Genomic DNA, 63,872 nt, shown 5'->3' on the forward strand with positions numbered 1-63,872 from the left:
TTTATTTTATTTTATTTTATTTTATTTTATTTTATTTTATTTTATTTTATTAACATTTTCATTTACTGAAATCATCTTACTTTACTTATTGTTTTTCCTATAAGAATATGCAAGTGTTCTTTGATTTAATTTAAAGGGGACATACAATGCTTTCCCCTTTTCCAACCTATAAATGTAGTTAGAATGTTGTATTATCGAGTTAAACTATGCCAAAGTTTCAAATAATGAGGTTTGCGCATTTGGGAGTGAGCCCTGAAAGATGTTTAGGATTTAGGAATGCTCTGTTTCAGAGGTGTTTCTTCTAACACCGGCTCCCTGTGACATCACAGTGAGCGGCACTTCTTTTTTTTATGGGCGTTCCCAAATACAAGCTGTAAAAAAGGCGGGTTGTGGGTGGAATAAATTAAAACAGACCATTTTGCAAAGCCAGGGTAATACAGCTGGAATAGGTGCAGATTCTGGAAAATCTAGAAAGCTTTCTATCATGTGTAGTTGCTCTATAGGAGTCCACAACTCAATACAAAGGGTGGAAGAATAAGCATAACAGGTCCCCTTTAATTTAAGTTAATGCCATATATATAATATTTTCAGGCCCCACATATGCAGACGTAGGAATAAATGATCATATGTCGTCCTTGATTGGCTGGAAGAAACCACATGGTTCTACTGCTTTATAGTGAAGCACCTGGCATCCAATTCAACTTAAATTTAAATTTAGCAAATATGGTTTCTTGACTAAAAGGTAGACGCTTTACTGCAAATAGGACATCTTGTGTGTTTTCATGTCCAAAACCAAAACCAGGTGTGCAAAGGAGACGCAGGCTGTGCAATTGGAGATTTTAATTTGGAAGTTAAACAATTCAATTTGGACAAACGCAGTCTGAAAGCGACAGCTCGGAAGTAATCTATGTGAAATGAAGTAGAATGCAAGTGATGATGATAATGATAATTCCGAGGAGAAGAGTGAGGGGGGTGGTGAAAAGTCCAAAGTTAATTCCACAATCAACTTCCCTGCAGCCTGAGAGTGTAATGACAGTCTTAGCTAGCTCTGTTTGAGCAGGTGGGTCAGCTGTTGGCCTGGCACAGCACTCTTTTAGTCAACAGACGTGATGACAAACAGCAAGGAGCGTTGCACTGCCAAATCTCACCGAATGAGAAACATGGCGGGTGCATCATGAAAGGTGAAGCATGGTCTAATTGGCTTCTTGGCTCAGAAACATTGATGCATTTGGATGAAGTCAAAGGAAATCGGATAGCTAAAGTTGGGAGAGAAATGTTTGTTTTTATTCGTCATCTCAATGTCTTCCTTTCTGCTTCAAAGGACTAAAAGACAAGCTGCATTTAAAGCCTCAATTGTAGACCTGCAGTGGAACCTCAAAAGTGGAATTACAGTAGAGCCTTGGTTAGCGTCGCTAATCTGTTCCAGAAGGTCTGTCTCTAACCAAAACGGACTCTAACCAAATCAATGTTTCCCATAAGTAATCATCTAAATCCAATGAACCCATCCCAGACACCCAAAAACACATTTTTATAGTTTTACATGCAGAAAATTTTAAATACATGTAAATAATAAACACAAAAAAGCCAACGTTACGTTGGGGGGGTCACTACAGAAACTGTAGTCTGTGTTTTTATTAGCAATTTTTATTAGGGTTTATTGTGGCTGTTGTGAGATAATTCAAACCTGCAAAAAAAGCCTGTTGTTCTGGCGATCAAGTCTAATGACCAGTGGAGAATACTACATATTATTCACAGCGTCTTTGAATGCGTCTTCTGATGCTTCATATTTTTGTATTTTAGTTATTTTAGCTATTCTTATGGGGCGGCACGGCGGTCTAGTGGTTAGCGTGCAGACCTCACAGCTAGGAGACCAGGGTTCAATTCCCACTCTCGGCCATCTCTGTGTGGAGTTTGCATGTTTTCCCCATGCATGCGTGGGTTTTCTCCAGTTTCCTCCCACATTCCAAAAACATGCTAGGTTAATTGGTGACTCCAAATTGTCCATAGGTATGAATGTGAGTGTGAATGGTTGTTTGTCTATATGTGCCCTGTGATTGGCTGGCGACCAGTCCAGGGTGTACCCCGCCTCTCGCCCGAAGACTGCTGGGATAGGCTCCAGCACCCCCCGTGACCCTCGTGAGGAAAAAGCGGTAGAAAATGAATGAATGAGCTATTCTTATGTTTGACAGTGGCCGAGTGGCTTGCACATAGTCAGGAGATCGGGAAGACCTGGGTTTGATTCTTTGCTTGGCATCTCTGTGTATAGTTTGCATGTTCGTCCCATACGATGTATGAATGTGAGTGTGAATGATTGTTTGGCTGACGATCTGTCCACGGTGAAGGCTGGGATAGGCTCCAGTATACCGACAGGTTAAGCAGCATAGAAAATGGATAGATGGATGCTTAATTTAGGCAAAAAATATGTATAAATAAAACATATAAAAATGTAAACATATAAAAATATGTAATCTGTAAATTTGAACTTTTCACTGATAATGGACCGTATTCAACCATGTAATATCATGATTTATTCATTTCAATATTTTTGAAAAAATATTACAGTAAAGTCTCGTTATATCGATATCGGTTAAAACGAATTACTACTTATTACGATACTATTTTCATTTCCCGGCAAATTTCTAGTCTTTTATGATATAATTAGCTCCGTTAGTACGATACCCGGTTATTATGATAATCCGGTTACTACGATGCCCTTTTCATCTCCCGCCAGCCAATTTGGTCTGCTTATATCGATACAAAAGCAGCTTAAATCAATCTTTGCTTAAGGATTTCAATACCAAAAAAGAACACGGCGAACGGCTGCTTCCAGTCAACTTTATTTTTCACACTTCCACCACCAGAGTGCAGCACACACAGCGGAAAACACCCGTCCCTCGCGCCTACCCCTCCGGGTGGCAACACCTTCCCTATCGATAGTTCCGGGGTGAATTATGTCCCGGTAACCGGTAATCACTACAGCGTAAGTTTATGTTTATTTACTGTAGTACAAAATGTATTGTAGTACAAAAGCATGCTAGATACGCAATCCATGAACTCAAGGAGAAAATTACATGCCATATCAAAGATCCGCCCACTTTTAATGCAGTTCGGCGCAGGATCGGATATATGGATAGTCCGGTTATATCGGTATTTTTTCCGACTTCCGAGAATATTGATATAACGAGACTTTACTGTAATTACAGTGAAGCCACAACATTTTTTTTTCAGGGACGATCTTATTTCTATTTCCATTATTTTCTATGTAAAAGAATCAATATGAGGTAAACATGTATTATGCATTTGTAACAATATTGAACCTATTTTCTCTCCATCCAGCTGCCCTCCCCCATTGAGCTTTCACGTCCACACATGTGGATACCTGTTCAACACACACACACACACACACACACATTTGAATACCTTTAGAAATGCAAACTATATGAGAAGAAAAAGGGGCCGCCAAATAAGTTTGAAGTTAACATAAATACTTTTACAAATGCATATATCCTTGCAGAGACGCACACACACACACACACACACACACACACATTATCGCTGACATTTTGAAAGACTCATTTCCATATGTCCTTGTGTAACATGCATTTGTAACAGTAGCGTGACTATTTTCTTTCCATACAGGATCACATGCTGCTTCCCGTGCCCTTCCCCAACCCCCCCTATTTGCTTTCACACACACCCGTACCTGTCGCACTGACTGACCCACACACACACACACACACACATGCACACACACTCCAATGCACAAAGGAATGTGAGTGGAATGACACAATCCGCCAAATGCAAAAAGCTGGTTGGTGTGCGTGCTAATGAATAGCCATTCAGACAGCGGGACAAAAGCTGCAGCTGGATTTGTGCTATATGCTGAGGTCAAGGGTCATGCAAAGCACTGACAGACATGGAAAAAAAAAAGGGATGAATGCCAGGCTTGCTTTTTATTAAAAAAAAAAAAGTCAACGCTGTTCTTTATTTACCTCCGCTGTTTGGGCCACACAGGAGCAACAGAAGCGGAGCAATGAATCAGTAAAGGAGCTAATCAAAGAACATGAATCAGGAAGACTCCGAAAAAATCCTGGCAGGTTACAGAGTTTTCTTCATCTTCTTCTTCGTCTTCTTCACTATGAGCCAATCTGAGCCTGAGGCGCAGGAGAAGAAAAGAACATCTCCTGATTAAAAAGGGCTGTGGACCAGGAAGGGAAGCATAGGAGGACAAGCTCCTCAACCCGGAAGGCAAACGCTCTCTGGAGGAACACAAGGAGGAGGTATTCCTCTCCTATGAATAAAAAGTGGGGCGTTGGGATAGATGAGAGACCCAAAAACTAAATAAAACACCCTGTTAGCTCTTTTATGATACGCACAAAAGAGACCAGGAGCTGCCATAAAACATCTGTTAGCAATAAAAGGAAGCTTCGGCTGAAACAGATCTGGAAGTGGTGTCTTCGGTCAAAAGGTGCATCTGCTTTATTGGAGCCATTAAGACTTTAAGGCAGGAGTCGGACTGGCTCACATGGGCTTGTCAGAGCAGACTCAAGACAGCTAAACACTGTGATCTTATCTGGATGTATACTGTGGCTCTTAAAGGGCCAACATGATTATCCATCCATTACAATGAACTTTCATTGGATCATGGAAAAACATGTATTTAATGCAATTTCCACGTTCTTAGAAGGCCACAAAAGTGTATAGTATAGAGAGGAAAATATATATATAATTTTAGGAAAGGCAGGAAACTGGAGGTAGCAGAGATGAGGATGCTGAGGTTCTCATTGGGAATGACCAGGATGGATAGGATCAGGAACGAGTACATCAGAGGGACATTACATGTTAGAGGCCTTGGAGATAAAGTCAGAGAGGCCAGACTGAGATGGTTGGGACATGTCCAAAGGAGAGATAGTGAATATATTGGTAGAAGGATGCTGCGTTTAGAGCTGCCAGGTAGGAGGCGTAGAGGAAGACCAAAGAGGAGGTTTATGGATGTAGTGAAGGAGGACATGAGGGTAGTTGATTGATTTGACGTGGCGACCCATGAAGGGAAAAGCCCAAAGAGAAAGAAGAAGTATCGAACTATACAAAAAATACTTTACTTGGTGCTCTATGGCTCACGGCAGCCATGTGCATCCTTTGCGCATTTGCCGATAATACGCCCCCTTGTGCAAAATGGGGCTCCCAACGGATTGTGTACAGTACCTGTTCTCCGTGTTTCTTAAAATACAGTAAAGTCTCGTTATATCAATATTCTCGGGAGTCAGAAAAAATATCAATATAACAGGACTATCCATATATCTGATCCTGCGCCGAACTGCATTAAAAGTGGGCGGATCTTTGATATGGCATGTAATTTTCTCCTTGAGTTCATGGATTGCGTATCTAGCATGCTTTTGTACTACAATACATTTTGTACTACAGTAAATAAAAAAAAACTTACGCTGTAGTGAATACCGGTTACCGGGACATAATTCACCCCGGAACTATCGATAGGCAAGGTGTTGCCACCCGGAGGGGTAGGCGCGAGGGACGGGTGTTTTCCGCTGTGTGTGCTGCACTCTGGTGGTGGAAGTGTGAAAAATAAAGTTGACTGGAAGCAGCCGTTCGCCGTGTTCTTTTTTGGTATTGAAATCCTTAAGCAAAGATTGATTTAAGCTGCTTTTGTATCGATATAAGCAGACCAAATTGGCTGGCGGGAGATGAAAAGGGCATCGTAGTAACCGGATTATCATAATAACCGTGTATCGTACTAACAGAGCTAATTATATCATAAAAGACTAGAAATTTGCCAGGAAATGAAAATAGTATCGTAATAAGTAGTAATTCGTTTTAACCGATATCGATATAACGAGACTTTACTGTAACAACCTAGCTTATTTTTTTTGACAAAAATAAATTTTTCAGGTAAGTCAGCTCTGTAAGATCTACGTATACGTATTTCATTTCCCGGGGCAGAAAGTATGATTCTTTAATGTAGATGTAGTCGCATTATGCTATATTAGCAGTCTTTACGGTCGTACAAAGGTGACAAGAAGGTAACGTATGTATTGTTGAATAATTGATAAATCTACACTTTGATGATTCATGATGTAGTCATGATGTATAAAGGGGACCTATTATGCTCATATGAGTCCCTTTATATTGAGTGGTGGACTCCTATAGAGCAGCCACACACAATAACCAGCAAAGAAAGATCTGCCAGAATCTGCACCTATTCAAGCTGTATTTTTTTTTAGATTTTGTACCTCCCATGAAAACAGTTTAATGTATTCCACTCTCTCCCAAGTGCTTAGGAGGACTTCCAGTGTTGTACCACTGGCTGCCGAACCCAACTTTATAGGAGTTGATAATAAATTGCCATTTTTCTTTTATAAACGTCCTCTGAAATCGAGCTTTTTGAGCCATCCCAAACTGCTTTCAGGGCTCGCTTTCAAATGCACAAATCTCATTATCTGAAACTTTGGCATCATTTAATACAAGAATACAACATTCTAACTGCATTTATAGGCCAAAAGTGCAGCAAGGCTATTAAACATTCCTAACTGTCATACAAGTGTAAAAAGAAGAATACATTCTTTTCATGTCGTTCTTATCATTGCTGGCAAAAGGTACTGTATATTGTACTATGCAGCCTGGACACAGATGTGTTCCATTTTCACTTCTTTGGTCATCATCACATGTTATCATCACATGTTCCTCTTTGGTATGTTTTTTCTTGTGGTAGGATCACAGAAAAAACAAACCCCAAAACGTCCAAAAAAAAAAAGCAAAGCACACTTGTGGAATGAATCGTTTAGATCAGGGGTGTCCAAAGTGAGGCCCCGCATTTAGCTTGTTCTCTTCCCGTCTAAAGTGAACAATGGCAATTGAAAAGACAATACAGTAAAGTCTCGTTATATCGATATCGGTTAAAACGAATTACTACTTATTACGATACTATTTCCATTTCCCGGCAAATTTCTAGTCTTTTATGATATAATTAGCTCCGTTAGAAAATTACATGCCATATCAAAGATCCGCCCACTTTTAATGCAGTTCGGCGCAGGATCGGATATATGGATAGTCCGGTTATATCGGTATTTTTTCCGACTCCCAAGAATATCGATATAACGAGACTTTACTGTAATTAATCAATCTAAATAATAAATCGAATAATTACAACTGTCACTTGATTGCAAAAGTTGAACCAAAATTGAAGGAGTACATCGAGGTCAAGCTAACAGGAGCCATCCATCCATCCATCTTCCATTTTGCTTGAGCCTACCCCAGCTCTCTTTAAAAATTTATGGCTGTCTCAATGACTTTTTTCATAACCAGCCAAGCGCTACTGTATTAATTTTTTATAGCTTTGTTATTAAAAATACAATAATATAAATAAATAGTATCAAGGTGGACCGTGCGTGCTTTGATTTTTCAGTATGTGCCCCCTGCATCAGATGAGCTGAAGTCTAAAAACACCCCACCAAAATACATCAACAAAAGTCCAAGAAAAACATCATAGCCACTGAATATTTATGAGTATGTTTATTTATGAATATTGCATACAAATTAGTCTACACACAGGACGGTAATCAAACATATCTTTTTGTCATGATTTCAAAGTGGACTGACTATACTGAGATCTTCAATATGAAGATCAACATTTCCAGTCAGCCTTCATAGGAACGTCTTGCATCACATCCCAGTGCTTTGGATGAAGGCTTGTCATGGTTTACAGAGATGAAGGTTAGAAAAGACGACGCACTAAGCGCCTGTTTCATTTACACTGATTGGAGTCTTAAGTCCACTCTGTATTGATTATAAAAAAAAAAATGGTCACACACTTCCTTCGCCCTCATTTCAGCGGCTTCTGGTTAATCAGCGCGAGGGTTAATTGCGCCTCAATCTTCTTAAAGCCACGGAAAATGATCCCAGATGATAGGAAAGCCATATTTAAGCTCCTGTGAGCTTGAATCTGCCCCCACAGGTACAGCGTATGGAGGTGGGTTGGGGGGGAGCTGTCTGCTTTAACTCACTTATCTTGAGTAGTGCAAATTAAAATCCAAAATGCCAAAAAAAAAGGGGGGTTCGGTGTCTTATGGGCCATTTAGAAAGAAGCAGTGTGCGTTTCTTTTGTATCCAATGTGGCTCTTTGGCAGGATGCTCTTGCACTGCAGGGCTGCCAGCCTCCTGGGGGACATTATGCTAACTAATTGTCATAAATGCCAGAAATATTGGACTTACCCTTTAAGAAAGATGCCACATCTTTCAGTAAAAATTTGATTTTTTTCCTTTAACAAGCGCTTGTAGTCAGTAAGACAAGTGGAAAGGGGGGGGGGGTGTTAATCAAACAGCCGCTCTGTGCTCTTGTTAGCATTCCATTCTAAAACCAGGGGCTCCAGCACACTGGGTGCATTGTTAGCAATGCTTTACGAGGACGTTTTGTATAGCGTGACGCAAAAACAAACATTTCACATTGTTTACATAAGGAAAAATAATACAGTAAAAATACAGTCAAAGCAATCTTTTGCAGTACATTTAAATGAGGTCACCTGACCTATTATTCTTCATTGGGATAGGCATCCACCAAAGAATGGCACTAGAAAATGATCAACATCAGCACTGACAGCTTTAAGGCCAGCTGGAGGGTCTTCTCTAGTCCTGTTTGGTCCATGTTGTTTCCATCATAAAGGAAATACAGAAATATCCCAATCACAAAGATACCGCACATGGAGTGAGAAGAGATGAGCGTTCCCTCTGTAACAGCCGGTGACGTGCGGTGAGGTTCATGGCTGGTGAGGCACTGACTCTCCTTGAGAGTTTTTATGTTAATACTTTTTTTTTTTTATCCACCCATTTTCTATACTGCTTATGCTTATGAGAGTTGCGGGCATGCTGGAGCTTACCCTAGCTGTCTTCGGGTGAGAGGCGGGGTACACTCTGGACTGGTTCGCCAGCCAATCACAGGGCACATATAGACAAACAACCATTCACACTCACATTTATACCTATGGAGAATTTGGAGTCGCCAATTAACCTAGCATGTTTTTGGAATGTGGGAAGAAAAAAAACGGAGTACCCGAAGAAAACCCACACAAGCACAGGGAGAACATGCAAACTCCACACAGAGATACCCGAGGGGGAAATCTAATACTGAAAAAAACATGTGTGGTCTTCCCTTCTATTTGAATAGGTTTGCTTGTCTACATGGCAACCTTGTTTGGAGATTTTGCGAAAACATAGTGTTTCAGGGCACTCGGAATGCCGTTTCCGTGTAGAGGAAACACAAGTCCATTCCAGACTCCATCATGCAGACCTTAGGTGATCACTACAGAGTATGCTAACAAGATAGCGGAAGTGAAAAACTTGTATGGAGAATTGGGACACTTTACATTGGGACTTTTAAAAGTCTGATCACATCAGATCGATTATAAAAATATATTTAGTGCATTTGACTTAGGTGGCGCTGCTGGTGGTGGGTTTCAATAAAGTTTACAAAAAACACGCCCCCACCCATTCATGGTGAGAGGTCCTGCAGCACCGATATGATGTCTCTCTGTATTTGTCCGGTTTGTGCCCTGTCTTCCATGAGGAAATGTGCAAATTTGGCAATTTCTGCTTCCGATTTTTCATTTTATTTTATCATGATTCGTTTTTTGTTTTTTTTTTTTACTTTTGAGGCGCGGCCTCACCTGCCTCAGCCAACCCGCACGTCACTGTTAACGACACAAGTGCTGATATGTGTCCCTCTCTCCATGTATCCTTCACGCTGGAGGATAAGAGTTTTATGATTCCAAGCGAGGACAGCAAAGCCTGCTCTACACGCCGCACCTGAGTAAAGAGGAGGTCATGATGAAATCAAATGAATACAAAAAAAAAATAAAAAATCCCGCACAGTTCAAGTGTCCTTCATATGAAAGCTGTGATCCAGATGGAAGCAGACGTGTCAAAGTGGTTCTTGTGTGTATTAACACAAGAGTGTGACGCCCTGTCATTGGCCTTTAGCTTCTTTGACAAGCAGCTGCTTTTCATCAGTCTGCTTTATTTGTCTCTCTTTGCTTGACACTTCAAATGGGGCATTCAATATCAAAAAAGCACAGCCCACGATGACAGAGTTTCTTGGCAACTCTCACGGATTCGTGGATTTCCAGGTGATAATAACAACCTTTTACTATGTCTCTCTTTTGAGTTCATAGTGGGTCATGGGAGTGCTCCGGGCTCACATTTTGACGTCCAGATGACAGGGGAGGAGGAGGGTGGGGGGGTGTAACACGTGAGCTAGAAGGTCACAGGTGTGGTGCTTTTGTTCTGGAAGCTCATGGTCTGGATGCTGGACAGGATCTTCCTCTGATGGCCGGCCAAGGTCACGCCCATGTGCAGCAAGTCTCTGGCGAAAACAAACACAAAATCTGAATTTCCGTATTCTACTCAATGTTTGAAAATCCTGAAAATTTAGTATAAATGATGAGGTTCTCGACCATAGGGATGCTATCTACTATATATACATGATCTCTTCGGAAGTACAGTAAAGTCTCATTATATCGATATTCTCGGGATTCGGAAAAAATACCGATATAAGCGGACTATCCATATATCCGATCCTGCACCGAACTGCATTAAAAGTGGGCGGATCTTTGATATGGCATGTAATTTTCTCCTTGAGTTCATGGATTGCGTATCTAGCATGCTTTTGTACTACAATACATTTTGTACTACAGTAAATAAAAATAAACTTACGCTGTAGTGATTACCGGTTACCGGGACATAATTCACCCCGGAACTATCGATAGGGAAGGTGTTGCCACCCGGAGGGGTAGGCGCGAGGGACGGGTGTTTTCCGCTGTGTGTGCTGCACTCTGGTGGTGGAAGTGTGAAAAATAAAGTTGACTGGAAGCAGCCGTTCGCCGTGTTCTTTTTTGGTATTGAAATCCTTAAGCAAAGATTGATTTAAGCTGCTTTTGTATCGATATAAGCAGACCAAATTGGCTGGCGGGAGATGAAAAGGGCATCGTAGTAACCGGATTATCATAATAACCGGGTATCGTACTAACGGAGCTAATTATATCATAAAAGACTAGAAATTTGCCGGGAAATGAAAATAGTATCGTAATAAGTAGTAATTTGTTTTAACCGATATCGATATAACGAGACTTAGACTATAATGAGACTCTAGATTTCCATGTGTGACATTTGTAGCATGGCCTCCTTATGTTGCATTCAGGAAAACTGGGAAAGACATCCAACAGAGAACAGTACAACTGTACCTCTGCATTGCATGAATGTAAAACGTCACATATCAAAACCTAAGCAACGAGATATTTCCTATTTCCCAGCAGTCTTGAATGCAGCATCAGAATGTCTACCAATGTCTTGTCTGTGTAATTAAACAATTTAAACCAATGAAATACTTTTCAATGCTTACAAACTATACAAATACTGCAAGTATTTCTAGGATTCTAAATGCTTTCCTATCAGACTCATTAGAATAATAGTGAAACGGAATGAAACCACTAGTTGACTGTAACTGACTGTCGCCGTGGATACAGCAGATCATCATAATGCTGAGAGGCTGCAAAGCATACCTAATTTGACACACTACAAAAAGTGGGAATCTGAGCAAAATCGAGATCAAAAGTGCTTATTTTTAACTAAAACACCTTTTTTGTCACCACTGTGTTATACAAATATGCTAATTTAAATAATATTATATTGAAATCTGAGATGCAAGACTCAAAATAAGCTAAATAATCTTCAAACAAAACAAAAAATGCAACTTGTTATGTTGGATTTATATATTTAATACATTTTACATTTAATATATTTAATCTATTTTAGAGTTCCAGCTTTTGTAGTGTTTCAACTGCGAATATAACTTTAAATATTCATGCATGCAAAGCCAGCTGGCCCATTAGGCAGTATTAGCAAATAATATAGTGCAGTGGCCTCCAGGGGCCCCCACAAAATCAACTTTCAATATAACTATATTAAAACTAGTTATCACTAAAAACGCTCCTATTGATTCAAATGTAAAGTCATGTTCAATTAAAATGAATTCAAATTATAATACCAAAATTTATTTTTGGACTTAAGATTGCCGTCAAACTGCTTGGAATGAACGGAGTGCAATACTGGACTGCAACCAGCAGAGGCGCTGTTTTAGCCTCTTGGGAGGTGTGAAGTAGAACATGACTGCATGGGCGCTCCGGCCCAGAGCCACGAGATTTGCAGTGGCTCCAAAATGTCTCATAACAATATGATATTTATGACTGTTTCTTCTTAATTCATGGTGCTTAAACATCAAAATGCGTAATTCATAATGATCGTTTGGACTGCCCACTAGTGAAGGTGTGAACTTTTTTCATAGTCCAAAGAACAAACATGGACACATGACACTCTTGACTGTACCATGGCAACCGCAAAGCTAGTTTTTAGGATGAAGCTAAGCCTGCGAGTGATGCTTTTCATCACAAAGATGCGAGTATTAAAGCAGTAAAGTACATTAGATGTTGCTTAATGTTCTTATCATTGGAACCAGCTGCTGCCAACATTGAGGACCTCGAGTTGAGCTGGTATAAAAGTTTTAGCAGTGCAGAGCCAGGACGTGGAGGGCCCCGATGATTGGGTTTGGCTTGGGCTCCCGATATGCGAAGTGGTGCTACATCTATGCTATGATTCTCCTCAACAGAACATTCAACGATATTCTCTCTTATCAGTTTAAAATGAATAATTCACACATGCAGTTCTGCAACCGAGTGCTGTTTTACAACAAGCAGCGCGGTACTATAAGAAAACTTAAGTAAGGACTGACTGTGTGCTGATCTGGCCCAGCTGTTCAACAGAGGTGAGTCCGGCTTGCAGGAAGCTGTCCTCGTAACGCTCCATCTTGATAGCCCTCAACCATTCCCCCACTGACGCACAGGACGAGAGGGGCAGAGGCGAGCGTTGGCCGAGCAGGGGGTAGGAGGGCCTGGGGGAGGGAGGAGAGGAGGAAACAAAGGGACAACTTACACTGACTGTCACCACAACAACAGGGAGAAGCACAAATGTCCTGCAGCCACAGTCCTGACAGCATGCAGAGGTATAATGTGAGGCTGAGGTGAGTGACAGGGACAAACAATGGGGTTTGTCAGGGGTGGAATGTCCTCTGCTGTATACAAGCTGGGGGACACAGCTAAAATGTGGACAGAGGGAAACGTGCACAGCAAGCTGCTGACAGGTCACAGCAGGACTTGAGGGTGCTACATAAGACTGAGCAGCAGGAGGAAGGATGCCTGTCACGTGACTGTCAAAGCTTAGGGAGGAGACGTCACGAAAGGACACACATGCTCGTCGTCTCGCTGAATATTTGCCGCCGTCCTAAACACACCAATGATGTGTCAGTCAAGCATGTGCACTCACTCACCCTCCTCCCTCCTGGGCCACGATTTTCAGTGAGGCGGGGTTTCGGATCAGCTTGTCCAAGGCGCTGACAAGCTCAGCGAAGCGAGGCCGCGCAGAGCGATCCTTCTGCCAGCAGTCTAGCATCAGCTGGTGCAGGTGAGTTGGACAGTCGGGGGGCGGGGGCAGCCGATAGTCCTGCTCGATGGCATTGATTACCTGGATGTGAGGGAAAAAATTATTTTAGAATTTCATCATTTTTGATGTATAAATCATGTATACTATCATCCGACTATCAAACGATTAACTATATTATTAACAGTTAAAACCTTAAGCCTAAATCTTGTAAAAAAAAAAAAATAAAATAACTTCATTTTAATAATAATTTGGAGTGCATGAGAAAGTGGAAAGAAAAATGTTGCTCTTTTATTGTTTCACATGAATTAATCAGTGCAGCGGTACCTCGGTTTTGTTCCAAAACGTTCAATCAAACCCAAAACATTTTTCCCCATAATATTGTAAATCCGGCTGCATGAGTGCTGGAGACCTGAGTTCAATTCCACCCTCGGCCATCTCTGTGTGGAGTTTGCATGTTCTCCCCATGCATGCATGGGTTTTCTCCGGGTACTCCAGTTTTCTCCCACATTCCAAAAACATGCTAGGTTAATTGGTGACTCCAAATTGTCCATAGGTATGAATGTGAGTGTGAATGGTTGTTTGTCTATATGTGCCCTGTGATTGGCTGCCGACCTGTCCAGGGTGTACCCCGCCTCTCGCCCGAAGACAGCTGGGATAGGTTCCAGCACCCCCGCGACCCTCGTGAGGATAAGCGGTAGAAAATGAATGAATGAATGAATGTAAGTATGATGCAGTGCAGTACTACACCACCGAAAAAGTACTAGAATAATCATATTGTTAACCTCAAATGATGGATCACATGACATTGAACAGGTGTCCCTAATATTGTGGCCAGCATGGACTTCATCCTAAACTTACATCTTGGTTGCTCATGTCCCAGTAGGGCCTTTCTCCAAAAGACATGACCTCCCACATGACAATGCCGTAGCTCCACACATCCGAGGCTGAGGTGAACTTTCTGAAGGCGATTGCCTCCGGTGCTGTCCAGCGGATTGGGATCTTCCCTCCCTGCACAGAGATGAGGAGAAAAAAAAAATCTGATTTCATCCAAGCAGGATTCTGGCGTCAGGATATTGCATAGACACGTCTCTAACAAGACTGAGGGGGGTGGTTGTAGTCTCACCAGGGAGCTGGTATAGGTGGGGTCTGAGGAGTTCTCCTGCAGGAAGCGTGACAAGCCAAAGTCGGACACCTTGCACACCAAGTTGCTGTTGATGAGGATGTTTCGCGCCGCCAGATCTCGGTGGACGTAACTCATCTCTGCCAGGTACTTCATGCCTGAGGCGATCCCGCGCAGCATCCCCACAAGTTGGATGGGAGTGAACTGGCTGTCATTAAGCTATGTAAAAGACGAGGAGATGAAGTTTCAGTAGGAAGACAGGGAAGGAGGGCGTATGATACTTTGGGAACCACACTGACCCGTAGAAAAGAATCCAGAGCGCCGTTCTCCATGAACTCTGTAAGGATCATGACTGGACAGCTGGCTGTGATGATGCCCTCCAGGTGGATGATGTTGGGATGCTGAAACTGGCCCATGATGGAGGCTTCAGACAGGAAGTCACGCCTCTGCTTCTCGGTGTAGCCGCCTTTAAGCGTCTTGATCGCTACGTAGTTTTCCTTTTTCCCGGGGACCCTCAGTCGGCCACGGCACACCTCCCCGAACTCTCCTGCAGCCACACATAAAGTCCCATTTAGCACACCTTAAAAGGCGTTGACATCATTAGCACAACAACTAAATGGAACGCTTGCTTGCAGCTTGTTCTGCCCTTTGCTTTGAATAGGAGCCGCTAATATTGCTAACGTGTTTATCAGTTAATAGCTTTGTGCCGCAATATTGAATTTCGCCTGATAAAGAAGAATAACAGAAATGGCTTTTAAATGTCACTGAATCAATTTAACTTAGCAAATTAGATAGACTCTAAATAATGCCATTTCAAAAGAAGGATAATCAGAAAATACATGACGACAACAAATGTTACACAAGCATACAGACGGTCGCTTACCAGCTCCGATAACCTCCTCAATCTTTACAAAGGAAACATCGATTTCCTTCGCAAATTCGCGCACCGCCTCATTTGGGTCCTCGTAGGTGAAGGGGTCGATATAAACCTTGACCCCTATGAGGGAAACGCAAACAAAGTCATGGGAAAGGAAGAGAAAACAAAAGGTTAGAGAACTACAAGCGGGGGACAAGCGGCGTCAAGATTAAAAGGAGGATTTTTCATGATGTTAGCACAATACCTTGACCCACTAAGTACTGGCTGTTCTTGTCACTCAGCTCTGGATCCTTCATGCGGCTGTGTCTTCTGCTGGGAAAAAAAATCATCACACATGAACAGATGGATAGACTGAACATTTTCTGCACATTGTTGCAGGAAGTATTTATCTCACACAGAGCAGAACATCCATTTACTGTACCGCTTGTTCTCATTAGGGTCACGGGTGAGCTGGAGCCTATCCTAGCTGACATCAGGCAATACATTGGAACCAGGACTCTAGCATGGTCGGTCATTTCTTTGTGACACGTTACTCGTGTCTTCTGGCACTATTGCGTCTGATACTGGAAGACTGGAAGCACCATGTTGCTACTGGAGTGCTAACTTCCTCCATTTCTAGTCCCTCTCCTGCCTCATAAGCCTAAAATAGCATTAATGCACCACCCTTAGTTGGACGCAAATCTGGGCCTCTGCCACTCGTTGTGTGAGTGTGTGTGTGTGTGTGTGTGTGTGTCACAAGGTCACTGCTATTGTTCTCCTGTCCTGTGGAAACAGGGTTGGGATGCCTGCATCCTGTCTCTCCTTGCCTGCAAACCCCTACCGTCATCTCAACCTAACACACACACACTCATATAATATACACATAAACACACACTTTCTCTACTTGAGATGGCATCCTGCACTGTTTACTCAAACAATGAATCCTAAAGAAAGACTCCTAATGAGGAGGATAAGTTTTAGCTGCGCAAGCAAAACTGGCACTGCTTTACTTCACAAAGGAATAAAGCCCAGCGAAAGATAACAAATGATTGGTATAAACAACAGAACAAAGCGGTGTAACGCCGAAAAACGTCACATTCCCCCTATTTTTCCATTTCCTGTTATTCTTTCAGCGTCTGTCTCCTCCTGCTTTTTTCTCACCGTATGCAGTAGGCAGCCACAATGATGAAAGTGACCAGCAGCAGCATCCCGACGGCGATAAGGATGCCCGGCACCAAGAACTGGGAGGAAGAGTCGTGTCCTGGACAGAGGGGAGGAGAGAATTAAAGCCACTGCAGAAGCCAAGGGAGGAGATGCAAATTGACGGAGCACAAAAAGTGCAAGAGGTGGAAAAAAAAAAAGCAGGAAATGAAGCTAAATAAAAATTAAAACATCTTAAAGATTGCCAGTGCAAGGTCAAAAACGTTCAATTCACTTCAAAAGACTGAGCAGTTAGAAATGTTTTCATATTCATATTTCATATTTAAAGCCAGGCAAACTGTGGAAACAGAAATGCAAGAAGTAGAACATCAAAGCATGATATTTTAAATTGTTTTCAGCATTTTACAATTTACTCACTACAGGCGCAATAATAATAACATAATCATAATAATAACATAGCATAACTCATGACAAGCTAAAACTCAACAAGTTTTATTTATGTCTTCAATGGCTTATTTTCTCTGATTATGTCTACTATATTGGGTAATACAAACGTAAAGGCGACTATAGTGGTGTTATTTCATGTCAAGAAGGGTCTAATAATGTTATAAACCATATTTACAAAGACGTAAACAGGTTTTCGGGTGTGTTCTAACTACATAAATGCTCTACTTCACTTAACACAGTCAGGTCTGGAAGCAAATAACCGTGATAAAGGAGGGATAACTGTATACCAAAGCATGTTACGTTATGCTGTATACAGTCTTGTATAGTAAACATTAATGGGGATCTACAATTAAACAATAAACACAGCAAAAAGCATGCATGTACAAGTGACAATACAGTATATAAGCGTTTCTCTGCTCTCTTCTCTTCTTCTGTGTGCGTGCGCGCCTGTATGTATATATTTCAAGGTTTTTTTTTTTGCAAAAGCTAAGCTAAAAATAAAGTATGAATACATCCCAGCAAGCGAGCATGTCACAAAAGCTACCAAATCATGTCCATATTTTATGCACATGCTCTTTACTGTGCAGCAAAAGCACATGCTTGATTCCACAGTAAATAAAGCATTCATCTTCGTGACAAACTTCATGCATTTGAAAGTGTTTATCTACTGTATGAAGGTGTACAGGTTTGGTGTTGATCCAACTAAAGATTGTTTGGACTGGGTGAGGGTCTGCGCTCAAATGTGCCTTTCTAGTCTTTGTATTTATTTCTTTATTACCATCAGGCAGGGTGCGGAAGACGGCCGCAGGACTGAAGCTGCCAAAACCAGCCATGGTGCGCGCCCGGACCTGCACTTCATACTGCGTGGCTCTGCGGAGGTCCGTCAGCACGGCCTGGTTTCTGCTGCTCTCCGTGTAATGGCACTGATCCTCACTGCGCCGCTCCTATACACACAGAATAAAAACACAGTTTGGCAGGGCTGGAGGTGTGAGAGAAACAGCCAAGAGTGAAGAGATGACAGACACGTCAAAAACGGGCGCCAGACAGCAACAATGCCGCACTTTGTGCTTGTATCGCCAGTGGTTTCTGACTAAACGAATCACAATTTATTCAGGTCTATTGCACAACAACAAGAAAGTTAATTGCACAGCGTTAATTAGAAAAAAAATACGGAAACAAGATACGAGTTTAACAATATTATGCCTTTACAGATAGTAATTGTTTATCAAATAATTGTTATTATTGTGGATGTAGCCTGCGGTACATCACATTGAAAGGGTTTGGGTACTTTATTTAGACTAATAATAATTGCCTCTCAGTGTTACACCATAAAACCGAAACAAGCAGTGTTGATACAGATCTTGTATTGGATGTCATTATATGGTGCATTATCTCATTTTTTGCTCATTAAGTGTTTATTCAAAACCGTATGTTAAAGATAAGACATTCTTGTATGGGAAGCTCTTACCTTCTCACAGTAGCGTAGTTGATACTGCAGAATGGTGTAGTGCGGCTGCACGGGGACAGACCAGTGTAGAGTCAGACTGCTCTCTGTGGAGTCACTCTTCCGAATCACAGACACCAGTGACGGCACTGTGCAGAAGGTGGAAAGCAATATTTTTGCAGCTGCATTAAATCTGCCATACTTTTCTTGCAATTCCCAAGCGCCTTCTTACCGTCATAGCTGGTGGTAATGTTGACACTTTCGCTTGCAGGGTCCTTGCCGCTGAGGTCAGACACCCCGTTGAGAGCCTGGATGGTGAAGGTGTAGGTGGTGTGAGGCAGCAGACCCCACACCTCCACCCTGCGACTCGTCAGACCCTGTTGTGCCGGTCGGTAGCTGACGCTGTCGCCACAGGACGAGCATGGCCCCCTCGGCGTCCGGCAGGAGAAACACCTGACGGCGTAGCTCAGGTCTGCTCTGCCACCATCATCCAGAGGCTCGTTCCAGTCCAGTCGGAGCGATGTGCCGTTTATCTGGGAGGCGATGCTACGTGGGGCTGAGGGAGGTCCTGTGGGGAGACGTGCAATAATGAAGTAATTGTTAAGTAACAGCTCATTAGCAGCCATTATCAGGGTTGTCCAAGGTTGAGCTAAGGCACTTTCATGGTCAATAACATTCAAGCTTATTTAAACACCTTGTAGATGTGGTAAATGACATACTAGAATGTAAACATTCTGAAAGTGATTCATTCAAGTGAATAATAATTTGAATTTTGAATAGCATCATTTTATTTGTCCATATAACAAGCTTTTCACTCAAACAACTACAGTATGCGGCTAAACAAATTCAGTAATTTTAAAGTAATTATTATTTTTTCTTATATTTGTATATTTTATATTGTTATACACATATATTATTTGGTATAATTTGCTAACAAATACAAAAGGAAGGGTGTGTTTCCAAAAAAAGAATCGCTTCAGTTACAAAAAAAATCTGCAATCATTGCTGCACTCATTTACAACAATCAATTCCACAAACGCCGATTCTTAAATACATTCATCAACAATCATTAACCCAATCCGTTGCAGGAACACTTCACATCATATCAGCTGGATGTATTAGTGGCCTAAAAAAAAAAACTCCAAACAGCCACAAATTTAGTGTAATCCCTTTAACAAAGTCAAAATTAAACAATAATTTCATTTTTGAGCGTGTTCTGAAAAATGATGCAATCACAGCGTGTCAAAATGTCTCCATTAAATCCAATTATAACCTCTCCTGTTCCGTTTTTAAAGCCGCTTCACCTTTGCATGACCTACACGGTGCATTTGTTTGCCATATACGCTGAAGACATATTATTCAGTCTATACATGTAGCCAGGAAGCAGAACAATGATTCTGCACAGCCCTTTGCGTCACAGCGGGAGTGTATGTGTGGCGGAATTTAACTGGTGCAATTACGCCTCGCTGGAACGTGGATGATAATGATCGTCGTCTGAAAATGGTGAGGAGATAGCTGTTGCCTCGAGCCGAGAAGAAGCAAAGACCCACTGAGACTGCCGCTGCCAAGGAGACGGAGCTTTGTCACGGAGCCTCCAGCTGCCTTACGTGCAAATAGTTTTCTCACTGGAAACCCAAGTGGGGCAACATCACACACATACACTTGGGTGGGGTATGAATTCCGAAGTGATCACCTTGGGGAAGGTAGTTTTAAGGTGATTCATTTTCCCACCTAACATTCAGATTAAACGTTATTACTAGAGATGATTGACTTCGTTACAGATATCCCACCGTTGTCTTACCAGTAAAGGCATCAGCTCTTCCCTCAAACTATTGTCATGGCACATCTCGTCACAACTCATTTTTTACAGTGATGCCACTGCAGATGCATTTCACAATACTGTTTGTGCAAAATAAGCCAAATACTGCAGTATGCCATTCAAGTTACAGCAATGATCTATTTTGGAAAGCTGCAAATTTCTATGTGGCACAAACATCCGTATAAGAAAGAAGGAGAGTGCAAAATAAGCCAAATACTGCAATGTGCCATTCAAATTATACAAAACTACCAACAGCAATGATCCATTCTGGAAAGCTGCAAATTTCTATGTTGCACAAACATCCGTACAAGAAAGAAGGAGAGTGCAAAATAAGCCAAATACTGCAATGTGCCATTCAAATTATACAAAACTACCAACAGCAATGATCCATTTTGGAAAGTTGCAAATTTCTATGTGGCACAAACATTGTATAAGAAGGAGAGTGCAAAATAAGCCAAATACTGCAATGTGCCATTCAAATTATACAAAACTACCAACAGCAATGATCCATTTTGGAAAGTTGCAAATTTCTATGTGGCACAAACATCCGTATAAGAAAGAAGGAGAGTGCAAAATAAGCCAAATACTGCAATGTGCCATTCAAATTATACAAAACTACCAACAGCAATGATCCATTTTGGAAAGTTGCAAATTTCTATGTGGCACAAACATTGTATAAGAAAGAAGGAGAGTGCAAAATAAGCCAAATACTGCAATGTGCCATTCAAATTATACAAAACTACCAACAGCAATGATCCATTTTGGAAAGTTGCAAATTTCTATGTGGCACAAACATCCGTATAAGAAAGAAGGAGAGTGCAAAATAAGCCAAATACTGCAATGTGCCATTCAAATTATACAAAACTACCACAGCAATGATCCATTCTGGAAAGCTGCAAATTTCTATGTGGCACAAACATCCGTATAAGAAAGAAGGAGAGTGCAAAATAAGCCAAATACTGCAATGTGCCATTCAAATTATACAAAACTACCAACAGCAATGATCCATTTTGGAAAGTTGCAAATTTCTATGTGGCACAAACATCCGTATAAGAAAGAAGGAGAGTGCAAAATAAGCCAAATACTGCAATGTGCTATTCAAATTATACAAAACTACCAACAGCAATGATCCATTCTGGAAAGCTGCAAATTTCTATGTGGCACAAACATCTGTATAAGAAAGGAGAGTGCAAAGTATGAAACTCTGGACTAATACTATCAGAGGAATTATAAACTTGTTATAGTTTGTATAGTTATTTTTGAGTGATTCCTCCTGGGGTGTGCTATGAGTTCAGAAGTTTTAATGTACGATGTATACTCACCCCGAGCTTGACTCTCATTGCAAAGTGCATATTTATAACCCAAAGCTCTGTGTAGCATGGATCAGTTTGATGAGGTCTCACTCAATATCAGCAGAAAAAAAACGATATTATCCTATTTCTCATTTTTAGTCGGTCGATCCTTCTTTTTATAATAAGACAGCTGGCTAAAAGATTTATGTTGTGAGGCAGCCTGGATCGAGAACAAAGTAGGCCAATTATGTGATTTACAATTAAGATTAAGATGCGGTAATTAGCGCTATCAGTAACAATTGGGTTGCATTCAAGTGATATCACACCTGTGTCAAGTGAGTACGCCAAATTTCACGTCCTCTTTAATGGCTACTACGAGGAAACACACCTAACTGTTAAGAAGCCCCCCCTCTACTCTTCAAATCCACACATCCAACACGAAGGGATTCTTATTCACATTCTTGTAATTGTAACGTGCTGGGGGCCATTTCACACCAAAAGCACGGCACGTTTGGCTACTGTGAACGCAATGATCCGCACACATGAGCACGCCACACTTCCTCTCTTCTGGCACAATTAGAAGAGATAGGCCAATTCATAAAATGGCAGGGATGTCACCACTTAATGATAACTAATACACATGCGTCTATATCAGAGGTAGGGAACCTATGGCTCGGGAGCCTGGTAGGGCTCTTTTGATGACTGTAGCTGGCTCTCAAGCATTTCTTACCACAATAAAAATTTATTTTTGCTAACATTTTAAAGTAAATCATCACAGAAATGACTGTTAAAAATAATATTCAAAATCAACAACTTTCTTATGCATTTTAATTCGTCCATCTATATTCTGCTGCAATACGGCCAACCATATCTATCTTTCCTGATGATATTTTCCAGGTCAAACACCAAAACTTGATTATTACTGGGTAATGCTGTAGTCTACCTCGGTCATTGAGATGTCAAAAAAACATGTAAATGTAAACTTTCCTCCTTTAGTCAAATAGCTAAAGCTGCAGAACCAAGCCTTCTGACGAAGATGGCCAAAAGAATGAAATATACTGAGTATGGTGCAAAATTATGCAGCAGCAGAAGTTGTATTAATGGCAACAAGTATTTGATTTATTATTAGACACTGCGCTGCTCACGAAAGTGTGCTGGCCACACCCCATTGGCGTGGGGTAGTGTGCCTGGTCTACGTAATTAGAGCCCATTATATCTAAAACTGTTGGTCTTACATAAAAATGCACACATTTTATTGCATTCAATGTTTAAAAAAAATGTATATGGCTCTCACAGATACACATTTTAAAATATCTGGCCTTCATGGCTCTCTTCGCCAAAAAGGTTCCCGACCCCTGGTCTATATGAAAACAGTGAGATGACTTTTTCCACATTTTCCAACTCTGGAAGTTGCTTCCAAAATTATACAGTTTCAGGGTCCCCGGAATGCCGTTTACATGTTGATGAGAGGCTGAAATGTTAAGATACTTTACTGTGGATACTCCCTAAATCCACAGGTTGGTGTCACATAAGACCATCAATGGCTACTTCAACTTTTGAGTTGCCCCCACTCCCCCATAATCTGTCACTAAAGTCATGCATCTCAATGGCCAGCCGTGGGACAAAAGACACAAAGCAGATTACAGGGGAGGAAAAAGTATCACCAGAAGCAGCAAAAAGAGGTTTGGATCTTAACACCTTTAAATTCGCATTCCCGGTTTTAAAAGGATCTGCTTCCACGCTGTACCTGATTAGTAAATAGTTGCATCCAGACTGGATGAAAACGATGTAATACACATTTTCCCACTATATAACCTGTTTTCAAAAAAATACTGCATCATGGAACCCATAAAAGATATTTTTCGACCTGAAAATGCCCCTTACTTGTGCATGGTGTGTCAGGAGAATCTGATGGTGCACGGAAATATCCGGGCCGACATGCACATATAGACTCCCCCCTGATGGAGGCGTGGCTCGCTCCGGGACAGACTGCGCACTGTCCCTCCGCTGTGGACTTGAAGTGACCCACGGGACAAGCTGTGGAGGACAAATGAAGGACAAGCATTATGAGAGCTCTCACATTAGATATGACCTGTGAATCCTACATGCCTGTTAGTTGTGCTCAGGTGCCAGATGGCTGCAGACGGGCTGGGGGGAGCATGTAATGAGGTCCATGCCATAAATCAGATAGCCTAGTTGGCTTTTTTTTTTTTTAATGGGGGAAGTGGGTTCCTGTTTTTGTTTAGTACAATGAGCATTTTCAAGTCTTCTGCGGTGTTTGGATGTTACTTAAGGACACTTGGCTTGAGGCGGTGCCTTCATTGCCTTGTTTGTTTCAAAGATGAACTAGAGTTCACCTATCGCTACTAAAATCCAACTCAACGTGTCGCTTTGAGTGGGAATAACACTTTGGACTGCTAAGTGGCCCACAGGGAAATAAACTAGTCAGCTTTATTGTCAAGGAGAGCTTTGTTGCAAATAATCAAGCTCATCCATCACATGAAACAACACTGACAGCATGCATGTGGTCTACATTCTAGAGTTTGACCCAGTAAATATATGCATTGTCTATGTGCAAGATAATGCTATTAGAGTCAATTTAATTTTCTGCAAGAGCATATTAAGCATTCAATCTTCTTAAAAAGGTAATTTCCCTTAATGGTATCGTGTGTGTTTTTCCCCTCAATCAGAAAGCTAGAAAACTTGCAAGGAACTTTTTGTTCTACAAATGATAACAATCCCTATATAGCTTAAAAATTGTGTATTGTATGTATTACGTACACACAGGGATTCACTGTATTTTGTTCTAGTTTGAATCCCTTAGTTATATAGTCTTTATTACTGAAGAAGTCGCTATTAGAAGAGGTAGATTTCAACACTGCTTCTTCCTACCCCATTTCGGACATATTGAACTGTGTAAACATGTCATGTTCTTAAATGCACGGCTAAACCGTGACCATTTCTTCTTCTATGTTTTAGGTGCATTCTACTGCCATTGTGATGAGGTCAGTATGTCTTGCTAATTGGACTCATTAGGCCGAGCCGCTGAGGGAATCACCCTCCTTCTCCCACCTTTGATGTGCTCATAGCCATATAGTCACCATCCCACACATACTCCTCTCCCTTCTATCGCACTCAACCATAAGTTGCCCCAGCAGTAAGCCTTTGACCCCGCTCTTCCCCTCTGAGATAAGTGCTGACCTCTCCCCCATCCCCTCTGTGTCACCATTTCCCCTCCTCATTAAATGCACTGCCCTCGTGCGTCCTCTGCATAGCGCAGAGCCTCAGAGGACCCCCGCCCTCAGCTCACCATTGTTTCTCATACGGCCTTGCACAGACACACTCTCACACAGTATGGAAGCTAACATCATGTCCTTCCTACCTGTACATCTTGTGTGTCCGTCCACAGCCTCGTATCCAGGAAGGCAGGCACAGGAGGTGGTCGGCTGGCCCACCCACTGTCCGTCTTCTCCGCAGAAGAGTTTGGGAGGACGAGGTCTGGGTCCCTGCTGTGAGGCGTGCTCCACGCACACACCTTGTGCCTCTTGTACTAAAGTGCGGGGAACCGTCTCGGGGAATGAGGAAAGAGCGCTGACCAAGGGGGGACACTTTTTAAAGAAAACCCTCACGGAGAGCAGCGCCATGCAGGCGCCCTGAGCCTGAAAGGCCAAGTAGAAGCCTCTCTTGGACAAAGGGCCGAGTCTTAAGGTCTTCATGTTGGATTTCCTCTCGTCCTTCCTGAGGAGAAAGTCCGCAGCCACTGTATCAACCTTGGACAGAAACAAAGAATGAATCTTATGGCCACATTCCAGCACATAGAACCACCATCAATCCATTCAGTCCACATCACATATGCTTTACATTACTTTGCAGCACTTTTCCAAGCATACTACTCGAGGTTTACATTGATTTACTACTTTCCTGGCAACCATTGTTTCCCTATACTATAAACCTTTATATGCAGATGTGACACATACACCGTCACTGTGAAAAATACAATACCCATAGTAAAAGTTGAAGGGGCATGCTCTTTTTAAAACTCCCTCAGTGTGTTCAAGGATCAAGACTGGAATACTTTATTGATCCCTGAGGGAGAATTGAGGAGCAGCTGCATCGTTTTGGTCAGTTTGAATGCGTTTAGAGAATTAAACCACATAAATTGCATTAGGAAACATCACATGTAGCAACAAATGGGAGGAGTTTCTATAATATTCTTTGACGCCATGACTATATTTATAATAGACTATAGGGACAAGAGTCATCTGAACAATACACCTGCAAGAAGTGGAGATTAAAGCACATATGGAGTTGTGCTCAGACTCTGGATGTATAGTGTAGGTTAGAAATAATGGTTGAATACTTGAAGTTAAAAAGTAGCCAAAAGAAGTAAAAACATTAACTCATTTGCCTAAGGTGTATTTAAATGTTTTTTTCAACCCGACCACTCGTTCCCAAATAAGTATTTGTATGTCTTCCACACACAGAGAGGTGATGATGCAACTCTGCAATAGAAGAGAACATGTTTGGTGCAGTTTTAAGCGGAAGGAAACGACTACAATGTGCAGACGTGCATTTTATATGATATTATATTTTGTACATGCTGCACAGCAACCAGGAAATGAAAAGGCTTATGCATTTGAGGCATTGTGATGATAAAAATCAATCTTCCCAAAATGTTTTTCCGAAAATTTCCGACATCTCTACAAAATCCTTGTAGAGATGTCTGCAGGTTCGGAGAAGGTTCCATGTCGATATAAATTTTAGTAATTCATTTTCTCAAACAATGAATGTGGATGCTTTTGTCAAAATACAATATTTTTTTGCACTTTAAATTATATGATTTTCAGATTTTTTATGTAATTATTACATTAATGTGTGATTTCTAATAAAAAGAGACCCATTGACTACATAAAATGGCACAAGAGCTAATTGTATAACCTTCTCGGAAGGTTTCCGACAAGATTTTGCAGTGCATCTGTTGGAATTTTTGTCCATTCATCCTACAAAGGTCAGAAGTCAGTGATGTTACACGATAACATAAGAAGTGGGCCTCAACACCTGCTAGTTCCGAGAAAATTAACAAGTGGGCGTTACCTTTTTGTAGGGGTTCTCCATCCATGGTGGATATGTGGCTGTAGCCTCGTTGGAGTCGGCCTGATAGTAGTAGAGGTTAAAGGTCTCCTTGCAGCTGCGGTGGTGGCCGTTCCCAGAGGAACACTCCATCATGGTGAAACGCAGCTCCACGTAAACTTGTGAAGCTCCTCGTCGCTGGATGAAGCCACTGCGCAGCCAGTGGCTGAAAGAGCTGTCAGTCTGACAGATCTGGTAGATCCTCACACTGTTGCTCTCCTCGTCTAAACCGCTCACTTCCTCCCACTGAGAGGAAAGACAAGTCTTAGAACCCGCCGCTTGAAACGGAATGTGACCCAGAAAACTAAACAGTAGAAGATTTCTGTTGGCGCGGCTGCATTTAATTGTCCAGTAAAAACTAGAGCCTGTTTGCGGTGGCCACATTAAAAAAAAAAACCTCTCATCTAAATAATGTTCTTTTCTTTATTGGCCTGCTGCTGCTTTCCTGTCAGAGGCGTGTGCTGTGGATTGGGCTGCAGCACAACCTGGATTCTTACGGTTTTGAAATCATTCTTCACACCGAGCTGCAGTGGAGCTTGTGGGATTTTAAATCCCACTTGTCAAGCAGAGCATAATGCAGCAACCTAAGACTGTTTCGCTACAGTAACATTGAAGTCAGGGAACAAATCTACACAAATGAGTGAAATAAACCACAAAATGCGACACAAAATATTTAAATCAACAGAAGCCATGTTCACCATCAAAATATTCCAGAGTGCAGGAAACCCCTCTGACATGAACATAATCAAGGCACCATAGAGCAGATTTGCTGAAGAATCTCAGTTATGTAAATATGCAAATGTTTACCCCCAAAAAAACGTGCAGATGATGTGTTGAAGGAGGCAGCCGAGAGAGCAGCGGCGCACTGAGAGACAGGTTCTGAGTCTTTTTCAAGAGAGATTTTTTTTCCTTTTTAATCCTAAATGAAACACTGTGGACTGTGGCAGCTCATATTTCCATAAACAAACGTTGATTGTTGGGAAGACTTACGACACGTTCTACAGGACTGACAAAGAGAAAACGCGTGGAGTTGAATGCTGATGGTTTTAAAATGCAGTCAAATGGAGGCATTTTATGAATGATTTAATGTGCAAGGTTTCTGCTATGTGCAATTGATCCTGGTGCAGCGATACAACAAAATAAAAGCTGCACACCTTTACATTTTTGTTTTTACTTAATATGTTGCATGAATGATTATATATATATATATATATATATACTATAGAAATACATTTAGGGATTATCATTGATGCACATATTGACCACAACTAGTTTGAAACCAATTTAAAATATCATAACAATGTTTCACTGCTCTTTATTTTGATAAACATGCATTGCTTTAAGCCAGGGGTGTCAAAGTCAAATTGACGGAGGGCCAAATAAAACATTTGGCCACAAGCCGAGGGCCGGACTGTCCAATCTTCATTAAAACCAAGACTTAACCTACTGAAAACATAACAAATATATTACAATATGATTGGATAAATAAAGCAATATTTTCTTATGACTCTGTCAGTCATTTTTTTTTCTGAACAGACTCTGTCGAGATTTGAGGCCTCGTTTTAATTCCTCGACCTTCTGTAGCCTTTGTTCCATGTCCAGAATCTTGTTTTTGTCTGTGTGTTTTGTTTCATGATGCCGTCTCATATTATATTCTTTCATCACCGCCACACTTTGTCCACATAGAAGACACACAGGTTTTCCAGCTACCTCCGTGAACATGTACTCCAACTCCCATCTTGTTTGAAAGCCCCTGTTTTCACCGTGCACCTTCCGTTTTGCCATTGTTGATGGGTATCTGTAAATTAACTTTTGCTGTTATGCTAATGACTGATGCTGAATGACTGCTGAATAAATTAAGCCGCCTCCCGCTATGCTCCCGCGTCCCTGTTGCATTGTGGGAAATGCAGTACAGTTTTATCTGCGGGCCGAATCTAATAATAGATTAATATCATCACGCGGGCCAGGTAAAACCCTCTTGACTCTGACATATGTGCTTTAAGCTAATCATTTGTGAGTCTGTCAATCGGTTTTATATATCCACAACATATTTATGACACATACCTGTCTATGTTATTGTGGAACGTGAAAAAATGACAAATCTGGTCTTTTGGACCATCTATGAGCGCAAATAATGGCTGTCGACATGTTTACAATGTTATGTTTTCTGGATCATGCTGACCATCGTGGCACCCAAACCTGAGCTGACAGTCCTTGAACACAGGGCACATATAGTCAAACAACCATTCACACTCACATTCATACCTATGGACAATTTGGAGTCACCAATTAACCTAGCATATTTTTGGACATTTTGAACATGCAAACCTCACACACGGATGCCCGAGGGTGGAATCGGTGGAATTCAGGAAAATAAAAAAAAAAATTTTGTGCAGCCCTACTCACAGGGTGGGAAAGAGGTTAATAAAATGTTTCATCAGGGTATCATAATCGCTCTTCGACATGCCTAGCTGTTGATCATGCAGCCACAGCTGAGAACACTTTACAAGATGTATCAAAGCAAGATGTGTTTTTTCCTGTTTAGAACACTGTTTATAGATCCCCTCTGAACATTTTCCCAGCTAAGACACAAGCAGAGAAGCAAATTTGGTCGCCGCCTGCAAAAATAACCCAGCAACCACTCATTGGTTGATCAAATTACAAATGTGCCTGTTTTTTGGGGAGGGGGCATCTGCATTCCAAAATTGTGGTCCGTCAGTGGATTCCACTCCACGGTTGACGGGATGCATCAAAGCATCTGCTTCCAATGTACTCTCAAATCCCACATTCACCCTCTCCTCGCTACCAGGTTACCTGCCATATAAGGAGCTCTTTCATAGCCAATGTAACAAAAGGACAGCTGGAAGCCCCCCCACCAAAAAAAAAAAAACAGCCCCCATCCCTATGAGATAAGATGGCGACGCAATGCTGACATACCTCTGGTTTGGCCCGTGAGTAGATGGTCCATTTCAGATCAGAAGTCTCTGTCTTTGTGTTCATCAGCACCTCTGGGAAGGACAATTGAACTGTATGAGACACATCATGTGGATCGACAGTACAGCCACGGTAATTGGCTCAGAAAAGGCACTGAAACAGGAGCTCAGAACATTCAGAGAGCCCTATTAGCTACATGAGTGGAACAAAATATTACAAACACCTCTCAGTATGATGAGGAGGTACATGAATCAATAATACAATACAAGTTATTATTATATAATCACCTTTATTTATCATATGGACTGCATTTATGTACTGTATATACAGGGTCAGGGAAAATTATCTGACATATTTGTAGGTTAAATAAAAGGCAAATAAAGTAAAGAAACAACAAAGTTTTTATTTTCGAAAAGTACATATAATGCCATTTTGCTTTGCTTTTTTATAATGCCATTGTTTTTAGTTTCTTTTTCAGTTGCTGCCATGAATTGGATCGACATCCAAACCAATCTTGTTATACATTACCAACTTCATAGCCGCTGGATCTGCATTGAAACGAAAATCAACTGGCCGACCTCGCACCGCCAGAACTGATTTCATTTTTAAAACATAACGAAACAGAATGGCATTATGTGTACTTTTACAAAATATATATATTTGTTGTTTCTTTACTTTATTTGCCTTTTATTTAACCTACAGATCATTTTTGCCTTGCCCTGTACAATTTATACATGTATGTTATCCTTTTTTTAATCTTATACTTCACATGTTAAACAGATGTAATGTTAAGCATGTACAAAATAAATTCCTGTTATTATCATTATTATTTTGAACAGGATTTGTTGAGAATCTTCCACTCAGACAAGGATAAAAGATGGCGTTTCATGAATTAATGACTTAGACAGGAAACTCCCCACCACCCCGAAAAATCCTCATACTGTATTTGTTTTCCTGCTCCCACGTCTCCCCCCCCGTTTCCTGCGACACGCCACGCTAAAGCTGCCGTTGACTGCACTCTCATAGTCATAAACACACATCGTGTATATCAGGACCTAAAACCTTATGGTCACGATCTGCTCTGGCAATTGAATTGATTTTCTTCCCTCTTATCTTTCACGGGGGGGACGGTTTCCAGCTCACAAACAACCGACGAGGTTGTGCCCTGATTCAGGATCTCAATAAAAGCAGAACAGCATGTGAATTATTTCGTTTGAAATGACTTCTTTTCACGGGAGGCCATTTTTTTCTTTTTCTTTGCAGATCTTCTTCTGTGGCTGGGATGAGGTTTTAGAGGCTGCTGCATTCCCTCCAGAAATCTCATCTCCAGGGTCTGGCAGCTTGGCTCGACCCATAAACAAAATTTAATGTAACTCTCTTGTATGCCGCCATCAAGGAAAGTGTGAAAATGGATGTAGGAGGAAATGGTGGTTTGAGCCTGCGTTTATCATCGTGGTTATTAAAATGCTTGGTTGAATCCCGCATCATTTTGCCATTTCAACTTACCTGCTTTTTGTCAATTGCATTTCTCGTGAAATTGTTTTTCTGGCAATGAGGCGGATTGGAGAAAACAGCTTGAAACCGACACAAATGTTTGAACTCATCGCACTTACACAGGAAGGAATGCCATCTCAACCGGAGCTGGAAAATCACTAACTATAGGGATCAAATAGTGACCTTAACCAGACTTCCTGCCTTTATCTACATTGTTGGTATTTATGACTCCATCGTTGTCGTTTTACAACCAAAAGTTCACTTTTGTTCAGGGAAAATGTACAGTTCTTGACCCTCTTTGTTATCTTAGCTCCTGCCGAACTGAAATAAAAATCAGCCAAAACTCTGATCTGGAGACAATGTCACTAATAGTGGCTTTTCTTGTTCCTACCCCTTACTTGCCTAAACATGTTCAGTGGTCCGGGACACGCTCAGATTACATGAGTTTTAGTGAATCAGCAGTCCCTTCATTAGGAACACCTACGCATGCAACAGCATTCAGTATGAGAAAGGTATGGACAATTATACTTTAACAAATATAATAATGTTTACTTTCTCATATGTTTATTATTGTCATTGGATTTGGCAGTGGTAATATTTTCTTTAAAGTTTTCTACTAATATGTCAAGATGGGAGGTCATTTCAAATTATTTTTATTTGGATTTTTAATTAATTTTATTTTAAGCACAGATTTTACACTGAATCACACATTTTTTTTTAATGCATTTAAATGTATATATAGATAATATATACATAATAATCCTGGTCTATTGTGGGCTGCAACAAAAAAATCAATACAAATAAATAATTAAATTTAATTGAATATTTATTTATACATAATTATTTATTTATGACCACTGAATCACCATACTGGCAATGTGAGATAACCTTCCAAGGAAAGTGAAATTGTATTAATTAAAAAAGAAATTTCAGTTAAATAAATTTCAATTTAGGGTCGCACGGTCAGGAGATCAGGAAGACCTGGGTTCGAATCTCCGCTTGGGCATCTTTGTGTAGAGTTTGCATGTTCTCAACACCTTCCCACATTCCAAAAACATGCTAGGTTAATTGGCGACTCCAAATTGTCCATAGGTATGAATGTGAGTGTGAATGGTTGTTTGTCTATATGTGCCCTGTGATTGGCTGGCGACCAGTCCAGGGTGTACCCCACCTCTCGCCCGAAGACAGCTGGGATAGGCTCCAGCACCCCCCCCCACGACCCTCGTGAGGATAAGCGGTAGAAAATGAATGAATGAAAATTACATCTAATTTAATAATTTTTTTTTGTCAGAATGAGATTACCTTTTATAAGTGCAATTAAAAGTAATTTTTGAGGTAAAAAAAAAAAAGGTTAGGAAGTGTTAGGAAGCAAATTGGCAAATCCAATTCCAAATATAAGTGGGGGGGGTGTTAGGCATTTCTGAGTCCCCCATCTGGTGTACAGTTGCATCCATCAACTATGATCTCAGGTTATGTTCGTGATGACAACTTTACACACAGCAACATCCTCCACTTGCTCACATTGACTGAAAGAAAATATGACTGGGAATGGTCTTGGCTGCCTGCAGAGTCCAAAAAATTCCTTCCTGACTCCCATCAGTTGAAAGACGACAAGCAGCGGTGAGGCCGTCAGCGATTCCCTAGTGTTTAACACTAGCGCCGGTTGTGTTTTATTTAATTACACTGAGAACTGCAGTGCCTACACTTATTCATCTCTGTGATCATGTGTAAAGTGAGACACTAACCACACCCCAAAGATCAACACTGAGAGGCACTTTTTTTTTTTTTACAATAAAAACACACAATAAAATGCACCATCCCTCCACATCGTCCTATATGCAGCTGCTTTTTCTCTGTAAGATAACATTTGAACACAAAATAAATAATATCAGGTGTCAGGTGACTCCTGGTGTTTTGCTGCTCACGCCCAGCGCTGCTCACATATTGCCTCCAGCTAATTCAATACATTTCTCAGCCACGCATGCACACATTCGCAGATACACACACACATAATTGTAGAGCTTGCAACCCCAACCCTACTTTCACCGTCACAAAAGCAAATTGCTTAAATCTTTTTTACAGCGTTCCACCTCGTGTTATTTTCTTGTCTGGGTGACTGCTCTTGAACGCAGCATCTAAATACACAACCACCATCCTCACAAGGCATTTTGTTTAACATCTAGCAAGGATACTTGATAAGTTATTTGGTTGAACACTGCAAAAAAAGTAAATAATATAATACTGAGATTTATTTTTCTCTTTATTTATTATAATTGCATCTTTGAATATGAATGGTGTGTATTGGTGCAAATTATTCAGTCATTCTAATTAGTTTGGAAACTAATTGTAACCAAAAGTACAGAAAAAAATTATTTGGAGGATGTAAGGAGGTATAGGACAAGATAGAACCTATAAAATTTTGGTATGCATCCTGTTAAAGCTGCAGATACAGGAAATGTTTTCACTTTGGTTTACATTGCAAAAAGGATGTTGTTTACACAACAACTGCATTTTGAGGAGGTCAAATCGTATCCAAGTTTTCAACCCATTCGAAGAAGTAGAGTAAAAAATGTCTTTTTTTTCCACCCAGTCAGTAAGGATTGTCACCTGAATGTGGAAATACAACTCTTGTTATGAAAATGCTATGTAAACGTATACAGGAGTTACTGTATGTACTGTAGCTACAAAGGTGCGCTATTTGGAACTGATCCCAATTAGCATTGTTTGGCTTGGGTGGAGTCTGCTCTCTACTGAGAGCCATGTTAGATTTTTATCTGCATGCTTTCACCCCTTGGGAAATAAAAACATGCTTCATGTCGGCTTTCACTTGAAAAACAGAAAGGCCCACCAACTTAATTAGTAGGAACTCTGACGATTAAAGAGCAGAGGGGAAAAGGACCTTCGTGTGTGAAGAAGGCCCAAGTACAATATTGGCCCAGTGCGGTGGTGTCCAAAGTGCAGCCCAGGGGCCTTTTTTGACCTGTTGCTCATTTTTAATTGGCCTAAAAATAAAATAAATTCATTATTAATGACATATATCATTAGATATTACAATAATGCACTGTCATCTATAATAATAGTGGGTTGAAAAACATTTGGGTCCACACTGTTCCCCGGATTAGTACACAGTTGCATCAAGACAGGAACGTAACACTTAGTGAAAAAAATATTACACATTAAACAGAACCCTGTGACACACCAAACTATAGAACAGGGGTCGGGAACCTTTTTGGCGAAGAGAGCCATGAAGGCCAGATATTTTAAAATGTGTATCTGTGAGAGCCATATACATTTTTTTAAACATTGAATGCAATAAAATGTGTGCATTTTTATGTAAGACCAACAGTTTTAGATATAATGGGCTCTAATTGTGTAGACCAGGCACACTACCCCACGCCAATGGGGTGTGGCCAGCACACTTTCGTGAGCAGCGCAGTGTCTAATAATAAATCAAATACTTGTTGCCATTAATACAACTTCTGCTGCTGCATAATTTTGCACCGTACTCAGTATATTTCATTCTTTTGGCCATCTTTGCCAGAAGGCTTGGTTCTGCAGCTTTAGCTAGGTGACTATTTGACTAAAGGAGAAAAGTTTATATTTACATGTTGACATCTCAATGACCGAGGTAGACTACAGCATTACCCAGTAATAATCGAGTTTTGGTGTTTGACCTGGAAAATATCAGGAAAGATGGATATAGTCGGCCGTATTGCAGTAGAAAATAGATGGACGAATTAAAATGCATAAAAAAGTTGTTGATTTTTAATATTATTTCTGTGATGTTTACTTTAAAATGTTAGCAAAAATACATTTTTATTGTGGTAAGAAATGCTTGAGAGCCAGATACAGTCATCAAAAGAGCCCTACCAGGCTCCCGAGCCATAGGTTCCCTACCTCTGCTATAGAAGAAGGCTTTGATAAACAGCGGGTCTGTCGAGCCGATATCTTGATTGTACATCCTCTTGATAGTCAATGTTTTATTGTTCATAGTTCATACTGTAATCCCCACAGCATTTATTCATGTACATTCTGAACGGCTTATCCTGTAAAATCCATCCAAATGAAATTCTGTTTTTCGAGGTGGTATAAATAACATTTGTAGCATGTCGTAATGCAAAACAACCTCCAGATTTTAAAATTGCTCCTGAAAAACAGAAACCGAGCACGTCCTACTTAAGCATACTTCAGCATACTTAACAGCTAAATTAAGACAATTAATGAATTACCGTATTTTCCTCACTATAAGGCACACTTAATTTTAAAAAAGTCTTTAATTATGGGTGTTCCAAAATCTGTCAAAATTTTGTTGTTCTATTTGTGTAAGCGCTCCACTTGAGTAGACCATTTCCTGCTGACACAGGGACGTAAAACCAATCTGAGAACTACACGTAATACGTACAGCACGTATCTTAACGTCCACCCAGTGAATTGAAAGCTTGCTAGCATTCTAGGCGGGTGAACAAAAGACAGGGCATTCAAAGTGAAGTTGCGTCCGGCGACCACAGACTACCCAACAACGACAGACTCCGGCAATGGAACCCGACATGTTTCATGACGAGGCGAAATCGGTGGCGCCGGCGGGATGATGACCTAACGACAACAGACTCCGACTATAATGAAATTGTTTCATCTTGATTATCAACTGCATGGCATAGAAATGTGGCTGCACGTTGGTTAGTGGTTTGTACACCGGCCACGCAGCTAGGAGACCCAGGTTCGATTCCCCGTTCTGACATTTTTTGCATTTTCTTGTTTTCTCCCAGGTACTCCGGTTTCCTCCCACATTCCAAAAACATGCTAGGTTAATTGGTGACTCCAAATTGTCCATAGGTATGAATGTGAGTGTGAATGGTTGTTTGTCTATATGTGCCATGTGATTGGCTGGTGACCAGTCTAGGGATGACATAGAAATGTTGAGGATGACAATTTTGGGACTGTCTTCTTCTTTCAAGTGCACACCTGCCACACGTACATATGTTGACTGGAGAGGGTGAAAAACAAGTAGCAACCCCCCCCCCCCCCCCCCCCCCAACCAAAACTAAGGCATAGTAATCACTGTTTATCACAGCTCTATCATTAAGCTTTATGAGACAGGATGCGTGAGTGTTTTTTGTAAGATGGTGAGCGTATTCTATTATGTGCATGCACGGCCTTGCCTCTCGCTCAAGTAGACTCCGAATGAAGTCCCGTTAGAGGAAGCTGACGTTTCCCCTACATTCTTTCAGCAACGCCGGCGGTGGCCACCCACTCTCCGGAAAATTACCCCCCTCCCCGATAGTTACAGAAAACTGTAGAAACAATAAAGCGTCGTCATCTGGCCACATTTAACCACATAAACAAACATTTGTACAGTAATTACAGTGCAATTGTCCATATTAGAGACCGATTAGAGAGTGAACACTCAGCTTGATTGGTCTACAAAAATGAGAACGCTATTAATAAATGTAAGAAACAAAATATGCTGGCGGGTAAAGGAATGATGATGGATGTGTAATGTAACACAAAGCATCGAACCACGTCGGGATAACTCAAAGGAAAGGAGAAGGTGTTATGTTTTCTACAACAATAGAGGGTGTTGCATACAGTTTTCTTTTGAAATGTAAAACCTGACCCTGTATTTTTTTTGGTCGTTTTTTTAAACAAAGAGTGGGTGCTTCAATCAATATGACACCCCCAATTTGTCTCCGTCTGTCTACTAGTTCTTTCCATTTTTTTACTGCCTTTCCCCGTTGCTATTTGCCACTTTTGGAGTGGCTTGGGAAGCTAAGAGGGAAATTATAGACCGGTTCCGCTACAATTAGAGCTCATTTAATTCAAGCTAAGGAATCTCCTTCATCCTCATGCACCTTCATGAAGAAAAAAACAGAAAGATAAGGACGAGCGACAACGTCAAGGACCAATTAATGGACTTTGGTACTTTGTGCATAGCTTGTTAGCTCTTTATTGATGATTGTTTTAGCACTTCTAAAAGGGGGGGGGGGGTGAAGCAATTTTCTTAATGAGATATTGTACTCCTGGCATCACTTGATTTTAATGTTCATTTTGAAGCCTCCTATTAGATACATAAGTCAATACACTGAATGGAAATAAAATATGTGCCTTTCTCATAATGACTTTGCACAACAACACAAATTCATTATATTATATTTCTATTTATCTACGTATTTTGAACAAATGATCAGTAATTGCTGAGACATGGGTGGGTAGGATTAAATAAGATCTGCTTCTTCCTTCTCCTATTCAGACATGTTGAACTGTGTAAACATTCCTCAGTTCCAAAAACAAATATACCATTGCCATAATAAAACACTTGTACTCTTACAACAATAAACCCATACCTGCATTAGACAATAGCCATGTAATAATAATAGTGACAATTTTATTCTATTAACTTGACTTTATTGTTGCAACTTTACCATTTTTTTCCCTCTGTGAATTTTCTGATTCTTTTCAGTGTTGCCCTAACAAGCCTTTGCATGTTTGCAATATTCAAGATTTTTTGGTTTGATACTCAACTGGTGGAGGCATCTAGCACATGTTTTATGTTTATCAAATGTTACATGTGGTGCCTTAGGCACTTTCAAAATGAATCGGTTGACAAAGAGGCAGATTATCAACGGTGCTGAACCATTATCTTAGCATACGTGTAAATGTAATGGACAGCTGGACTGTACCGGTTGGAAAAACAGAAATGATATTTCCTTCAAAATAATACAATATCTGGACTGTTGGTTAAATTGGAGGCTTTATTATTGTTGGACGGACCTCGGTTGGCTGTTTCCACCTCATTTACTCTCATGACAAACAGGCATACTTGTATTTTTAGAGCCCTTGTTAGGAAAGCAAATATGCATCTTTCCAAAAGGCTGTCCAGTTGTGTGAACCCAAAGCCATTTATATTAATTCCTTCTGCCTGCTAGCATAACAGTCGTGGAAATTAATGGCTCTCTTTGTAGCATTAGTTTGAGCGTCTGGGATTAATTACCGCAGTTTTGTCAGTTGAGAATTTCGATAATTGCTGAGGATTATCATACTTGTATGACATTCCTCCTGGTTGTGGTGATCCATCCATCCGTCCAACACTTGTCCTCACCATGGTCGCCTAAACCTATCGCCAATCACAGGTAACGGTGATATAAAAAAGCAGCACTCATTGAGAACTACTCATTGAGAGTACTATTGATCTGCTTCAGTGACATGAGATGTGCCTTGTGTTTTCTGAATGAGTTTAAAATAGTGTCACTTTTTCTCAGACACCTAAAAATAAAATCTGGTTTGTAGTCATGTTGCGCTACAACAGTGTCATTGTTTTGCGCTATTGCTGTTTGTACTATGTATGTAAATTATGTTTGTTGTTAAGATTCCCAGGCTTTGCTCGGCGTCCAAAAAACTCCTATCAATATAAGTGTTTCCAAGACACACTCGGATGCATGCAAGGCAAGACCCGTGTTTGTGTTCGTTATGGCAGAGTTGTGTCTAGTCAGATTAAACCCCAGCTTCCTGTAATTCCTGTCCCTTTCCTGTGTCCGGGTCTGAAGGGGGCCGCTCACCGACATGCAAACTATTCACATTTAGCGAGCCAGACACTGTTTAACTTCCCCACACTGAATAACAAAAGCCTCCTGTGGCCCGGCGTGGATGTGCTCAGTTACTTTTGAGTATGTGTGATCTCACGAAATGGTTGGAGAGACGAGCAAGTTGGAGATGAAAGAAAGGTGTTAATGTTCGACGCTCCCCCTCCTCCCTCTTTTTTTTTTTTGTCTGTTGGGATGCATATCAATAAGAGCGAGGGCTGCTCTCTGTCCCAGGACAGGATGTGACCTACTTTCAGAGTATTCTCCACACTGGACTAAAACCAAAGATGCAACCAGAGAGGATCCACACTGCTGTCAATCAGAGGCACAGGAGATTAAAGTGCACTTCTTGGAAACATGGCCTCTGAATGTTTTGGCTGAGAGCCACACATTTATCACAGTGGACAAACATATTACTTTAATAGGCGGTTTCGCACCACAGGAACCCACCAGGTGGCAGGAACATTGACAGGAAAATCCCCCTAATTGTCCGTTTCTAGCTTTCTGATTTCATTGTAGCACAAAACAATCAGTTGACAACAAGTGTTTTAATTAATTTATGAAAAAGGGTAAAGGTTTATCTGTTTTGGACAAGGTCCTTGAACAAGTTACACTAAATAACATAATAGCATATAGAACTATTATAGTTGATAGTTTGTGGACGTTTTGTGTATAACATGTTGCAATCATTTTGTTAGTAATTGGGAATGAAAATATTCAACAATGTGTAGTAAAAATAATTCAATATTATTAAATATACCTCATTGATTAAAATGTTTATTCACAATTAATGGCATTTTGTAAATAGTTAACTCAGAATCATTTAATTATTATCATTTAATTAATCACATTTAATCTCAGATGGAAAAAAGTTTATAATATTTAGGAAAGTAAATGTATTTGTGATACGCAACTATAACAGAACATTTTATGTAAAGGGCTATTAAATGTGGAAATATCAAAACAATAATATACCGCTACAAATCCCACAGATTTTGCATGTTTAATGTGAGTGGCAGTTTGTCCCATTTTTTTTTTACTGTACTTGAACACACCTAAATCTGGCCCACGTTTGGTTACATTGGGGAATGCATTAAGGTAAGATTTGATTACCTTATTGAGTGCACACCTCTCTGAAAAGTAAAGTCCAGGCTAATACTGGAGTATGGTGGTTTCAAAAACAAAGTTTTTGCACGATTAATTAAAAAATAGTGATCTTAAAAGGATCTGTTAACGCCCCCCACACAAATATATATTAAAGGTTATTTCTTATATGATGCTGTCATTGTTTTGGCACCCTTGGGCTATGATTACACTACAACAACCTATATAAAATCATTTTTTAAACGTTTTACAAATAGTCTTCCGTCTAGCCGTAGATCAGATGACAACACTGTCAAAACAAGCCCCGTTCACACGGACCTGCAACCTGTTATAAAACTCATGGATGCATGAGTCTAGTCTGCATCAATCAGCATCAAAGACTGCCTTGCAAAATTCCAATATCTACCCCAGGGCTGGTATATGTTTAAACCCCCCAAAAGTCCCTGGTAGACGACCTTAAGGGTCCACAATATGCACAATGGTGCAGGCCTGCAGCCGAAAACCCCCAATGATCCTTTCTTCTTATTCAGAGGTGAGTGTCCCCCAAATTAGAGCCACGTCAGCCTTTGCACGGGTCAGCTTTTTAAGTGGTAAAAGGTTGAGTATTCTTCTTTTTGCAGTACAACCCTGAAATTGTTTCCATTTCTGGCTGTTTTTCCAACATAACTTTGTTCTCACCGCCAAAGCGGCAGTCTTTTATTTTTTGGCAATAAATGAAATATTTCGGAGTGTGATAACGCGAGAAAGATCTTGTCTCAAAAACAAATATTCTCTGCAATTTCAGCGGAATGAATTGCAATTCGTCAGGAAAAACAGTTATATGATTCAAAGTTCAAATGGGTACGTCCATCAGGGTGGTATAAAAGTAGCGACCCCGGCGTGAAAGGCAAGGTGAACAGAAGGTAAAGAGGATATGAGACATCAACTTGGTTCTGCGCCATTTACATCACCGCCCAGAAGTAATGAGTTCTGACCCTCGGTGTCAAAAGCTGTACAGCTCTTGTGCGTCTCGGGCTCAAACAGACTCTTCCTTTGTATAAACAACATTCGCACACAGCTCTCCGGCCAAAAATATTCCCAAAGAGACGATTGTGTGCAGGGAAAAATGAACGTGAACTACAGTAGTCTCGGACAGTTGGAAAACAGATGGCGGTGTTAGCATGTGATGTGGCATCTGTACAGTGGAAGTTACAGGCTTTCTTGTTTAATTACAAATAAGATACAAGAACAAAACCAAAGTCTTAAATTTGACTCCACTTTTCTGGTATGTATGCTCGCCGTTTGGAACACGCTCCTCTGTCGACACATTTGAGGTTTTAATGTGATGCACTCTCCCTCTTATGATTGATGCGATTGCCTCCCTCCACAGCACATTTCAGCATCTCCGTAATATTGATCTGCCGCTAAGTGAGTTCACCTCCCTCGTCTTCCAATTATGGGCAGCACTCTCTCAAGTGCTCTTCAAAAATAAACTGGCCATGTGAAAAACTGAAGAGCTTCTTGAGAGCACTGTTGCCGCTCCCGAGTGGCTGCCTGATACATAATCCTAAGCGAGGAGGAATGAATTAGAGAAGAAATGTTGAAAGAAAAACTTTTTTCCAAGTCATGGTATAGCAATGCAATTTCCACTAGGTTTACATCTTCAGGGGTATATCATCCAATGCCGATATCGTATGATGAATTAACAAATGATGCTTCTTTCACCGTGATGCCGCTGAAACACTGCAGAATACAACAAATGCTGCAATATGCAATATAAGTTATAAAAAGTGCCACATTTATTTGGAAATTTTGTGTCAACAAAAGCCATTAAAAATAAAAATCACGAGAAATAGACATTAGACTTTATAAATTCCCAAATAAGAATACAATTAAATCATGCTGGTGATACAATTTGGAAAGCTGCACATTTCTATGTGGCACAAACATCCGCATAAGAACAAATTACACCACAAAGCATGAAACTCTGTCCTGATACAATCCGTGAAATTATAAACTGGACTCACTCAGCACATCATGCAGAAATTCAGCATGATCCAAACATATTAGATCAGAAGTATTAAATAAAGTCACATAACCAGTGCTTTCACGGTAAAATGCATATTTACGATTAAATGCCAAATTCTAAACCACAGACAAAATGAATATCAAGACAGACATGAACAGATAGCTCATTTTTATGCCAATATCGGCCGACTGTTGCATCACAATCGCATTTCACGGTGTATCAAGACTAATACAATCTAATTATAGTGTTCATATGCATTTTAAAAAGCAGGTTTCAACCAAATTCATACACTAAGTTGTTGTTTTTTTTTAATTGCATGTAAATGTACTGACTGACCCAACAGCACAACAGACTGCATAGCGATCGCTTCTCGACAGAATCACATTTGATAAGTCCAAAAAATTAAGTGTTAAGTGTAATTAATGCAATGTAACCATGTAGAGACAGAAATGACAATACTCCTTTTTCCACTGCAGCGGAGGATGGTCCTGGTACAGATTTAGTTCAGAGCTGGATTGGAACAGGATCTACATCAGATTAATTTTCCAGTGTCCTGGGGAGCCGTGTCATTACGTCACAAGGGTCACGCCTCCAATCAGGAAATGACATGGGAGATCAGCGTGAGTCAGACGGTTTATTTTGTCAAACGTCCGCATGAAAAACAAATTTTATTTTGAAGATTGCTCATTGGAATTTGACAAACTACGAGGCAATCAATAATTTCAAATATACTTATAGCTATTATGTTGTGTAATATAAGACTACGGTATTTGTTTGTGATTGTTACCATAAAGCAGTGGCCAAACACAGCTCTGTCAGAGATGAAACACTTCCTGCTCTACAAAATAAAATACAATATGTGATTGTATGCTTGTAATAACCATAAAAACATCATCTCAATGTAATAGGTGTGTGGGTAAAATGAACAAACAAAGATGGTGACTTATGTGTTTATAGCTACAGTGTGTATGCAATCCTTCATAGAAATGTGCAAACAAATGGAAATTTTAATAATCCTCCATTGACGGACGTTGTAGTCAGAGGTACAAAATATTTTCAGACATTTGCATAATAGGACGGTAAAATTCCAGCACCTGCTGAATAATTAAAGATCTCATATTTACCAAAAATGAGTGAATGAAGTTGAAACGGAGGTTAGAAAGTAGATCAGGAATTATTAACTATTATATATATATATATATATATATATATATATATATATTTCAATTTTTTGTAAATATTCTCCAACCTTTCACTCAACAATCTCAACAACTCCCCAGCATGTTTTTTTCAAATTACTGGACTCCACATCAATTTTGACGCTCCCTAAATCCAAAATCCTCCTCGCTGCTGCACGGGAGGAAAAAAAAGAGCAAACCGAAAATGTGGGTCACTTGTATTGATTAATGCAGCCAAGAACATTTTTATTCATAATGTAAATGGTCACACTGCAGGAAGCCCGGAGCTGAACTGATGAAATACTACCCAAAATATCACTGCATATGATTTATGAGGGCCCAAAAAAAAAAAAAAACAACATGCAGTTGCTGAAAGAACGGATGCCCGCTGGTATCTGATGACATCATTTTCAAGACTTTGATGTAACAGTATATATATATATTTTTTTGTGTGTGTGCTACAGAGTTTATGAAAGCGCATTATTAAAAATGATGAGGCAACTTTGCATGCTGCAGGATTAGTTTTGCTGCAAAAACAAGTCAAAATCTTACTTCCAACACATTCTTCTTGCACTCGCTGCAAGATGACTTGTTATTAAAATTGATACACGAGTGGCGCATCTGACAATTTTTTAAAATTTTAAATTTAGTCATTCATGAAAGAAGACAGACCAGGGTTCAATTCCACCCTCGGCCATCTCTGTGTGGCGTTTGCATGTTCTCCCCGTGCATGCGTGGGTTTTCTCCGGGTACTCCGGTTTCCTCCCACATTCCAAAAACATGCTAGGTTAATTGGTGACTCCAAATTGTCCATAGGTATGAATGTGAGTGTGAATGGTTGTTTGTCTATATGTGCCCTGTGATTGGCTGGCGACCAGTCCAGAGTGTACCCTGCCTTACACCCGAAGACAGCTGGGATAGGCTCCAGCACCCCCGCGACCCTCGTGAGGAAAAGCGGTTGAAAATGAATGAATTACTAGTACAGTTAACAAAGATTTTATGATGGTGACGGTTTGACTCAGGAACAGATTATTTAAGTCCGACACTCGACTGTAGAGGTTCTAGTGTAGTTGACACAAAGACAGCTGGGATAGGCTGTCTTATCGAGTCAGATTTACACTAGAGGTATCCTAACAAGTTCAGACTAGAGCTGTCCTACCTAGTCTTTCAGCATGAACTGATGAAGCCAAATTAGAGGAGAGGTGAAACATCTATACAGACAAGAGCCATCCTATCTAGTCAGACCAGAGCTGGCATCTTAATCTGATTAGCTCTATACTAGAGCTGTCCTACCAAGTCTTTGAGCATGAACTCACCCTATTTCTTACAGGAAAAATAGTTTTCCATTTCGGGACGTATCGTGGAAAGAAGTGTGTTCAGCTTTAGGTTCCATTGAACTTAAAGCTTTAGGTTCCATTGAACTTAAAGCTGCAGTAGACCTTGGGAGCTTTCACACATCATCAAGCTAAGCTCCAGTGAAGCTCCTATCATCTTCATTAATGCAGCCAGGCAGCAGATTGTCTGTGCCATCCCAACAAAGGCACCATGGGAAAGAGCAGGTTATGCGCTTTCTTTAACTTGGAGAAGCATTTTCATCCTCTTGTCCTCTGCCCAAAAAGAGGCCCGGAGGGAGGTCAAGGGTCAGTGACCCCCCGCGGTTCAGACAATTTGAAGTCATGCAGCGATAAAATCTGGGATGATCTTCCTAAACAGCGGTAGATTCACACCGCTGTGTTGGTGTGCTGGATGGTTCTAATAATCCGTGCTGATCATTTGTCAGTCCCCTACAACAAACTACCGCTAAAAAGAAATATGTGACCTATGCTAAGTCACTGCTGGGAAGCATCCATATCTGCTGATGTACTTAAGGATTTTCTTATCAAAGGTTTTTACTAACGCAGACTGCAAAATGTATTTTTGGGAGGTGAAGAAATACCACAGTGACTAATCTGCTGTAGGAGGTGGGCAGCCAACAGACTCCCTACCAACCAAAAAATGTCTTTTACTCCAACACATCCTGATTTTACTGACATGCTGAGGAATGAACTCTTTTCATCGGTCTGTGCATTGCTCCAACCAGCTTGCGAGGTTGTGGATAAAGATAGGCTCATCTTTGCATGTGAAGCCATCAAATTCAGTACAAAGACCATTATTTTCCTTCTGCAGTCTGCCAAAATGTGAGGGAAAACAGTCATTTGCTACATTTTTTTTTTGAAATGCAAAAGCGTGACTGGGTCCAATCTTGCGGGGTATTATTAATAATACACTCACTGGTCACTGCATTTGGTGGACCTGCAATCAACGAGAGTTAATGCAAGGGGCTCAATGAAAAACACCACAAAAACAGAGCCCAAATTAAAACTGAATCTCACTAGATTCTGCAGGTGAAGCTAACATTGGGGAACATAAAATGTGCAGGAACCTGTTGTGTGCAGCACTCCCTAAAAAGAGTCAGCCAGCTGCCAAAAATGGCGTATGAATGCCTCCTAAAGCAAACAGCCCGACTCGGTTTTAAAGCTCGACTCCCTGCTTAAGCTCTTAACTGCGTGCAGCTGTAGGAGGGCAGCCCGCTCACAGGAATGTCTCTGTTGCGTTGCATAAAGCAGAACCCACACGGCGCCGGATCATGAAAGCAGGCCCCTGCGAGATATACCAAGCTGCAAAGGGTGCATAGGCTCCCCGTGTTCTATTTGGACTCCCAAAAAAAAATGTGAGCATGCGACACAAGATGTAGGTCAGGGAGGAAAATATCCCAGGCTCAAACTGGAGCAAGGTGACGGCATCAAAGAGCGGGCATCTTACATCATGGTTGCTGCTGATGCATCCTTGTGAAATGAGGAAGCAAAAAAGTGGCTTTCCATTTCAATCTTGAACACATTCGAGGTAAATGAGAAAGACAAATGAGAGATAATTAACAGCCCTCTAATTAAAAGCCTTTTTAATCACTTTGCTATAATCACAAACTCTTACATTACCAATATCCTGCCCCAGGTGTGTATGATTACAAAATGCAAATAGGCATAATGCAACATTTGCTCATTATGCCAACATGGACCTGCACTCTAACATCAGTCTTCCATCACAGAGAGGCCCCATCCCTCTGAAAAAGTGCCATTCTCCTTGGTGCTTATAGGCTGATAGGCTGTGGCCTCATTCCCACTCCGTTGCAGCTCGTTCCCATTGTGTCCCACTAGAGTGTGGGTGGAGGACAGACGGGCTCTCCAAAGTGAATGTCTGACTTGGATGTATGGGCTGTGGTGGGGGACTCGGGGGGTGGGGGTGGTGGTTTGTGCGCATCCTCTCGACTGTCATCCACCTGCATTTCCAGACTGGAATATGCATCCCGGCAATGAGGGTACTTGTGGCACTCGGATGCCTGTTTAACTCTTGAGGAGGCTAATCACAGGATTGAGGTGCTGAGGATGACAGGCTAGCAGCTTTCAGAGAGAGAGAAAGAGAGAGAGAGCGAGAGAGAGGAAGGGAGGGGGTTGCTTTAAATGCAAATCCCTTTCTTATAAAAATCGGTTCCGTTTAAAAGGATTTCTGGGAAAGGATCCACATTTCCGCGGCATGGGGGAGAGAGTCAGCAAGAGGAAAAACAGCATAGCAGCAGTCAGGCATCAAGGATGACAAGAGGATGTGTAGAAAGATGAGCGAAAGAAAAGGCTGTGTGTGTATGTGTTGAAAGACGGGATTGTGCCTCACGTGAGGCCTCGTCGATACAAAGCCTTTCAGAGATGAATGATTTGGAACCCGATGGGGATTTATGTTTAGAGCAAGAGTGTGGAATTCTTTGTGATGGTCATGCCTTGGAAGAGGTGAAAGAATAAATACAAGATATGTATGTTTGTAATTTGTATGTAATTTATAGTTCTTCAAAAATAACACCACATCTCACATTAAGTCCTCCTTTTTACACGCACAGGTATGGATGTATAGCGAAACTCTGTCTTGACGTAAATGACATAACCGGACTAAAAACCAACATAGCTAAATAAATACAGACTCAGTCACCTGCAACAAGTGCTTGAAAGTGATATTTGGCAATGCAACGTCCCCACAGAGACACACAGAATCTGACGCTTACGTTAAAGTTAATTGCAGACCTTAAATCGTAAAATGGAAAATTGTATGCCTTTCCGCTGTTGCTCTCGTATTAACGTATTAGCTTTTTTGTGGATGGTATTCGATATTAGTTAATTTATTACATAGTCATTGTTTAACTCCCATGTCTCAAAAAAACTCCTGGCACTATTTCCAAAGTACTGGTATTGAAAACGATAACGATACCCAACCCTACCTACCTACGGGTGGCTGTAATTATCCGTAATACCTCAGAAAACACCATTTATGTGGTAGACATCTTTACTGCAACCCACACACTGAGGTTTACAGTGTGAAAAAATGTGCTTCTGTATGCAGCATGAAGGATTACAAAGCCAAAGCTGATGGACATTTCAACCTCGACCTTGAAAATAATTATCGGAAAAAGGAAACAAAGAGCGCGCCTTATTGAAGGGATAGTGTAACTGTACAGTTTTTTTATTTGTAGAGATTATTCATTATTACTAAAATGTGTTTGTGTTCTAATACATGCCGAAAACTCCCTGCCGTTAAATGAATGCTTTATGATCCAGTGCCTATGATTTATCTGACCAATATCAACAATAATCAAACAGCACAGAGCATGGGGGCAAACCAAAGCTATAAAGTTTGCAACAGGCGGGTCGGCGCCTCCTTTTTTGTCCATTAGCCATCAGCTAAAAGAGTGCTGTCAACATTTTTAGTCTACCACAATGGGGGTGGCCCCCACTAAACAAACTAGACCGCCAGTTGCATTCTCCTTTGGCAGCAGCAAACTATAAAGACGTTGCTATACTGCAGCTTCAAGGTTAGTTTATGGGAAGGATAAAGAGGACAAGAATGAATGAAAGGAAAATGCTTTGAAACGTCAGGAGACGTTCCAGCAGGGGGTGTCCATACTTTTACTTACTGAAAAATTGATAATAATAAATAATTTTAAAAATTGCATCTGATCTTTGTGATATGTGTGAAAATGGTCTTATGGTTTTTTTATCCCCATACATGCTCTTTTAAAATTCCCAATAAGTCAACTTCTTCTTCTTAAATAATATTGGTACATTTTATTTTCATAATGTTATACTATTCACATTTCCCTTTTTCTATATTAGAATTTTATTATTAGAATTTTCCAAGAAGAACAACTTTATTTTGTTTCGTTTGTTGTTCATAATTATAACTTTAAGAGAAACTGATTTTTTCTTTAATATTTAAACAATAAACTTCTAAAATTACATAATTTTTCATCATAATATTCTGACTTTATTCTGTTGAAATTGTGACATTTTTTCTCCTAATATTAATTATTATTATTACATATTTTATTATAGGAGTTTTTTTTCTCATTTCTGTTTTTGCTAACGCTGATTACTACACAACGAAAAGAGATAATCAAAATCATCAAAAATGGCCAGTAAGGAGAGGGACGGCTTTTGAAAAATGTCTGGGACTGAATGAGTTGATGTTATTTTTCCTCATAATATTACGGTTATTCTTGTCAAATTTGCCCTTTTCGTGTAGATTACAACTTTTTTCTCTTAATATTTTGACTTTATTCTTGTAAAATTAATGCTGATTTTTAGTTCTTGATAAATTCATCCATTTTTTATACCGCTTATCATCACTAAGGTCACAGGTATGCTGGAGCCTATCCCAGCTGTCTTCAGGTGAGAGGTGGGGTACACCCTGGACTGGTCGCCAGCCAATCATAGGGCACATATAGACAAACAACCATTCACACTCACATTCATACCTATGGACAATTTGCAGTCAATTAACCTATTAACCAATTCATGCATTTGTTAAATTATATTTTTAAAATGTTCCACTTTGGACACCCCTCCACTACAGTGTACCACTACTCTACCAACACGAGGTAGATGATTCAGTCATTCAAGTTTTGGAAAATATTCTTTCACCATTATATTATAATCCCATGAAACAGAGTACCGGGCCACATGGAAGTACTTGTTAAAATGACAGAGAAGTGGGAAGCGAGGCGTTTACAAACGTGCACATCCACACAGCCACATCACAGTGTTTGAGAAGAAAGATGCCCCTCAAAGGGCCTATTAGGTCTGTTTACAGCTTTGTGGTGTTGTTACAAAAATGTGGCGATGAGCAAAAGCCGCCTTTTTCTTTCTTGGTTTTTAACGCCACCACAGCAGCTCAGTAATATAAAGCAAACACTCCTATAATTTAATCTCTTACCATAGCATGTTGTATTATATGGATTCAAAGCATCTGCCTTTGTCAACTCGTAGCCTTGCTTTCTACTTGTTTCTTTATATACAGAAAGTCATTTCTCCATGTGAGAGGGGGGGCTAAACAGCTTTTTTTGTAACCACTTGGTTACTTGAATCCCAACCCTCAAAGCTTGTTATACATTTCCAGCCAAAGTAATTATCCGATCAAGAGGTCTGGGTTTTAATCTTCACAGGGACAGAAGGACGAGAGATCCGGCCAGCCAGCAAACGATCAAATAAGTCATTTACGGTCTTGCTAAAGAAAAAGAAGAAGAGTCTCGGCAGCTGTGAGCGACATCTGCCTTCAATGCAGAACATCATGTAGGGGGACCTGCACATTTGAACGTCTCATAGGCCATACAATTGGGATGATGACGATAACCATAGATCCATAAATAAAACAAAAGGTTTACTACACCGCTGTCCTGGCTGCTCATCATTCATTGTTCATTTGGAAAGACTCTCCAGGGTATATGCCGCCTCTCGCTCAAAGACAGCTGGGATAGGCTCCAGCATAGCGGTACAGAAAATGAATGGATAGAAGCAAAATAGTCATTATTATAGTGTGTTATGTTAGTTTTTAGTTATTAAGCTTAGAATAAATAACTTCACGCAGCTTTACAACATTTTTTTTATAAAGTCGGAGTTCAATCAGCTGAACAGACCGCGTTACTGTAGTCTAAAATGTTCTGATAAAGGAGATCTTTATTGAGAACAAAGGAAAAGCACTCCTTGTTCAGACACAGCCAACAAAGACGGTCATTAGCAATTACTTTCAATAGTAGAAATAAAAATACTTCCTCTACTTCAACAACAGCAAAACTTCCCCGGTCATCAAGACTTTTATCACGTAGATTCCAACTAGTTTAATGTTTGAATGCACACAACAAAAGCATGGCTGACGTCATCTAAGCTACAGCATTGTGCTTCTATAGGAGAATAGGACCCTTAACCCCTCCTTCTGAGAAAGCTGACAGATTGGAGTTCCTGCCACAGAATAAGTGAAGCCAAGCATGGTCAGCATGTTCCTGTTGACAACCAGCACTGACTGATACCAAGATGTCTGGGATAACTTACATTTTGTTTAAAAAAAAAAAAAAAAAAGAGATGAGATGAGCAGCAGATGGAATTATTTGGGGCCACACAAGCGTCAACAGCTGGAACACAATGCGATCATTATTACTCTTTCTTTTTAGTCAATGCAACTTAATGGCGTCAGGGCGTCAGATCAGATATCACAAAGACCCCAAATGATTAAGGAAGAAACAGTAGCTGTCAGCAGTTGTGTGTAATGTGTGTACTGTAAATATCATTAACCCGAAAAGCAAGACAGGAGAATCAACACTCAACACCCTGGAAGCAGTACAGCATTACGAGCATACAGTTCATAACAAACTCTGCGGTTAAAAAACTAATCCATAATTTATTTTCTACTGCTTATCCTCACGAGGGTCACGGGGGTGCTGGAGGCTATCCCAGGCTGACTTCAGGGTAGACCCTGGACTGGTCGCCAGCCAATCACAGGGCACATACGTATAGACAAACAACCATTCACACTCACATTCATACCTATGGACAATTTGGAGTCACCAATTAACCTAGCATGTTTTTGGAATGTGGGAGGAAACCGGAGTACCCGGAGCATGCACGGGGAGAACATGCAAAAACATGCAAACTCCACACAGAGCTTCCACAGAGGGTGGAATCGAACTGGGGTCTCCTAGATATGTGGCCTGCGTCCTAACCACTCACCCATCCATAATCCATAATAATAATAAAAAAAAAGAAATATGATCAAACTGTGCACGACAAGCCAGGACAGTGCTTCTATACATGAACTTGAGCAGGATGAGCTGGATCAGATCTGGATTAAACAATAAACACATTTTTCCCATGCAGAGATTGTCTATGTATGTAATTGGAGCATCTTTAGAAGAAAACACCCGCGCTGCAGTGTGCCTGGACTAGCTATACCCTGGTGCTGTAATGGTACACGTCATGTCGTGCAGACGGGCCACTTCAATTCACGACCATTGGAGATCTCCCAAAGCCGGATAAATAATTTAAAAAAACAAGCCAAATCAAATATGCAATTGACTCCCTGTGGTGACTCCTGATAAACTCCTGATTTAAAAAAACAATCTGGATCAGATCCGATTTAAATCATGGCCATTTTAAGCAGCAGACATTTTATTAAATGTGCATGTAATGAGAATATCCATGGAAGAAAACGCCTGTGTGTAATGTGTACTGCAGCTAAATATGCAATATGGATCAAATCCAGATTAAACCAATTTTGTTCACTCTAATCAGCAGAGATTATGATAACACGTGTATACTTTTATAGGAGCATCTTTGGAGTAGAATGTGAATGGCTACCAAATAAGCAATCTGGATCAGATCTGGATTAAACTATTCACATGTTTTGCCCGTTGAAAGCAGCAGTTTTATTTTATAACATCTTCAGTAAAAGACACCTTCATGAAACGGAAATTGCTACCATTGGTAAACTGGATCAGATCTGGATTAAACTATTCACATGTTTTGCCCGTTGAAAGCAGCAGTTTTATTTTATAACATCTTCAGTAAAAGACACCTTCATGAAATGGAAATTGCTACTATTGGTAAACTGGATCAGATCTGGATTAAACTATTCACATGTTTTGCCCGTTGAAAGCAGCAGTTTTATTTTATAACATCTTCAGTAAAAGACACCTTCATGAAATGGAAATTGCTACCATTGGTAAACTGGATCAGATCTGGATTCAACCATTCAGATGTTTTACAAATAAAAATAAAGCCTTTTTAGAAGAAAACACTTGGGTGTTAATGCCTGTGTTAAATCAGCAATGCAATTGTTGTCATATTATAATTCTGGATCCAATTTGGAATAAACAACTGAAGTTTTGTCTATTCTAAGCAGCGAATACGTTTATAACATGTACTGGTACTGAGTATCTTTGGAAGAAAACACCTCTGTCAAATGTGAATTGTTGCCATAAAAGCAATCTGGATCAGATCTACATTAAACTATTCACATGTTTAGCACATTATAAACAGAAAATATTTCTAAATGTGCATATGTGTGCAACGGGAACATGTTTGGAGGAAAAAACTACCCATCATATGAGGTTTATCAACAACCGTGGACCGGAAGTTAAATATACACACCGGTTTGAAGACAGTCTAGTGTCTGCAATAAATTGTCCAAATCATAGGAACATTTCCAAAGAGACATTTCATTACATGGCTCAAACAAAGTATCTATGGTTACGGTCATAAAATGTAGATTAACTTGTGTTTGCAACAGCCTCTTTTCAGAATTCCATGTGCTTTGGTAACCATGCGCCTTCTTCTGAATTGGGTCTATTACAAATTGGAACCCAGCAACCACCCCCTGGAAAATACAAATAACAGTACTTAGGAGTTAAAGCAACGAAACTCACCTTCCTCTGCAGAAGCCTGGAGAGCCCAGTCCAGGAAGATGCATCCCAGCAGGCCAATGATCCTGTATGTCAGCTCCATAGTGATGGGGAATGGTGCACAACGCACTTGTGTGCTCTGCTTAGCCTCGGATGAACAATCAATTGGCACCGGCGTCTCGGGTGTGATCTCACTGACCGTAGACCAGTCTGCATTTAAAGTGGACTACAGAGAGCCAAAACACTGACAATGGGTGAGTGTTTGTTGGTCTAAATAGTAAATGACAGACGTGTAATGACAAAAAAAAAGGAGTCCAAGTTGGCAAAGTCCTGATTGAAAGCAGAAGTCATTAGCCCTCCGTCATGGTGTCAACTTGTTATCTGATAGGAAACCCACTCGTCCTTTCGGGTCGCAGTCCAAGCCAACACCTCACGTCCTCATAATGAGTCCTTCACAACGCTTCATAATAGTAAAATACCTCAATGGGTGACAACGTGATTTCTTTACACCCTCAAACGCACCACATGAGTTGACTGGCGGAAAAGCCACACCAAAAAAATGGATACAGACAGGTCTGAGCTGGAGAAAATGAACTAAAAAATGTCTCTCTCGTTCTCTTAAAAAGTTAAAAGGACTGAAGAGTTGATAAAAGTTGTCTCTCCGGCAGCCGCTCGCACTGTACGTCCGCTGCCCACCGAAAACTGTGAGCTTCATCCCTGCTGCAGCCAGCCAAGAGACCAGACGCCACACAGGCAAGCTCCGCCCACTCCCGTTTCCATAACAGCGGGGCTTGGAAGCTCGCGATAACAGAGATGACTTCAGAGCGCTACCTTCAAAATAAAAGGGCAACCAGACTAGCAATGTTATTTTATTATAGTTTACGTCATTTTAGGTTATATAAAACAATTTCGGATTTTTTAAAAATGTGTGTTATTCTACGAGTGACATTTACATCACATCACAATGATACAATGATACAATATTTATCACGGTTGCAGTAACTAAATTACTGGACATCCATCATTTAAAGGACCACTGAGTGTGATTTATGCGTATGTGTAGTGTAAATCCATTATTTATTAACCATGAAAGCAGCACACTATATGGAGAAAATGTTTATCGGTCACATGAGACGGCTTGAAACCCGAAACTAGCTTTTCACACATGTTCGTCTGGGTGAGGTCATTACCTGACACTTTGTTCTAAGACCTACTATTCTTAGGTGAAACATCTTAATTGCACCTTTTGCGTCTTTTTCAATTCAAGGCGTGCCTACTGCCTAATCTCAGTTCTTGTCTTTTGTTTATTCCCACAATAGCACATCTGGTGCAACGTGGAACGGTTTCTGTTTTATTTTGAAGTGAATATGTGACATTTCCGTTTTTATGGTTCGTTTCTGTTGCTTGACTCTCATCCCTTTTGCAAAGAGCATGCTGTTAAATTGTGCTGGATGGAACCTGGTGGTAGATGTGGGTACTATCACTCTATCCCAATTTAGCTGGCCCGATTCTGTCCCAGATTTGGCCCCGAACCTGGCCCTGCTGGTGGGGAGAGAGGTCTGATTTTCTAGTCCGTATAATACATGCTCAAACTTGAAGAATGGGTGTTTTCAAGGACAAACCCTTAGGCCAGATAACCTTTGACCCGGGATTTAAATGGCTAGAGCCTGTGAAATGCAGATACTGGACTTAGTGTATTTTCATTCTGCCAAATGTAGGCATTGCAGCTACTGCAAAATTCAGAAGCTTGAGTCTGCTGAGATAATATTGAAGTTGCATAATTAAACTGCCAGCATTAGCAATGAGCTTCAGTGCATTTGTACGAGACGACTGGTCGCTTTGATACGCATAGATCTAATGACATCTCTCTGGAATGTGCAATGTTTTTTAACAAGGCATCTGAACACAACATTTTTTTAATGAGAGCCATAACATTACAGACTCATTACATCAGTGATGCAGCATAGGCTGTTTTCTTATCTAATTAACGGCTGTTTTTCTCAGGGGAGACTGGATTGAATCAGTTCTTCAAGAAGATCTGGGAAAGACAGCCGCATTAATAAGCGGAAATGCAAATTTTAAGGCTAAATGACCAAATATAAATAAGATATTTGCAATTCAGCTGACTAACAAGGCCAGACTTGTGTTTAATCTTGGCAAGGCGGTACCAGTCTTTCTTGTTTTTGGGGGTTCAACTCAAAGTGTATGTTTTTGGCTGGAGTTGAATAAGTGGAGAGAAACCCAATACATTTCAATGGCTCCGTGTTATTGACATCACCTCGGGCTTGTTTCTATGAAAGAGTTGGAGCCAGTATCACATAATGTGGGCCAAGCAGGCCTTCTGGGGACACAGCAGACAACAAATCCAAGAAGAAGAGCACTGACTTAACCCCCCCTCTCGGTGCCTTGACATGACTTTACAGCCAGGAGAACTTATCATACTTGAACATCTTTTTCGTGCCTCTTCAAGCTGGGCCAAGGATGAATTCTGCGATGTAATAAAGTCATCTGTCAACTTTTTCTCTCGGCAAGACTACATCTGAGAACAGACCTCAAAAAACAGTTTAAATGTGTTTCCACTTCATTGAAGGCAACCGAAAACAGCATGCAGAGAGGGCTTTACTTTGGAGAGAAGACAGGTAGCTTGCTGGACAGATGTCTTTTGTCTCAGACCAAAATGAATAGGATTAGATCGCTGCGTTTAGGAGGGTGGAGGCTGGCTAATTCCTACCATTTTAATATGGGGCCAGAGGGGGGCAGGTAATGCCACACTCACAGCTGTAGTCCCAACACAATTCATGCCTTTTACACAGGAGCAATCCTATTACAGGAAGAGGACATCAAACAGGAACAGATAAATAGATAGATAGTAGGATAAGAACAATCCATAGGGTAGGATTTCTATGCATTAAAATGTAAACTAAACTGCGTCATGCCTGTATTTGGTGCATCCCGCCATGCCAGTCTGAGGTTTATATAGATACAGTAAAGTCTGGTTATATCGATATTGGTTAAAACGAATTACTACTTATTACGATACTATTTTCATTTCCCGGCAAATTTCTAGTCTTTTATGATATAATTAGCTCCGTTAGTACGATACACGGTTATTATGATAATCCGGTTACTACGATGCCCTTTTCATCTCCCGCCAGCCAATTTGGTCTGCTTATATCGATACAAAAGCAGCTTAAATCAATCTTTGCTTAAGGATTTCAATACCAAAAAAGAACACGGCGAACGGCTGCTTCCAGTCAACTTTATTTTTCACACTTCCACCACCAGAGTGCAGCACACACAGCGGAAAACACCCGTCCCTCGCGCCTACCCCTCCGGGTGGCAACACCTTCCCTATCGATAGTCTCGGGGTGAATTATGTCCCCGTAACCGGTAATCACTACAGCGTAAGTTTATTTTTATTTACTGTAGTACAAAATGTATTGTAGTACAAAAGCATGCTAGATACGCAATCCATGAACTCAAGGAGAAAATTACATGCCATATCAAAGATCCGCCCTCTTTTAATGCAGTTCGGCGCAGGATCGGATATATGGATAGTCCGGTTATATCGGTATTTTTTCAGACTCCCGAGAATATCGATATAACGAGACTTTACTGTATATGATTGGTAGACAGATTTATAAGCCATAAGGATTACACAAAGCGGCATTCCTTCACAGGTTTGCTCCTGTTGCAGGATGCATGGTCATGCTCATGTGGTTTCTTACATAAATAGATTTCTCCGATATAAGCATTACACAAAAGTGTAAGGTGTATCGTGCTAGTTCTGTACATGTGTACTTTTTGAACAGCTTTAAGACTATACCAATGTAATATAAAGATAAAGATACATGAATTCATAATGAATGAGCACTATGTTCAGATGTATGGTGGTTAGCACAATACCTGAACAATTTTGCACTTGATATACCGTCCTCTTGCCACTTTGCAACTCCATTCTATTGCGGTTTTTAAAAAATATATTTATGCTGATTCTTCTACCCTTTCTATTAAGTTATGGTCTCCTATAGAGAAGCTACACACAATAACCCACACAGAAAACTTTTAGATTTTCCAGAATCTGCACCTATTCCAACTTTTTTTATTTCCTTTGATTTGTGCTTCCTGCCAAAACGGTCTGATTTAATTTATTCCACCCACAGCCCGCCTCCAGACTGGGATTGGTCACACGCCCAAAGTGTTTCCTATTTATGAACCATATAAGGACGTCCGACCCTCTGTGACATCACAAAGGGGCAGTTTTACCACACCTTTTGAAACCCAGCATTTTGAGCCATCCCAAACTTCCAAATGTGCAAACCTCTTTGGCATCTTATAACACAAGACTACAACATTCTTTATGGGTCAGAAAAGTGGAAAAAGCATAATAGATCCCACATTCCAAAAACATGTTAGGTTAACTGACTGGTTTAGTGTTCTTTCAGGGATAATTTCCAAATGCCCAACCATCATCATCCAACACTTTGGCATTGTTTAAAAGGAGAATTCTACATTGTAACAACATTTATAGGTCAGAAAAGTGGAAGAAGCATAAGCGGTTCTTTATAAGTCTTCACTGCCATGCTCTGTTTCTGCACTTCCTGATTCACAGTAAAGTCTCGTTATATTGATATCAGTTATATCGAAGTACTGCTTATTACGATACTATTTTCATTTCCCGGCAAATTTCTAGTCTTTTATGATATAATTAGTTCTGTTAGTACGATACCCGGTTATTATGATAATCCGGTTACTACGATGCCCTTTTCATCTCCCGCCAGCCAAGTTGGTCTGCTTATATCGATACAAAAGCAGCTTAAATCAATCTTTGCTTAAGGATTTCAATACCAAAAAAGAACACGGCGAACGGCTGCTTCCAGTCAACTTTATTTTTCACACTTCCACCACCAGAGCGCAGCACACACACCGATTCCCGCACTTCCTGGTTCACAGGTCATGCTCAACCCGCCCCACATAGCTGGCCAAACACATGCCTGCAACAGAAGAACCAACTGACATAGCATACACACCTATTCCAAAGAAGACACAAGCGTACAAATACATGTATTTAATTGTGTTGTATTCAGATATCTTTTTATCGCTTGCAATAATCACTGTTTTTCATATGTACATGCTGGCGTTCGTGGTTTCTCTCGTAAAAAAGAGAGAAACCACGAACGCAGTTGGTTCTGGTGGTGGAAGTGTGAAAAATAAAGTTGACTGGAAGCAGCCGTTCGCCGTGTTCTTTTTTGGTATCGGATATATCGATAGTCCGGTTATATCGATATTTTTCCGACTCCCGACAATATCGATATAACGAGACTTTACTGTATTTTGTAGTATTGCCCTTTGTGCTACACCTTTACTTCCTGTTGAAGAAACTCTCCAACAGAGGAGTGATGCACACCTGCCTTCCATTTGCAGTTAGGCTAGTTTATCAGCTCTCCCATGTGGTCTGCCGTGTTTGTGCTACCATCTCTATGCAGGGCTAGTTCCTTCTTTTTTTGGCTGTCAATTTGGTGTTCTTTGTCCTCCTTTGTCTCCTCCTTTTGATACATTTCTGAGTTACCCAAATCCTAACATTCACAGCCTTACAACCATTCTGATGTGACATTTATACCGGTATAAGGTATATGGATTACATTAAGATTAATTACTGTGACAGACATGGTATGCATCATGCTCAAGGGCAGTGATTTCAAACGCTACTTTCTATACACCACATTTTAAAGCAATATTATTCCTGTTGAAATTGAAAACCCCAAATCTTTGTCATGGCCATGGTCTGTTTCAGGGTTGCACTCATCAAGAAAATGACATCCCACGGTGCCAAAAAGAATGAATTCATCATTAATCTAAGCGTAGTGGCACCAAGCAGCAGGAGTCTGCATTCTTCTTCTGCAAACTTGAAAAACACCCCAGTTCTTCTCAAACAGCATAAAGCATCACGCCCCGCCATGCGGCAGTCTGATGGTGAATCAACTCATCCATTGTTGGCTCCGCGTGGCACACAGGACACGACATCATCCAGATTGACCAACACGCAAGAAATGAGTGCACAGTGTGACACGGCCAGCTGGGGCGTCATGGGCCGATCAAACCCAGAAAAAGGGGTGAAGGGCAGGAGTGCAACGAATGAATGCTATAAAAGCATCTCAGCAGGCTGAAATGAATAATAAAATATGAGCACTGAAGGGAACCGCGTGATCCTCTACTCCAGACTGGAGCTGTCATGTTGCAATGGAGGTAACAAATGATGCTGATATAGCCTCCAAGTTGTGGAGGCTGATGACTAACAGCTGAATTTCCTTGCTAATCATGCAATCATCCTGGTTATAAAATCTGCGCCGTCTTATGAATCCACTCATCAAATTTCTCATGCAAGGGAAACATTCATGCGGCATGTTAATTAAAGCATATTTGTGGAAGGAATGCTTTGCAGCACTCAAGGAAGAAGACTATCCTTAAGGTTTGCTGATGATATTGTCTAGGATGGTTTGTGTAATACTGCACTGCTTCACTGCTTTAAGTCTCCTCGGAAATCCTTCTGCGGTTGAATTTTCCACTTCCCTCATGGGTGCTTTTATTTCGTCCAAGTGCAGCCCTTTCCTCCGCACACAAACATGGAAGAGATCATTCATTCATTCATTCATTTTCTTCCGCTTTTTCCTATCCCAGCTGTCTTCGGGCGTAAGGCGGGGTACACCCTGGACTGGTCGCCAGCCAATCACAGGGCACATATAGACAAACAACCATTCACACTCACATTCATACCTATGGACAATTTGGAGTCGCTAATTAACCTAGCATGTTTTTGGAATGCGGGAGGAAACCGGAGTACCTGGAGAAAACCCACGCATGCACGGGGAGAACATGCAAACTCCACACAGAGATGGCCGAGGGTGGGAATTGAACCCTGGTCTCCTAGCTGTGAGGTCTGCGCGCTAACCACTGGACCGCCGTGCCGCCTGGAAGAGATCAGTGTCATTTAAAAAAGGTTGAATAAGTTCTAGGGATCCTTTGATTTCTATTAAAAAAAAAAAAACACCACTTTTGAGCCAACAAGGAACACACTCTGTACCGCATTGCCGCGAGAATCAACACACGTCTGCAAAATCTAGCGTGTTTGATCACTCCCGTGTCAAATCTATTGGTGTTCGACGTCTCTTGCATCTTTCCTTACACGCTTTGCCAAGCTGTCACTGGCTGCAGCTAACTAGCTAGAACAGAGGTAGGGAACCTATGGCTCGGGAGCCAGGTAAAGGATAAAGGACCCGGGATCAATTTAAACAGGAAAAGATCAAATTCAATCTTGCTAATATTTTATAATTAAACTCAGGACATGTTTTATATAGATATATATTTTCTTTTTTTAATAAAACTGCACTTATGAATGGCGTATAGAAGGGTTTAGATTCTGTTTCACAGATGGCGCTAATGCACACGAAAGCTGCTTGCCAACCGCCAATAAACAACAGAAGAAGAAAAACACCAGGAAGAAGAAGGCACCCTGACAACTTTCCGTTTGAGCGGAAATCGGATTGGTTAAAGGAATATTCCATTCCTGTTCAATTCTTTCCGTTTGAGCAAATAAACCAAATGCAATTAGAATATTTGGGTCCATGTATACTATTGACATAATATTTGCAAATGATGATTAATAAATGTTAATTATAAAAAGTGATATTGGATAATTCCTCACGGCACACCTGACGGTTTCTCAAGGTACACTAGTGTGCCGCGGCACAGTGGTTGAAAATCACTGCCCTAGACCACCGTGCCGCCCACCACATGGAGTTATGCTTGGTAAATAATGGACATTGTCTGTCTATATGTGCCCTGTGATTGGCTGGCGACCAGTCCAGGGTGTACCCCGCCTCTCGCTCGAAGACAGCTGGGATAGGCTCCAGCATGCTTGTGACCCTCGTGAGGATAAACACAATAGAAAATGAATGAATGAATGAATTGGCCATGGCCAACAGCACTCATTATTAATAAACTGAAAAATGTAAAGTTAATCCACGTGATTGGTATCAACATCTGTCAATCTTACGCATAGGAATCAGCAGCATCCCAAAAATAATTTCTCCTGATAATCTAATAGGATGGTATGAAATGAATATCACCTCGGTGCTGCACAAGCGAACTCAATGATCCTGCTAATTTCTCTCTCCAAGCTCCCACGCTCACTGTACAGCAGTTGAAATTGTATCCTAATTACAGCCTTGATTTAATGACCAAATTTGGAAGCTTCTTTAAGATTTATTTGGCTTCCTGGCAGTAAAGCACTAAATTGGCTGAACATTTGTCAATTTTAGCATCTTCAGATTTTCCAAATGAAAGAGAGAAACACATGACCACACAACCATGGTAATAAAAACACATATTTTTCTATGGCTGTAAGCCTTATGTCCACATGCAAGCTCTTTTAGAGCACTAAAAATAAACTATAAAACCATATTCCTCTAAAATTGCTTCTGAAAAAGTTATGTGCATATTAACCAATTAGGTTTTTATGACTGGAATAGTGGAAAACCATGGGAATACATGGGTGTTGATGGGAATAATGGGATTCACAGAACAGAACATAAAATTAGGTTTTAGAAAAAGAAATAGCTATTGGACCAGTTTTACATGTAAGACCATGCTAATGTGCATTTTTAAACGTCAACCCAGAACAGAAAACTGAAGTGGAAGAAAAAATATATAGGCCTACTAGTATACTTTTTTTTTTTTTCCTTTATTTGGGCAAATATATGAATCATAACAGTGCATTTCTTACATCAATGAAAATATAACTTTCCATTATTTACATTTGTATTCAACTATCTGATCCCCCAGGGTTCAATTCCCACCCTCGGCCACCCTGTGTGGAGTTTGCATGTTCTCCCCGTGCACGCGTGGGTTTTCTCCGGGTACTCCGGTTTCCTCCCACATTCCAAAAACATGCTAGGTTAATTGGCGACTCCAAATTGTCCATAGGTATGAATGTGAGTGTGAATGGTTGTTTGTCTATATGTGCCCTGTGATTGGCTGGCGACCAGTCCAGGGTGTACCCCGCCTCTCGCCCGAAGACAGCTGGGATAGGCTCCAGCACCCCCCGCGACCCTCGTGAGGAAAAAGCGGTAGAAAATGAATGAATGAATGATCCCAAGCCCAAAAGGAGTAGGCTGAAGCAAAAGCTTATAAATGCCTACCCCTTTTTGCAAGATATAATCATGTTCATGCCACTGTCTTGTTTCCCCTGTTATTATTATCATTGTAATATTTTTATTATTATCATTATTGTTATAATCTTTATCATTATTACCATCATTATAATCATCATTAATATTACCATTTTCATCATTATAGGTAACAATTTTGTGATTTTTTATTTTTTATTTTTAATTATTTAATTTTACAGACTTCATTGCTTCTTATAGAGTGTAGAAATTTCATCTGTTATTTTCAGAAATCTACAGTCTTTGTGTGTCGATTTATTAGCCCACTTTTTTGTGACATTTACTTATTTTCTGGATTGCATGTGTCTAATCTTATGCATTAAAAAACAAGAACTTGAGACTGTGTCTGGACAGGTGACCAACCCAAACATCAGTTTCTTCTTGTTAAACCCTCCCTGAGGTTTTTAGACGTGTTTATTAGTTTGTGTGTGTCTAGTCTTTAGGAAGCATTAGGAAGCAAGGTTTTAGGTCTGTGCTCAAACCAATTTTTGAAGCAATGATGTCTTGCTGTCCATTATTACTATTTTTTGTAAAGTAATAATTCATAATAATTAATGATAATAATAATGATAATCACTACCTCTATATTTATGCATGTTAGCCTAGGTACCTCTAACAATTTATAGTTACAAAGGTATTAAGGTAATATTCTTACATTTCTCATATCAGTCAATCAGAGATTCCAGCAGAGATGACAAGACAGTAGAATGATCACTATTAAAATTCTATTCCCACTTATATTTATAAACAGACACTTAGCTTATACTGTGTCACATTTCATCGAATTTACAACTAAATTAAATTCAGTAGTGCCGCCAATGTAGACAGTTTTTTTTCCCCCCAAAATTAACAATTTTTTTTTTCCTGTGGCTACCGACAACCAAGCAACCAAAATAACGAGTAACATTTAAAGAGAAAGGGGAAAAAATATATACATTTATATATACATTTATATATACACATACATATACATATATATATATATATATATATATATACATACACATACTTCACTATATATAGTTCACTACTTCACTATATATATTTTCTTATTTTATTTATTGATATGTTGCATGTGTTATTGATGAACACAGTATGGTATACATGTTGCTATATTTAGGTTTAATTCACACAATTTTGTATTTTAGTCAAAATCATAATATAATATTATGAGGAACATAAGAAAATAATGCCTAACAAACTAAAATAAAGTTGCAATTTTTGGAATATTAAGTGGCGGAATGTGTTCTAACATTACAGGAATAAAGTCAAAATATTATGAAAAGAAAATTTACCAAGATTATTTAAGAATGCCTTTTTTCAGTGATTTTCTCCATGTTTCTGATTGACTAAATGCATGACAGTGTAATGTCATAGTGTCACCTGTTCCTTTGAGACGTGCTTCATATGCAGGACTGTCTTAAAAGTGTTTGCGTGGGCATGAATGGCTTCAAAAATTTGGATGAAGAAACATAACATAACATTTTCTTGTCATCCATCTGTGCATCTTCCACCAGCCGGCCGCTCCATGCATTCCAGGGTCTTCTGTTTGCTGTGGACATCTGTTCATGTCTGATTGGAGCCATACTTGTTCTTGACCTTTGATGGACACTCCACACTCTTTCTGTCTTTCTGTTCTTATCGTGTGTTCTAAACTCTAAACGGCTTGATGTTGGCTTTTTTTGCAGGAGAAAACTTCCTCACAGAATAAGCATTTGGAGAAATGCATGAATGGATTTAGTTTACATGCACGTCCTGTTTATAACTTAGCATACATTATGTGTAGGGTGTACTGCAAAATGTTTACATCCTTGAGAGTGTTTACACTCTTTGACCATG

At 40.4% G+C, this 63,872-nt stretch overlaps 1 protein-coding gene across 3 annotated transcripts; it reads right to left on the minus strand.

Moving 5' to 3' along the window:
* Positions 1-9,385: 9,385 nt before the first annotated feature.
* Positions 9,386-53,537, minus strand: ephb4a (eph receptor B4a). 3 transcript variants are annotated; one of them, XM_058086889.2, is made up of 17 exons: positions 52,834-53,536; positions 29,704-29,774; positions 26,731-27,012; positions 25,019-25,406; positions 23,521-23,673; positions 18,758-19,093; positions 18,550-18,674; positions 17,860-18,025; positions 16,635-16,734; positions 15,739-15,803; positions 15,501-15,614; positions 14,917-15,164; positions 14,621-14,836; positions 14,356-14,505; positions 13,385-13,578; positions 12,791-12,949; positions 9,386-10,369 (listed from the first exon to the last, which is right to left on the minus strand). In XM_058086889.2, exons 1-17 carry the CDS (start codon positions 52,910-52,912, stop codon positions 10,261-10,263), a joined length of 2,955 nt encoding a protein of 984 aa, XP_057942872.2. In that variant the 5' UTR covers positions 52,913-53,536; the 3' UTR covers positions 9,386-10,260. The 3 variants fall into 3 exon arrangements, with proteins under 3 accessions (XP_057942872.2, XP_057942871.2, XP_057942873.2); XM_058086888.2 differs by having other exon boundaries at positions 15,739-15,806; XM_058086890.2 differs by lacking the exon at positions 12,791-12,949 and having other exon boundaries at positions 15,739-15,806; positions 52,834-53,537.
* Positions 53,538-63,872: the final 10,335 nt, after the last annotated feature.

This window comes from Doryrhamphus excisus, linkage group LG21 (genome assembly GCF_037039965.1).
Source record: "Doryrhamphus excisus strain RoL-2023G ecotype Guam linkage group LG21, RoL_Dexc_Guam_v1.1, whole genome shotgun sequence".
NCBI classification, from domain to species: domain Eukaryota; kingdom Metazoa; phylum Chordata; class Actinopteri; order Syngnathiformes; family Syngnathidae; genus Doryrhamphus; species Doryrhamphus excisus.

Bases quoted from the DNA above. Each gene is read 5' to 3' on its own strand.
- ephb4a (XM_058086888.2), bottom strand. From the start codon at position 52,912: ATGGAGCTGACATACAGGATCATTGGCCTGCTGGGATGCATCTTCCTG. The intron at 19,094-23,520 runs GTAAGGGGCATT...GTCTCCCCACAG, and splicing joins TCCTGACACACCATGCACAA to GACCTCCCTCAGCCCCACGT. The intron at 18,675-18,757 runs GTAAGAAGGCGC...CCTTCTGCACAG, and splicing joins CATTACCACCAGCTATGACG to TGCCGTCACTGGTGTCTGTG.